The sequence below is a fragment of the Haemaphysalis longicornis genome, unplaced genomic scaffold (assembly GCF_048455015.1).
Source record: "Haemaphysalis longicornis isolate Haplotype H1 unplaced genomic scaffold, Haemaphysalis longicornis Haplotype H1 scaffold_4, whole genome shotgun sequence".
Classification (NCBI taxonomy): Eukaryota; Metazoa; Arthropoda; class Arachnida; order Ixodida; family Ixodidae; genus Haemaphysalis; species Haemaphysalis longicornis.
Genome location: NW_027526361.1, coordinates 75948310 through 76020398, shown reverse-complemented (window position 1 = coordinate 76020398; position 72089 = coordinate 75948310). Strand labels below are relative to the sequence as shown.

General features: G+C 47.2%; 1 protein-coding gene across 1 annotated transcript; it reads right to left on the bottom strand.

Annotated features, from left to right (window-relative positions):
- Positions 1 to 30764: 30764 nt before the first annotated feature.
- On the bottom strand, positions 30765 to 33945 carry LOC144180409 (uncharacterized). Its single transcript, XM_077708758.1, has 3 exons — positions 33829 to 33945; positions 31096 to 31188; positions 30765 to 30948 (listed from the first exon to the last, which is right to left on the bottom strand). The coding sequence occupies exons 1-3, from the start codon at positions 33914 to 33916 to the stop codon at positions 30824 to 30826; spliced, it is 306 nt and encodes a 101-aa protein (XP_077564884.1). The 5' UTR covers positions 33917 to 33945; the 3' UTR covers positions 30765 to 30823.
- Between the last annotated feature and the right edge of the window lie 38144 nt (positions 33946 to 72089).

Sequence of the window (72089 nt, the reverse complement as noted above, 5' to 3'; positions counted from 1 at the left end):
GCAAGTGAACACCAGACTGACACCACGCTCACACACAATGCGCGTACAAAGATGGAACTTGTCAAGGTACAATAAGAACGCAGGCTTACGACCGAAACGTTAACTGCATCTACTCTGGGCCCAGGGGAGGAATTCTCAGTTGTGTTTGTTTCGAAAATGTGCATTTCTCGACCCTTTCAGTCGTGACGTTCTTGCACTTGCGAGACCTCTGGCCAATGTATGTGCTGCGGCACATCTCGTGAGCTTCTTTCAGCCGATCAGGCCTCGCTCAAAACTAAAACACTTTGAAATGGTCATGAAATAGGCGAAATTGAGAATTCCACCCTACGATATGTGAAGCCGCTGTGCTACACGCCCGCACTTGATAACATATAGAGTAAAAACCTTCAATCAAGTGAGAAGCCTCTCAGACAACCATAACACACTTGATTTATTTCTTATATACAGACAATACTGCAGGTCAGGATTAGGCCCAAACAGGAGTGGGAATTCGATAGTATCATCCAAAAGTAATTTACAGTCTCTATGAAACATAAACAAAAAATGACAGACAGAAATTTACTACACATGAAAAAGCTGCTCAATTGATGCATGCAGATTCAGTGAAGCAAAGATAGTGGTAAGGAGACTGTTCCATTGAGATATTGTTCGCGGGAAAAATGAATATTTACAGGCGTTTGTGCGGGCAAACAAGGGGGTAAATTTAAAAGGGTGGTATTTCGTCGGAGTACGGAAGGAGAGAGGGGTAATATATAATGATGGGTCAAGCCGCAGTTTGCGGTTCCAAAAATCCGAAAAAAATCTTAGTCGGTTGCTTCTCCGAGATTCCAGCGTTGAAATTCCGTTGTTCTGCACGAGTGTGGCAGGTGAATCATGTCTTAAATAGCGGTTATAGACGCACTAGTTTATAGATGCACTAGTTTCGAGCTACACTAATTTATTTAGAATTTTAAATGTGCAGGACCACACAGTTTTGTGATCGTGGTAGATCTAAAAACCGGATTCCAAAATACTGTCCCTGGGATGCACAAAGCAATGATCTGGCATGTTTTAATACTACGACGGGTGGGGAAGAGAGTCGCCGTACATGTAACCAGTTGTATCGCGCCTCGGACAGGTGGCGACGCGAGCCCCACCCGACTGCCCGAGGTTTTCCTGCGCACGTTCGTCGGCCCAACCACCAGCTTAAACAGCATTCGCTGTCAAAAGGTAACCGAAGGTGCATTGTTTGACCATTCGTAGACTCTTGCAAATGGGATATTTCAGAAATAAAAAGTTATGAAAGGAGTTTGAATTGAAATTGATAAAATATTTATACACCCTTTTATTCAATCAATTTGTAAATCTGGTTTAAGTAAATTAGGACCTGATAATGACGCAATGCCAAAGTGAAAGGCCATGTTTAATTTAACAAAAGTGTCAATTTCAAACATTCGCGCACAGTTTCGGAAACTATATTTTTAAACCCTGCTGTTCCAACTACACGGCATTAACAAGGAGAGCTCTACATGTTCCGTAGGTTTCACTTTTAACACGAGGTTTTTAAAAATCTCATGAATGAACAAATGCGCTAATTATGGTCGCCTTAGAGCCACAATGGCTTACCTGCGCACCCGCTACGGTAATTTTTGAATCCCTGCTCTGTTCGACAGCCTCACGCCGATTTCTACAGCTCTAGAGCCCATCACGCACTTAAGCCCGTAGACGTCGTCGAAGTCTGGGCGAGGGAGAACTACAATTAGAAGCCCATTTGGCCCAACCAGCCATCTTTTTGATGTGCAGTTGCCGTTCTCCTCTGATTGTAACCACCCGACCTTCCACCCTGAAAGTAATAAATCATCGAAAATATTTTTTATGTATATCTGTGTGCAGTCATGTTATTTGAAAGCGAATGTCTATAAAGGAATAAAATACTATTTCCGCTCAGGAAAATTTCGCCGCCGTTCTCAGAATTCACAATAACGCATTTTAGCGCTTGTTTTGGCTGCATCAGTTCTCTTAGATTTAGGCACTCTGGGCATTTTATTTTTAGCTTGCCTAGTCTCATCTATGTGGTTAGTGATTTAGGACAAATTCGGTAAAGCAGGAAAGAAGTATTTTTTGCTGCAGTGGTTACATGTTCTCGAGGTATGAGCACAGGTACCAATTTCGGCATTTCCACAGGTACCAATTGCGGCAATGGTACCCAAAGAAACAAACAAGCATTTTACGAAACTTTCAGGTAGAATTCGGACCGTAGTAAAGAAAGGGGACGCTATGGCGACATTTGATAGGCAATCCAAGCAGCAGACGTGAGTGCTCACCAAAAAAACTACTTTAGAAAAAATCCAGAACGTGGGGTACACAGCAACCATATCTCACTTCACACAGCATGGTCTCTCACACTGCATGCCTGTTTTAAAGCGAAAGCTCTACTATGCCACGTCTCGCCACGTTATGCATTGCATTGCAATGACCTTTAGCCGCTGGAGCGCAAGTGTGGCAGGTGTGACCTCACGCCACGTGATCGGCTGAGGAGACGCGCCGCAGCTGCGCTCACCCTGTGCCGCGCCGTTGCTGCACCTCGTGAATGTGCCAGGGTGTGACGGCTGCTCCGCCGGCGCTGGCTCGCTCAGCTTGCTGATGGATGATAGCCAACCTAGTCCAAGTGTTACAGGGGGGACATAGGGACATAATTTATAAACAGTGCGTGAAGTCTTTGCGTATTGAAGCCAACCACACAACTCGCTAGTGACAACTGTATTTGCAACTGTTAAATCCGGCCTATTTCCCGTCTTTTTTTCTTTATGGTTGTATCTTTTCAACGGATTTAGAAAATACCTTATTCCTAACATTTTCTTTTACTTTTAACAAATCCATCAGTCTGGCACTCAGCGTATCGTGCTTTATTTGCATCTTTTATGCGCCCAGTGCAGAGCCCTGTAAGTTTTACAATTTACGTACAAACTAATGCCCGCCTCCATTTCTTAATCCTGCATGTCCAGATAGGCAGCAATGGGCACTGGGATCAAGAACGGCGGTGTCAATTCAATATACACTTTTAGCGGTTTTAGCGGGATTAGTAAGAATGTTTAACGAATGGCCTTCACGAGGACGCGGATAATTCACATGCAGGGCCCTTTTCGCCGCGCGGCGAGCACACGAGATCGTTTCCATATCAGCAAAGAAAATCGATTGGTCCCGGCGGGAAAATCTAGGGCTTGTCACTAGTAAGTCGCGGCTGCAAGCCAAAGGCATTAATAGGTGGAGTTCTACGACAGGTGTCAGAACTGAATTCGCAAGCTTTGCCGCTGTGATCAGTATCGCGCGTGTACGCTTGCTTGCACCGGAAAACAAGCGACTAAGCTGAAAGTGGGCTCCGGAAAAGGGCCGACAGGCAAAGACTCCTGCGATCGATGACAAATTAGCACTCAAACGCGAGAGGAAAGAGTGGGTCTACGCATTCAGTTGCTTGTGTCGTTCGGCCCCGAGAGGGGTTCATGCAGGTACCAAAGGCATTCAGCCTTTGTGAATATTGGAGTGGAAGCAAGGGATGCCGCGGTGACGTGCAACACCTACAATTTGGGTGCACTGCGTTGCCCCTTGTTCTTTCACATCCACGCTCGCGCCGAATCGGCGAGGATGTATGGTGTGTTGGTTGTGTGTGTATTACTGACGTATGCGCGCCTATCTGAGGGCACTGCAGCTGCGTGAAGCACTTTCACTCTTGCGTTTGCGCAACATTCTTTTTTCATGGCCATCGATTTCCTGAAAAATACAGAAGGGCGGGTGTATTCTTAACCATAAAGTGCGCTTTAAGCCATATTTCAAAAATGCGTAGTAATTACACTATAAAAAAACTCGGCCACGTCCGCAATTGAGATGCGAAGACAGAGGAGACCGCGGAGCTGGTGACCTCCACTATCTTTAACTTCGCTTTTCTTAGGTCTGCCAATCTGATCGGTAGATAGGACAAAGATGCCACCGAGTGCACGCCGGCTGTCTCAACTGGCAGAATACCTTTACGGCAGGAATTGCCTCACCGCTTGGTGCAACCAATGCCCGACGCGTGCCTTCCCACCCGAACATCTGTACCGTGAGCAAACCTCTACACCTGCTCGTCGGCTTCTCGCCTCGTCGCCAATTCCCCTCACAATTCCTGGCCTTGCACTCCCCACCTCCACTTTGCTGTGCGTGTTTTGAGCGCAGCCCTGCACGGCTGAAACTCAAGATTACGCAGCTACGCTGTTAAAGTCGAAGCTTTCTTCATGCAACATGAGTCAAGTCAAATCCACAGTCAACCTTCTCAAATTCCAAAATCCGAACTCTAAAAATTGGGAGCTAAAGTCCGCTTCATCTCAGCCAAGCTCCAAATCCAACGCCCGCGCAACGAACCGAAATGTAATGCTAAGGTGCTCAAATGCGATGATAGCGTAAAAAAATAGACGACGATTTCGGAACGCGAAGGACTTATGTTCGGTTCAAACGACAGCAAGCGTTTGTCTTGTGAGGCACGCAATCCTCACAACTACTGATCGGCTCCTTGAATCGTCGTCATTTTCCCTAACACTTGTCAGTAAACGGTTCAGTAAAACTACTGCTACTGCTACTACAGCAGCAACTACTATTACAACTACTACTATTACTAACACTACCAGTACTACTGCTGCTGCTGTTACCACTACTTCTACCACTGCTGCTACTGTTGCAACTACTTCTACTACTACTACTACTTAACAAGCGTACTTTGGAGGCACAAAAACGACACCAGGAACAAGTTCGAAGCACTCGCTCTTCGCAACAAACAAGTAATGAGGTTTTATGATTTACCGCTTCGATAGTATTTAAAAAAAAAACAAATTTATTCCAATATATCACTGGATGCCGTAGTACAAAACTCAAAACAAAAATAACAGATATTCCTCAAAGTATATTATGGTATTCTTTTTCATGCGGCCCCAAAACCTCTCCTTTCCTCCCTTCTAAGATGTATTGCTTTTTGAATTTTCGTACCAGTAAACGGTTTTGAAGTTACCATAGTGCCACGGATGGCGCCAGACATAGCCGCGAAACGCACGCTTTCCTAGATCGTTACCCCAGTGCACCCCAGTTTATCTCAGTAAAATTTTTATTTGTTCTGCGTGGCGCAAGATGCTGCGGCCAGAATCTCTAATGGCGGTGTTTGAGTAAGAGGCATTGTTGAAAGACAGGGGGCTGTTCTGCAATCGGTTGAAGTGCGCTGAAAGGCGTTTCGCCTACGAACCGTCTCGACACTCTTCAAAGTGGAGTACTTAGAGAGAATGCGGTCAACGAGAACACGTGTGTCAAAGTGCTTGGCCGTGTTGAGTAGAAACTCATTTCGAAAGTTTGAGCGGAGGTCCCACGAATCACCATGGCGCAACGGTCTAAATTCGTGTGCTGCTTGACTAGGTTACAACGAAGAAAGTGTCACAGTCGGTTTTGAAATCCTATAAAGTTGCCACACAACTTGATGGCGCGAGCACAAATGAAGAAGTCGGCGTTGCGTGGGAACGCCGCATAGTGACCGTTTTGTGGAGGTTAACATTTTAGGGGAATTTAGCCGCACTATTTTATTCACTCGGCAGTGCCAATGACCAAAGCAACGCCAGCTGCAGATGAGTGTGCTGGCGTTATCTTCATTTAAAATTAAATTTTATGTGTTTTTTTCATATATTTTTCACAGCCGTTTCTTTATCTGGACGCTGCATCGGCAACGGTACCACGCTCAACGAGAAGAATTGCTAACCAGTACAGTACAACTTTGGGGGAACATGTCACATTCAAAGCTAGGAATGCAAATATAACGGAACTTATTTTATCACACTTCTTTTATAGGTTCATGACTTCGCCCCTTGTCTCGGAGTCCATTCAAAGCTCTTTTCAAGAACTTCGCGTTTGCGTTCACCCACGCAACAAGACAGAAATGCCTTGACGTAAATCTTGCTCACTTACTATAGGACAGTCACATATGCACGAGTACCCTAGTTAGGCAAATTTGTGCTTGTTGCCCAGTGGGCGGCCGTCGTTTTGACCACAGTAGTGCGATGGGGTCACCGCTGTACTCAGAAAAAGACGTTGTATATCCATCAAACAACAGGGTTACTCCACTTGCAGATTTGCTAAACGCAGTATTGTACCGTAGATACAGCGCTCTGTTACACATTTTTTATTAGAAAGCTCGCAAACCCCATAAAAATGGCTGAATATATAGAGGGGCTTACGAGCATATAGCTATATTGTTCTTGATAAAAACCCAGTAGTTGCAAGTCCTTTACATTCACTATAACAAGAATCTTCAGGTGGTAATCGTTCGTCTATGATTCAACAAGTTCGCTCTTGCTAACGGTACCTTCTTATTCCCTTGTTGAGATAGTTACGGCAGGAACTGCAGTCTGGGTACATTTTAGTGCATTGGCTACACCTGTCATGCGATGTTTGGCATCATTGTTTCTGTCGTTTACCGTTTCCCCTTACGTTGGGCACATTTTGGCCATCAGTAGGCTGTTTGCTATGGTTCCCTGGCAAGGGTTTTTCGAGAAGCGAAGCTTTTCCTGGTAATTTTCTGCAGATGACTCTCGAGGTACGGGAACAGTAATGAAAGCGAACAGTTAAATAAGGGAAGAGTCCGCTTAAGGCGGGGAAAAGAGACAGAGGCAAATAGAGAGATGGCAAGAATTACCGCCGGTGAGGGGCATTGTAGAAGCGAGACGCGGAAGTAATGAGCGGATGAAGATATTATACAGGAAACGAAGGAGCGAGGTAGGGAAGGGCATTGTCTTTCTATTTACGGTTATGTAGCTGGCTGTTCCGCAGTACTAATTGCTGTAGGTATGCTTTCCACTCATCAAGGCTGTTATTGGTATTGCATGGGGATTGCAGTCGCAACTATGTTTGCGAATATCAGATCTGGAATGTTTACGCCAGCTTATACCATGACGCGAACATGTTTTCCTTTAAGAAAACAATGCAATAATAAATGTTCGGAACGCGCAGCCAAGGTGCCTGTTTTTATTTGACAAAAAACTGTTTTTCTTGCACAAGGCAGTGATACTGCGTGAATTTGACGCTGCATTGCACTTCAAGAAAAAAATATTCCTAACGTCTTTTTTGTCATCGTTGGTGCTCTATCACCGCTCATGCGTATGAACTTTTTTTTATAAGATACATAGGCTTTCTTAAATAGGTCTTAGACTTCCTGATAAAATTTTAGGTAGTTGTCTAGAGCATACAATGCCTGCTACTATGCTTGTATTACATGATAACGTTCTTAAGCTTAATAGATCGAAAAAAAGACTGGGTGCTATTTTAGAAAAGCACCTCGTCTAAATAAAAGGACTGGAGAAAATCTGGCTTCAAAGTAAACATACCACTTTCATTCGCTGAAATAAAAGTAGGTATTCGTACATCGACTATCATTTTCTATTCGCTCAGTGTGAAAAATACGTGTTTATATTCACAGTTCTAGGGATTAGTGGCAACACAAAAGCATTGCCTGATGATAAAGTTAAATAAGTATAGATATAGATCATACCACTCGCCCTTTCCGACTTTCTCTTGATTTGCTACCAATGCTTCCGTTTAGTTCCTTTAGTTTTCTTCTTCGAATCGGAAATAAATCGCTGATACGCCTATGCTTAATAGCGAAGATGGCCTGATGATTTTAGTTGGCTTGGAAAGGAGGATTATTGCTTTCACGGCAAAGAATTGCTTTTTCAGCATTTTTTCAAATCTTCTTGGAAACAATATTGCCTGTCCCAAACGACAAAAAGCAATTTCAGTCATGTCTAAAAACCGGACTTGTGCCTGCAATCGTGCGCTTTTCCGACTCCTGACTAGTGACTACAGCAGCGACAACTATCCTCTACACTAGCGTCCCGGTGGCAACACAACATGTTTCCAGAGGGCATATCGTTTGCAAACATCAAAAGTGAAAACTGTAACGAAATGGCTCCATTCAAATCAATGCGTCCGATATCAATAACAAGTGCTACAAAAACGGACAAAGTAGGTGGTCATAGGTACAGAGCAACGACAATCATTCGCGAGAGAAAGAGAATAAAGATGAGAAAGTGCTTGTTGGTGCAAGTGTTCATAGTTTTCTCTTCCAGTCCCCCCGAACGCGCTGTCTATTTCTTTCAAAAGGGCAAATAATTTTTTTTCTTCTTTTTGGTGTTTTTAAACGCCCTAGTAACGGCCCAATAAACTTTAAATGACGACGCCACGCGCCTTCCAGGCGTGCAGGGCAGCTGCAGCTCCATAATTACGTGATCACAGAGGCCTTCGCTTGTACAGCGACCATCATGGCTGGCTACGCAGCGCATCGAACCGACTGCATGGAATACGAATTTTGCCAACAGCAGCGTGGAGGCCAGAACACCGCCCTTCCCTACGGCACTCACCCTGCAAAGGACATTGAGATCGTTGTTCGACTGCAGAGACTAAGGGACCCAATCCAGTAACAGAACTTTCATCTCGCCAACGCGAGAGGCAGCGGTTTGACGCCACCCACTGCAATCGGAAGTACCTTTAAAATCCTTCGCGCGTGGTTTCAAGAAACAATACCAAGCTAGTACTCCTTGACTAAGCGATAAGAAACCTGTTCGTGTGCGTAAAAGGTCAGGAACAATCTGGAATGCGTAAAAGGTCAGGAACAAGCTAGGAATGCAAATATAACGGAACTTATTTTATCACACTTCTTTTATAGGTTCATGACTTCGCCCCTTGTCTCGGAGTTCATTCAAAGCTCTTTTCAAGAACTTCGCGTTTGCGTTCACCCACGCAACAAGACAGAAATGCCTTGACGTAAATCTTGCTCACTTACTATAGGACAGTCACATATGCACGAGTACCCTAGTTAGGCATTTATGTGCTTGTTGCCCAGTGGGCGGCCGTCGTTTTGACCACAGTAGTGCGATGGGGTCACCGCTGTACTCAGAAAAAGACGTTGTATATCCATCAAACAACAGGGTTACTCCACTTGCAGATTTGCTAAACGCAGTATTGCACCGTAGATACAGCGCTCTGTTACACATTTTTTATTAGAAAGCTCGCAAACCCCGTGGAGATAAACATCAGCCACACTAAGTGGCTGCTATACAAGAGAATATCGAAAACGACCTGCCAAGGCTGTTGGAATCACACCGCTAGTCAATTAAGACAAGTCATTAGAGAGACCTTCCGAAGCTGCTCCTAAATTAGAATTTGGTGGAACATCGCGGAGCCCTCACCAGCTGCTGTTGTAAAGCATTCCAAAAAGCTACCTCTTGCCGAAAACACCGCATCTGGAACATTTCCACATAAGCAACGGCATTGCCTCAGAGTACTGTTTACAGCTGCGAATTAAAGAGCAGCATGAGTTCTCAGGAGATCTTTCTGAGCGATTACCTTCACAATGCGGCGCTAAATTTCCGTGTTATTTCAAATAGTGGCGCCGTAAACACCCACTAGAACCAAGGCGACAAACTCCGGCGCAAACCCCGTAAACCAAATTACTGCTACTGCTAAGCTAAGGGCGACAACCGTAACTGCTGCAAATTTCACTAAGCTAAGGACTTATTATTGCTGGCAAAAAGTAACTAGGTGTCCAACATTTGGAACACGATCTCAGCCACGAGAGGCTCAGCCGAAGCACGTACAATGCCGAAAACCTAGTTAGAAGTCATAGACTATTCATACAGAAAACAGGCTTCAGTAGTTTCCCCTAAAACGCAGCAGGGTTGCGTTATACCGTGATTGCCGATCTTACTTCAAAGCACCGGCGCACATGAAGCTGTTAACGGAGGTAACTGAGCGACTTAACTAATCCGAACTAAAGTACGAAGTGACTTATTCCATTTTTATGCTGTGTTTTATCTGCACGCCTTTCAAGTATCCGCACAAGCAATATAAAAGCGGGGGAAGGACAAAGCTCAAAGAAGATTACCAAATCGAAGGAGAAATCGCATTATTTAACGAGGGGTAGATTAAATGGACGGGCATGTGAAGGCGTTCTCAGCATCGTGTTCCAGAATGACAAGCATCATATATAATTAGTTGTCGCGGGAGTTCAAAAGTGAGCCAAACGTGTCTACGAATAGAAGCGTCTACACCTACAACTTAGAAGGGTACCATTGAAAAGTGCCTGCCGCGAAGTGATTGCCGTGATCACCAAGAAAAATCTTCTATCGCTTCCTTTGGATGCCTTTAAAATATCTTTATTCTGCTATGTGCCGATTTTTCCAGATGTAGCATAATTTTTTAACCAACTATTACATGTGGAAAAAAGCCCAGTGCGCTTAATTATTTCCGTTCATGGCTACCGCGAGCCTCTTGTTTACTCCTTTCTATGCATTCATCTCAATTCCAGCGAAACGTCTCTGGAATTTATCCTGCGCTGAAATTTCTCCTCTTTCCCCTGCGTTTTTTCGCTCTTTTAGTAGCTATGAAACTTCGCCGTTGGAAGTTCTTCGCAACTTTGAAAGATCACGCAGAGCAATAGATTGTAATCGTATTCTTTCACGCAAGCCGCATTCACGTAAACACCATTAACAAGCGTGCTGCAGACTGCGGCCTTGAGGTCTTGTGTGCAACTGATGGGTCGCCCTGCATAAAATCTTCGTTTTTCCCAATGTTTTTCCCGAAAGTCGACCCCACTAGGGAATGACACAGCTTGAACTCAATTTCTCTTTATTCCATTAAACCTTGGTCTTCTGTCAAGAGAATAATTTTAAAGCATTTTAGAATGCACTGTGCTTATACACAAAAAAGGGTATAATATGTGGTGATCCATCTCTCGGGAGAAATTCCGCCAGAAGTGCCCGTAAGCACTACTGCTTTCTAAACCTATTGAGCCTCAAACAGAAAAGCTATACGCTGAAGCTCTTACCCTACGCGTGAACACGCACTCACACAAAAAACAATCCTTTGATAATTTCCAAGTGTTGTTCAGCGATCATTGTTATTATTTATGACATGAATTGCTCGTAGAACGTGGGCATTAATTGGGCCGCATACATTCGCAGGACACGAAATACCGAATCCAAGATGGCTGCTCAACGCACATCAGGTAACTTAAAAACTTGTTCCAAGGACGTTTCTATTTTTTCATCGGGTGGTGAGGAACATTTAGGCGGAAAACCAAGTATGTAGGGCCTAAAAAATGGAAACGCATCCTCCAATAAACAGGAGTGAAAAACCAACTATTTATTCTTAGATGCGCGGGAAAGCAATAATAGTGGAAGTAGCAAGTTTACCCCCATGCAAATTCGTTATTTATGCACCAAAATGTCACGTTTGCGCGTGATTTTTTACTTAAAGCTTTCCTAATAAAATGAGAAAATATGACTGTTGCTTATTTGTGTCCATATATTCCGAAAAGTGCTGCGACAAAGTTTCTTTTCGCCCAAATATAAGCGAAATCAAAATTTTCTTCAAAACGTTTCAGTTTTTCTTTTCCGAAAGTTAATTTATTAAAAAGGATTCTGTGACAAGAAACGGGAAAATACTTGAATCATTCGCTGACTTTTCTGCGATTTGGATTTTTTCCTTTCCTTAGCTTATGTAGTGAAAGTACCTTTATAAAACGTATGTTATGTGTAAATTTTTGGCGGAGCTGCCCGTGCTTCAGAATACCCTAAAAGGCAGCTTTCTAAAAAGCAAACCGCAAAGAAATGTTTAGGAATGAATTTCAAAACATAGTTATTCCGTTCTAGAAATTCGGTTCATTTTTGTATCAGTAATGATGGCTACAAACGATGGCTACACCCTTAAAAAAATCTTTCTTCAAAATTGCCCTCTTCACTTGCCACCCAGTACCGAAAGGAGACTGTCGCATCCCACAGGCCTCAACTAACTGCCGCTTGCAGAAGTTGAAGATTAAGCGAGCTATTGCACTCAAACAAATTAACGGCGACCAACAACAAAACACGGCAAAGAAAGTACGCACAGACGCAACGCTTCCCTACAGTAATTCACGTGTTCTCTGAGTGCCAACCAATTACCCTACCACTGCTTTTTCGTTTCAGCCCCAGCAGAACTTCCTTGGAGGGTTTGCTGCCACGGTGTCATGGCCTAGACATCAAGTCAAACCGACAACTCCGAGCAAAGAGCGCCTCCGAGTTTGTGACGACCCCAGGAAGAACTGCCTACTGGCCGTTTACTAATTTAGGGCTGGGCAGGATGTTGCAACTTAGGATGTTTCAAAACGAGTCTCTTTCTATTCCTCTTTTTTTTTTGTCCCTCCCTCTCTCTCTCTAAACCTCCCTCCCTCCATCTCGCTCTCTTACCCTCCGTCCCTCCCTCCCTCCCTCCCTTTACCTTCATTCTCTCTTTCAAGTGTTGAGCGACACTTACCGCCCTTCCCCTCGGACAGATTTAGTGCCCCGTGACTGACCCCGGATGCCTGAACAAAGCACGGCTAGTTGAAACAAAACTACCAAAAACAAATGTATCATAACTTCAGTAAGTTTGAAATTTATCTCAGAGTAACAAAGGGAAATTAAATTTACCCAGTTACTTCGAGCATCAACCACATAACAAACAAGTTTACTTTTTCGGGGAAATCCCTTGAAAGTTGACGTCTGACCGGCTGATGATATCCGTATTCCTCGTAATTTCAGGAGATCTACGTTAGTGAAATTTTGAAAGCACTCAACCTAGATTATCCTATCCAAGCAAACTTTTTTTGCTGAAAGGACGCACAAAGATCCTCGTATACTTCACAGCAAAAAAAAACTACAAATATAAACAGTGCTTTCCTAGTGTAATGAGAAAATAAATTCTGTTTTTACGCTCTACATTGGGCCCTGGTTTAAAAGAATAAAAGAAGTCAGATATCATGATGTTTTCGACCAAAAAATGTTTAAAAGACATGTAAATGAAATATCACCCTCAGGCTGAATCCTACGTGCCGGTTGTGACAAAAAAGTTCTCGTGCGCGCTACAAAGTAGCTTAGAGTCAAACGGAACAATGAGGGTGCAAAATAAAACAGAGAAAGGAGAAACTAAAAAGGAGTTCCTTTTGGAAAAAGGCATAGCCTGACAAATAGTATCAGAACATACCAACTTTAATGTAAAGGATAATAGCCCTACGGTGGGCGTTCATTTCATGATTTCCATTTTCGAGCCATGCAAATTACTGGTTATCTGAAAACCGCTGGCAAACGTAGAGCAAAAGCAAGAGTTTCCAATGGCAAGAATGCTGCAAAGGGAAGTCCAGTGTTTAGCGCACGCTGTTCTTATCGCCCAAAAGCCAGCTTTACCAGCTTCCAAAGACAATTTTTATTCGCGTGCTTTCTTTCCCACTTGTTTTTCGGATTTCGTGTTTCTCAAAGGAGAGCGTAGATTACGACAGTCTTCTCAAGCAATCCCGCGCTTGCTGAAAGGGACCTTAATGTCTCTTGCTTGATTGTGGGGTTTAACGCGCCGACGCAACGCAGGCGATGAGGCGCGCCGTAGTGGAGGGCTCCGGAATTATTTAGACCACCTGGGGATCTTTAACGTGCGCCGAAATATCGTACACACGGGCGTTTTTGCTTTTCGCCTCCATCAGAAAAGCGGCCGCCGCGGCCGGGAATCGAACCCGCGACCTCGTGCTCACCTTAATGTCTCTCTTTCGGAAGAGTGGTGCCAAGATGTCATGGAATTACTTGTTGTTCCTATTCGTTAACATTCTGGTGCACGAGGGAGCTCGGGAAGTCGACACGTAATCCTGTAAAAGCGCGTGCTGTTTTTGTAAGGGCTTGAGCGCTGCCCTGCAAAAGCTTTAGAATTTTTCTAATCTGTCCTTCACTTTTTAATTTTAGTATTAGCATCTCTCTTTAGCCTCTTTTGTTCTATTCCTTGTTTTTCTTAGCCCGTGTGAAGCTGACCCTGTTTCAGACTAATTAAAAGCTTCTGTCCAGTGGAAGTGCCTCTTGCGCTTGTTTTTCAGTCCTAATTACGTGATTGTACAATGCGGGCACGAACAACGAAGCTGGTAAGATAACCGACACAGATGTCGGTAATATTGCCCCGAACCATGTATGGGTTTGTTTATTTATTTTTTGTTTTTACTGCCGGGCCACGTACGGCTGTGCTATCTGCGTTCCAAGCAAAGCACGTCTACCCTTCTTTATTTTTATGCCACACGGGCTAATACACTTAGATAAGCGAACTGTTTCGCCCTGACTTCACTGCTCAGAATAATCTTCTGTGATATACAATGTTGTGGATGTGAATCGACGGTTCTGGAAACACTCGCGCCGAAAGATAAAAGCCTGCAGAGCAGACGACGCGGCATTCGAGTCGACGACACTCGCCTGCGGAAGTCACTTTGTTGACCGCTGCTTCGCCGCCTCTGTATTCTTTTGAGTTGTTAGGGGAGCACAAGTTCGCTCCAATAAACTTGTTTCTCCTTCAAGGCAACTGCGTCGTCCTTGGCTTCGTGACAATATTTAAAAATGTCCATTAGCCACTGCACACTTTTCCTGCCTTCCGCTGTTCCTCTAATCGGGCAGCAACTAGAAAAGTGCATGCTTGGGGTATGGGCCCGGCTCGTGCACTTCGTCTTCACCGTCTTCATTTTCGGCCATGGACGCTGACTTACTGTGGTCTCCGATAAGCTCAATAAAGCCGCCTGTTGCCCTTGAAGGGCGCCGTCTTCTTGTCAACTTGTTATAGGAAGGTTGCGGAAATTTGTGTTCCCAATTGTTACTTCTCAAAATTTCTTTATATTTTTGTTGAAAACCAAAATAAGACCGGCTGTTTTGCACCGAGCGCCTTCAAATATAATTATTATTGTCTCTATATTTGCCCCTACACTACAAGTGCTGGGTATGCGGTGCATTGCACACACCCAGGTGACACTCGTATTTTTCTGATTGCAAGTGGACTTGATCATTTGAAATTTATCAGCTTTCCAGCCCATGTAACGCCGTTACATGGGCTGCGGCAGTTAAATGAACGCAGCCGGTCATTTAACTGCCGCCTTCGGCCTCTGTAACTTCGTTTGCATATTAATGCACTAATCGGTAACTCCTAAACTAATTACGGCTCTCACTCGGACCTTGTTCGCGAGCGACCTAATTCCGTCCATCCTCAGTCGCTTCCGCATGCGCCGGTCGGCGACGAGGCCACCACCCTTTAACTCTGAACGTTTCATTAGGCCATGCGCATGAACGCCAGTTTCTATTAGCTGCCAATTTGGAAGCTAAATCCTTGTTGTCAGTGCCTTGCGTAGGCGTCATTGCCGTGCGTGGACCTTCAGCCCCGCAGCGTGTTCTTTCAAATGCGGGTAGCCGCGTTTTAGGTACATTATTTTTGCCGGAAGGGGGGGAACGTTCATTTTGCGCAATTGTAATCTTAAATTAGCTTTGCAGTTTTGGCTTCTCTTTGGGTGCACATTTTACGTTTTTTTACGAGTTGAATGCCTTCCCCCGAACAAAATATCCCTCTATTTGCCTTAACACTTGAAGAGACATGAAGTTATTATGAATTCAAGAGAACCTCAAAATCATCAATCACACCTCAAAACTCAATTACACCTCAGTCGGAGCTTAAAAAAAAAGAAAGGAACTCATGAAACAAAATGAGTAAACAATAAGGAGGCCGAAAAGTATCTTTATTGTAGAGGGGTTGCTTAATTAAGGAGCCATGAAACAAAATAAAAGTTTGTTTTATTCGATAGATTAGGTGTTTCGTAGTACCCTAAGCGCTTTCTCAGAAGCAAACGATGCTTTATTCACTGAGAAATAAGGCAATTTAAGCCAATTTTTAAATATCCCGCTAAATTGTACATTTCGTGACGGGAACAAGGGCGTAATATGAGCTGGTCCATGAAACAGATACTTAGTATGTCGACTCCATATAGCACCCACACGCGGGAGTCGATCGAGACGGCGGCCATTTTAAAAATACTAGTAAAACCTAGTGCACCCGCAGCCCTAGTCATGGAATCGCCTGATCCGGAGAACAAAACTCTCGCCGAGGAGCTCGGGCTTGCATTTAACAACCTCACACCACAAAAACGCTCAATGCTTCTAAGTGCACGAGCGGCAAGAGTTGTGGGATACGCGGTGGACGGGAAAGCGACCATTCCGCGATAGCCACAACAGACGAACGCCCAGCCGTCGGCACCGCTGCCTCGTCAGCCCCGTCGCGACGGACGAATACAGACTGGTAATTATGTGCCTTATTTTTATTACGGTTAATAACAGTTCGAATTCGGCAGCAGTATCGCTTATGCCAGTTGGCCGGTGTCGTATGGAAAGCCGTTCGCGCGAGTTCACTTCTAAGACCAGAAAGATACGAGCGTGAATGCGCGGTGTGTACGGTATTTTTTTCCAAGCACAGAGCGCTTTGACGCCGATTTGACGAAGTCGCCGACGAGCGGCAGCATGTCCTAGGAATGAGCTAACGTAAGGGTCCCTGCCGTAATCACATCTTCCGAAATGAAGCGACCCCACTCGTACTTCCTTTAGCACTCTTTCTCCTCCTTTGCAAAGTTCACAAAACGTAGCCACTTGCTTCGTCGAGGTTCATCGTTGGGCAGCACATGAATGGAGATATCTTCACTGGCGGGTATGTCGCACTCCCTCAACGATTTGCCCGTACTACGTGGGCATTTCAGGACGCAGCAACAAAATTTCATTGTAAACTACTAGAAAAACTGACGACGTTTTCAGTGGTTGTAAACTAAAAACGAGCTCGCTCCAGCAGTAGCAAGCCAACCCGACCACCATTCCGGAACTTTTGCAACGAGTTGCACTCTCTCGTGGCTGCTTGCTCTTCCTTTCTCCCCTCGTTTCTATTTTCACCTTTGCTGGTTGGCGATGTGACGACAACTTCCTGTCAAGGCATTAAGATACCAAGCAAGGTCGCGGCTGTGCGTGCTAGAAAGTTTCGTTTGCTCCAAGGAGCCTCGAACCTGAAATTTCATCTGCGCGACGGCGAAATGTCCACCTCGGCCGGCGGTAGTTTCGTACATTTTTGCGTGTTCATTCGGTACTTCAACCGTTTACTCCACCGTGCTTAGTGTCATAAAACGAATGTGTACTGTGTTTCACGGGCATATAGCTCACTATTCAAACTGGTAAGCCTAGCCTACCTTGTGTTTGCTTTTGCCGGCCTCCGCTTATCGCAGAGAATAGTATGGCATCATAGGTTCTGTTTCGGGAAATGAGCTGGTTGATCGGGTGGTCATTCCTTTTTTACCTAATTATATAGCCTTTTTGAGCGAAGTTGGCGTTAAAAGTGGTGTTAGTATGGTTCTAACGAGGCAATCTTTCGAATGAACCAAACTTGTGTTTTCTTTCATGGCTTCTTTAGTGACAGCTGCTATGGCCTATGCAGTCGTACTGCCGCTAAAAACTTTCATACTTGACATTAGTATCCCCAAAAATACTTCGCATTAACTCTGTTTAGCTAGATTATTCTGACAAAGATCAGAAAAAAAACAATGTGACGACTTATGTAAACAATTTAACGCAAACTGGGTAGCTTCAGGTAAGTGACACCTCTTTAGATGTGCCGTGGTCGCAGTATTGTTTTGGGCATTTCACTGCGGCACACAGTGCAAGACTCGGCAGTAGTGCCAGAGAAACTCCTGTTTTTGCTTGTCTTTTTAATGTGAAATTTTTTACCTCTACTCTATAAACGTTTTCTCGCGACCGTTGGTGTCAACAGGAATCTACCGCAACGAAATAAAAAAAGTTACTGCCACCGCCAGGAATCCAATCTTAAACGAATAGAGAAACGGAGCGACGGCCCGTTGCCATGCCGATTGAGCGATGAGCACACGCGGAGACGGGGCAGACAGATGGTGCCATCACTGAGCACATCTGCGGGTTTACCCCTGCGTTTTCGTTGAATGCCACCTGCTAGCGCCACGCGAACTTCCGCGCCGCTTTGCGATCCACCCATGGCACGTGTAGCGGCAGTTTGTGCGTCTTCCGCATGAGCTAGGAGTCAGTAAAAATTAAAGCAACCTCACACCAACGCATGACATCTCACGTTTCCTCCGTCGCTGCCGCCGATCTCGTCCCCTCAGTCGGCGGAGGCAGAGACGAAGAAGTGGCATCGTCTAACACCAAGTTTGTGCTTGCTTTAAATTTATGAAAAAAGAGTTTCTAACCATGTTCTTTATAAATACAAATCAGCCAATCACTGTTCATGAATCATGCATTGATTTACCCTTAGCAAAGCATATCTTTTTGGAGTAATAGAGGGTGTGGTTACGTGCTTTGTGTCTAGTTTCACTCTTTGACAAGCACGTGTGTGAAATCAAGTGACGTCGGATGGGTAATCATTGTGGGTTTCGGTTACAGCTTGGCTTCCCAACCACCTTCACAGTGTGTCATGGCACGCATCTTTTCTTTTGTCGACCGGAGTTTGAGGGGGCGCTGCTTGGAACACAGGAGTGTAATTACCTAACGTATACGCTTGATATTGTGCAGTTATCTGGCCTATTCAGAAGTTTTTTATCCTTATTGACTCCATTTTATTTTTGTTTTCGGTATCACATTTCTATTTCTAATTAAAACTGGTGTTAGTATCGGTTCGTCCTTGGTTTTCCTCAACTGCGAACAAACTTTTCTTGACGGTATACATAACGCTGAGGTGTACGGACCTTGACAGTAAAGCTATTATTTGAAACTTTATAAAGTCTTTGCCAAACACATTTGCGACTTCTTACCTCTGCAGTGATTCTAAGAGGCAAAACTTCTGAGGTGGCGAGGAGAAATAAATGTTTATTTTAAAGCGCTGGCGCTGCTGTTCGGGAACCCGCCCGGTGAGGGGCGTCCCTAGTCCGGTGTTCCGTGGGCTTGGCTTATATTCCAGGCCATGCATATTCACCAGTGTGAGCTGAGTCCCAGGGTCCGGAATTTTCAGGCAGGCCACCCACTGCTCGTAAGAGAGGGAAGAGTTGGGGGGTAGGCCTGGGGTTTGCCCACACTCACATACTTGATGGTATAGGGTGCCGGGCAAGGGACGTAAATTACAGGTGGACGGGTATAGGGTAAGGTAGATGGCTTAAAGAAGGGTGCGATGAGAATAGGAGCTTGCTTGTATTCTTCGGGGTCTGGTGGCTTCTTGTCTGTATTACTCGGAATGTGAAGCAGGGAATATTTTGTGCTTTGGCTAGAGTGGGCCAGAATATCTCTATATTTTACGACAGGTTCCCTCGTGGCAGCACCATGACATTTCTGTCCCTCCTAGATAATGGCCGGAAATACAAGCGCGCGGGCCGCGATGATGCGCCGTATAATTACCAGCGAGGGATATATGTCCAGGTACCCAGATGATTTCTATTTCGGATAGCTTGCCCTTGGTTTCGAGGGTGCGGCGGGCTGTTTTGAAGATACGCCCCCGTAGATAACTGCGGATGCGGCGGGCTGTTTTGAAGATACGTTCCCTTAGATAACTGCGGCATGCCGCTTGAGAATCTGTGACATATCTGTGACATCTGTTACATCTGTGACTTGCGACGTCGCGACATATTTCTCCGGCTGCTTATGATAACTTGTTGTCAATATTGAGAACAAAAAGGCTGTTTTCCATTTCTTGTTCGGAATTAGCAAAATAAATGTGCACATGTAGTCCATGGTAGTAGGGCGGGTGTGCGCCTGCGCTGTTTGACTTGAACGGACTAGAGCTGCCGTCTTCAAATGTGCATCTGCAGATTACGTGTTGTATCTAATCAGCGCAAGTTACATTTTCTGTGCGTGCTTCTTGGACAGCGATTGCTGTCGGCGTATGTAGTGATGAAAAATGAGATACGGAATTCCGTTTGTTTATATACTATCGGCAAATCAACTGCCAAATCACTGTTGGTTTTACAGTGGAGCGTTTAGAGCTGCCCGCTTTTGCATGGTTTCAAATCATTCTCGGACGCTATTGTGCTAGGCGGGTTGCTGGGCCCGGGGACCATTTGTTTCTTATGAATATTTTTTCTCACATCGTCATTAGCTTGCTGTTGCTCTGTAATGGTTATGCGACTTTGCACTTTTTGTCCAAGGTGTCGGATAAGTTTTTCTAGTCTACGCCAGAAACCGTAGGGCGGAGAAAATATGGTAAGCAGTGCAGTGAGATTTCTCTGTTGACCGTTTTCGCGTGTTCCGCTTCGATAAGGTGCCGCGGCAGGTGTGAATGGTACATTGTATTCGCGTGCCTGCTTTCTAGTGGTTTCGACCACGCCGAAGTTTTTCACGCTTTTGAGCTTCCCCTCAACGCAATTGCGCCCCTTTAAAGAGCGCCTAATTAGGACATGTGGTATTCCCAATTCAGGCAAAATTGCAGCACGAAAAATTCTCCGGAGTCTTTAAAGGCCAAATGCACTCAAATCTCACCTCGACCAGATTTGTTTTTAATCTGTAGTAAGTACCACCAAATTAGCTAGGACACTAGTGATAGCCTTGTAAAACGCCTCGTTAATCAGTCAGAAGCGCTTAAAAAAGCTCCACCGTAGACTGATGATGATGATGGTTTGAGTTTATTGGCGCTAGGCCGACATGGGCAAAGAGCGCCAAACAAAAAGTTATTTGATGAGGAGGGAACACGAAATAAAATCAGTTAAAAACTATGAGCACGCCTGGTGTAAAGGGCCAGGGTGAAGAACATGAGTGGTTAAAGGATAAATGAGGTGGTTGGTGTATAGGACCAGGGGTAAAACTATGGGTGGTATGAGATGAGTTGTAAGAAGTAAACTTCTGATAGGAACTTAAAGGTGCGCTGAACAGAAAACATGGCATCGCCTCCTAAGAAGTATGACTGGTGTGGTGGAATATGTCGTGTGTGTAGTTGTGGGAAGTGTTTGCGTCGTGTAATGTCGAATGCCTTACATTGTATGAGGATGTGGATCACGGATAGGGCCTCTCCGCACCTGCTGCACAGAGGTCTTGGAGATGCAGTGAGAAGGTGCGAGTGCGTTGCATGTGTGTGCCCTATCCGTAATCTGGCCAAGGCGACTTCAGAGTATCTAATGAGTGTCGGTGGGGTATGGTGCCAAGTGAGGTTTTATTCGTGTAACATGTTGTGTGTTAGTTCACTCCAGTATGTTTGCCATGTTTTGCGAAGTTGTTGTCTGATGTGTGGTTTCACGTCGGTGTAGGGTAATGTGATTATGTCTACTGTATTCAAGAGTGTAGCAGCAGCAGCCATTCGGTCCGGTGCTTCGTTCCCGACTATACCACAGTGGCCAAAGACCCAGAAAAGAACCAGTTCAAATTTGCGTACATACACAGACATAATACCCTTGACGATCAGATTGACAACGTGTTTTTTCGAAGGCATTGTTGACGACAGTGCCCGCACAACACTGAGGGAATCTGTATAGATAATGGATTGTGGGATGTGGCTTTGAAGTATATGACTGACAACAAGAAGTACACCGTAAGCCTCTGCCTTAAAGATACTAGTATGACTATTCAGAGTTCTAGTGACATTAAGGCCGGGCCCATGCGCCGCGCAGGACCCAGAGGTGGCAGTTCTAGAGGCGTCCGTATAAAATTCAGAACACTCATACTTCTGCTGCAAATTCAAGAAATGCTGCAGAATTGCACACGTGGGAGCTCGGTTTTTATGTACATGTGTGAAAGATGTGTCGCATGATACAGGGCGGAGATGCCATGGTGCTATGAAATCCGTTAGAGAACTTTGGATTGTATCTAAAAAGGAGACAGCAAGCTCTGACGCTTCCTCTCTAACTCTGTAAGAGAAGGGCGCAGAGAACGATGGTCAATTTAAAAGGAGTTCAGTCATGGACGTATCATGAAAAACTGATTTAAAAGGATGGTGTGGCATGGATGAAATTTTAAAGGCATAAAGGAGATCTGTGTATGCTCGCTGACGCTGTAGGTTCCATTTGTTGCACTCCACATAGAAGCTTCCGACCGGGCTAGTGCGGAAGGCGCCACACGCCAGGCGGAGCCCGAGATGGAGCACTGGGTCCAGCATATTGAGGAACGTTTTACTTGCTGACCCATAAACAACGCTACCATAGTCCAATCGTGAACCTATCAAGCTGGTAAAAACACGTAAAAGAAGTTGTTTGTCAGCGTCAAAAGAAATGTGCGAGAGAACCTTCAGGATAGTCGTTGTCTTTAAGCATTGATGTTTTAGTTGTTTTATGTGTGGGATAAATGTGAGCTTTTCGTCGAAGTTTATACCTAAAACATGTGTTCCTTTTTGACAGGAATTGAGACACCATTGAGTTGAATGTCTGGATCCGACCGGATGCCACGCCTCTTGGAAAACAAAATACAAGTGCACTTCCCGGGATTAAATTTAAAACCATTGCTATCTGCCAGGCCAGCTAGCTTGTTAACACCAAGCTGGACCTGGCGCTCACAGACAGACAAGCTACAGGATTTAAAGGAGAGTTGAATGTCGCCTACATAGATTAAACAGGAAATCGACGGTGGCAGCGCCTTCCTAAGGGAATTCATTTTCACAATAAAAAGGTTGCAACTTAAAACTCCACCTTGCGGTACTCCATTTTCCTGCACATGAACCCTAGAGAGTGCAGTTCCAACTCGCACACGAAAGGTTCTTTGAGACAAGTAGCTGGCAAGTGTGTTCATCCTGTTACCTGACATGCCGAAGGACTTGAGGTCGCTTAGGATGCCATACCACCACGCGGTATCGTACGCTTTTTCCAGATCAAATAATACCGTCATACAATATTGTTTGTCGAGGAAAGCATCCTTTATATAGGACTCGAGCGCGACGAGTTGGTCGTTGGTGGACCGCCCCACCCTGAAGCCTGCCTGGCAGCTCTAGAGAAGACCATTGTACTCATGAAAGTACACGAGTCTCCTGTTTATCATCTTCTCGAGGAGCTTGCACAGGCAGCTTGTGAGGGCGATGGGCCGATAGCTACCGCGAGAGGAAGGGTCCTTTCCTTCCTTCAGGAAAGCCACTACTATGGCCTCCCTCCAAGAGCGAGGAATATGCCCCGAAAGCCATATTTTGTTGTATAGATGTAGGAGTGTTTCAAGAGTGTCTGGGTGTAGGGGTTGTATCATGGTGTATGTGATTTTGTCTGCAGCTGGAGCTGAAGGCTTACATGTGCTCAGAGCAACCTTCAGCTCATGAATCGAAAAAGGAGAATTGTACGAACTGTGCGACTTGTTATCACGCAGGGACTTCTTTTCTACAGATGTTTTGTGTTTCATGAAAGTGTTTGTGTAGTGTGCTGAACTGGACACGTGTTCAAAGTGTTGTGCAAGTGTGTTAGCCTGGTCTTCCAGTGTGTCCCCTGTTTTACTAACGAGGGGGAGGCTTTGTGTGTGTTGTCTTTTTAGTTTTCGTATTCGTGTCCAGACTTTGTTTTTGTCAGTGTATGAGTTGATGGAAGTGAGGAAGGTGCGCAAACTCTCTCTTTTCGCCTCACGACGCACTCGCTTCCCAAAAGCCTGTGCCCGTTTAAAAGAAATGAGGTTATCTGACGTGGGGTACCGGCGAAGGACACCCCACGCCTTGTTCTGGGCCTCTCGCGCCCGCCTACAGTCCTCGTTCCACCAGGGTCTCCTTGGGGTGCGGGACCCACTGGAGGCCTGGGGAATGGACTTTTCGGCGGCGTCGAGGATGTGCGCCGTGATGAGTTGGGCGGCTTCCTCCACCTGTAGGTGTTTTATGGATGTGTGGTGTAGTTGAGATGTTTGTGTGAATGTGCTCCAGTTTGCTTTTGATTCATTAAACCTTTTATGGGAAGATGGACTGCTCGGGCCTATACCTATATACGTTAATGAAGTGGGGAAATGGTCACTACCTAATGGGTCTGTGCCCACACCCCACTCAAAACGTGGAAAGATAACTGCGGAACCAATAGCCAAGTCAAGATGCGAGTATGTATTGTGTCCTAAGTTATGGTATGTAGGCTGTTTTTTGTTAAAAAGGCATGCTCCGGAGGATGTAAGAAACTTCTCTATCAGGCGACCTCGGGCATCCGTTCTGGAGGAGCCCCAAAGAGAGTTGTGCGCATTAAGGTCGCCTGTTAGTATGTATGGTTCGGGCAGCTGGTCAACCAGTGCCTCGAAATCAGAGCTCAGAAGTGCAAAATCATGAGAGATGTAAATTGAGCATACCGTTATCCACCTATTAAATATTATTGTACGGATCGCTACAGCCTCGAGGACAGTGCTTAAAGAGAGAGTGTGGCATGCTAATGATTTCCGGGCGATAATGGCCACACCTCCTGAAGAGTGGGTGCAGCCAACCCTGTCCTTTCTGTATACCATGTACCTATTTAAGAAATTTGTTTGTTTCGAATTGAGGTGGGTTTCGTGGAGACACATGATACTTGGCTGACTGGCATGCAGAATCTCATACAGATCATCAAGATTTTTAAGGAGGCCTCTGCACTTCCATTGGATGATGTTTGCTGTTCCCATTATTTAAATTTAAGAATGACTAGAGTGTGCGTGTTCGTGTGTGTTTATGTGTCGTCTTTCGGGGCTGTTACTTTTGGATTAGGCTTTTTAGGCCTTTCTACTGGCTTGGCCTTCGGAGGCCGCTCCTTGCGCTGCGTTGCAGACAGGAACGGCGCGACGTCCATTTCGTCATCAGATGTCCGGGGGGTGCCCGTCGAACCGGGGCCCCCGGACTTGGTCTCCCTTCGGGAGCCCTTCGTTTGAGCCGCCACCGCCGCGGGCGTCGAGGACGCCAGAAGTGTCACGGGCGGTGCGGTACGGTGGGAGCCGATGCGGGGCCCCCGATGTCCATCCCCTCTACACCCTCCAACGCACTTGAGGACGGGAAGGCAGCGGCGGGAGCGGCAGCGGTCCCAACGGAAGAGGTTGGCACCACAACCGCTGCTGCATCAGCAAGCGACGTGGTGGCGGGTTGGGCTGCCTGAGGCAACCCAGGGGGGGGGGGGGGGGTTTGGGAGGGCGGGATGGATCAGGTCAGACTCGCTGAACTGGGTCCCTGTGGAAACGAGACGCCGCTCCGCCCCCCGGCGAGCTGCGTCGGCGTACCTCCCCAGGGGGAAAGAGGTGAACCTCTTCCGCGCCTCTGGGAAGGTGATGTTCTCAGTTACCTTGATGTTGATTATCTTTTTTCAATTTGAAATTTTTTGCACTTGCGGGAATAGGCTGCATGCGCCCCCCCGCAGTTCACACAAGAGAGGGTGTCGGATGGACAGTTGTCGCTCGGATGGTCATGCGGCGCGCATTTTGCACACGTCGTTCGGCCACGGCAAGAGTTTGTACCGTGCCCGAACCGCTAGCACTTAAAACAGCGCCGCGGGTTCGGGATGTAGGGACGGATGGAGCAACGGATAAAACGTGCATTTATGTGTTGTGGAAGAACTGCGCGGTCAAAAGTCAAGATAATGTGCTTGGTGGGAATCTCCTAGTCGTCTCTGCGGATATTGATGCGTCTCACGGCAGTGACGCCCTGATCCTTCAAGCCGGCAAGAAGATCCGCATCCGTTTCGTTCAGGAGATCCGTCTCGGATATCACACCCGGCGAGAATTCGCCGCACCTGCGGGCGTATTGCGTAAATAGCCATGACGCACCTATGATGCTCCAGCCGACGGGGGCTTCTTCCTCTGGCCAGCCAAGCAGCTCGAGAAGCGGTCGAGCTTTTCCAGCTGCTTGGCTGGCCAGAGGAAGAAGCCCCCGTTGGCTGGAGCATCACAGGTGCGTCATGTGCGCGCGTAGAGCTTGCGCGCAGGCTTTCTCACGAGGTTCTGACCGCCCGGCCGCTCGCTAGCCAGCTACAACGCCATTTTAATGTCCTTGCTCTTCTCGATTTCGGCTTTAAAATCGTCAATTTTTGCTGACCCATTCCAGCGGCCACGCGCGTATTTCAGCTGTTCTATTTTTCATCTTGCTGTACTTTTCACCAGACTATATGAAAATAGTGTTTTAAAGAGATCAAACTTTTTAGTGCAGTCGGCCTTTAAGTAGGCGAGCGCCTTTTCAAGGCGAATGCCTGACGACACCTATAAATAATGGTTTACTGCTGCAAGGTTAAACTGCTCCATGTTTATTCAGTATATTGTCACTAGTGCTATCGCGTTCCAAACAGCGTAGTTATTGTTATGGGGCTCCGTTTTTTCTCCTAGCTTCTTCGTTTTTTTTCGCTCAAGGTGAGGCCATTTGCTTACGATAAATTCTTCCATTGCTTCCAGTATAATAAGAAAGCGGGGAACGCCAGTGCAACTTTCGAAGGGCAGCTTTATTACAGCTCCACATGGGCCGCAAAAGTGTGAATTATGAGAAACAACAAAAAAAATCACCTTGAGGCAGTGACCGCCGAGGACACTTCGCAGATCCCATTTTCGCTTCCTCGATCCTGAGAAATATTTATCAATACTGTATTTGCCGATGCGGCCTACAATACGGAAGCCCGCCGTAGATGTTTCGTGCATAACGCCCCTCTTAGTTGTCCCAATCGACTACCGCGGTCCACATCCTCGCGAAAACTTGTTCTTCCTTTGCTTTTACCTAAAATGCCTCCCCCCCCTTCCAATTAGGATTGATACGCCCCCTTATACCCCCATAAACTGGATGCGGACACATTTCATAATGTAGCCCAATCTTTACCTAAATGCGCCATAAGAGAGTACTGTGGATGCTGGTTCTATACAGCACTAATTCTCAAACTAAACCAATCTCAAGAAAAAAACTATTCACAGTTCCAAGGAACGATTATGGGCGCATCAGATGCTATCTTACCTACATTTATCCTCAAACCCCTTCTCTAAAAGTCCATTCTCCCTACTCGGACCACGGGTCGTCCAATTGCGCATTGGAAGTAGTTCTACTGCTTCGAAAATAACCTGTAACTTCCTAGCCCGGGTTATTGTGTTTTCGCAATTAATCCTTTTAGGAAGAGAACGAGAAGGTTTCGGGTGCAGCTGGATTTAGGGACTAATTAGCTTGGTACGCGAGTAGGCTGGTTCCCGGTGGCGGGATTGGGAACTATAAGCCTCCTCACTGGTGCAACACTTCGGGAAGATTAGACATAATGCAGCTGCCATTGCAGTGACTACTCGTCGCTGAAGATTCCTCTCCGACGCGTAGAGCAAAAAAAAATTACCTATTGTGTGCGGAAGGGGGACGCCAGCAACAAAGACAGAGAGCCGCTTGCGAAATACTCTGGACCGGAGGTCTGCGTTGAGTTCTCAAATTAGCAATAATTTGCATGGCACGAAAAAAGGCGAGTGAGCGCTCAACGCCATGCGCCACTGTTGTTTGCGCCCTCTTCTTTTTGCTCCTTTTTGAGGCGCCTAAGCATTCTTTTCTCTCCTTTTTTTCCCTTTAGTTCCATCCTTAATCTCGTAAGGCCAAAGTTTCTTTTTTACTTGGGCTCTACCATTTTTTTCTGCGTGTTTCTTGGTGCTTCCCGGCGTGTGGATCGCTAGGGGATTCGTCTGAACTAATGCTTTTAATTCTCGAGGATTTCGTTACCCCGGAGCGAAACATCTTTTTAAGCGTGCGTCTTTTCATTTTTCTTGGTATGTTCAACGCGAACGCCTCATTTTCTATTGGGCTTTTGTTTTTCCACATCATCAGCTTTAATCTTTTTCTTCGCGTTGTATGCTTCTTTAGTAGCCGCGCTTGGTGCAACGACTTGTGAATACCCTGTACGCTCGAATACACTTTCCCCTCGTCAGTATACGGCAAGGAAAACGCCCGAAATTTCACATTAAGAACTACAAAAACTCATAAACCTCATTGTCGATGAAGTGCTAGACAACGTAAGACCAATGACTCGAGTTGAATATTTTTATCTTATGTTTGTTTTATTCTGTCATTTGCCCCCAGGAAGAGCGTGGAAATCATATTTTGTCAAGGTTCCTTGCCAGCTATAATTCATACTTCCCGAGGCCTGCATCACGGGCAGGGTTCTTTCTCTGTTTTTGACTGAATCGACTTCGCCGTGGACCTTGGAGCAGTTGTGCTAGAAATTGAATGTCTCGCGCTCCGACGCGGGTTACGTGATCAATGTCCGTACAAAAACTGGTAGAGAGAAGTAAATTATTTTTTAACATTCTAAGTGCTTGAGAAAACACCATTGCTTGAAAGTAGGAAAACAAAGTTCCGTCAATTAGCCTTTATCAGCGCCCAGGTAAGCGTCGAAGAGTTTCCCCGTTTTTTTGTTCTCTCTTTTTTATTTTTTTGTGTTTTAGAGCACGATAGCAATTAGGGCAGAAGAAGGCGAAAAAGACGCCTAGGCACGGGTGCGGCCATCTGTCGAAGTCTACGTTATGGTAAAAAGTCAGTCAGGTGGTCAGATAATAAAAGTTGAATTATTTTCAAAACAGAAAACGTTATTTGTCCGCTTAGTTATTTATTAGTTTTGTTGGTATGCGTAATAAATACAGAGCTTCCCAGATAATTAGATAATTTTAACGTCAGGGTCACGCTTAGCCAATGAATATACCTTCTCACATCAAGCAAAGCATTCTTCTAAATGCATTACATAGGCCATAAAAATCATTTTTTGCTAAACAAATATTGAAGGATAGTACAAATAATGTCAGTGCACCGTAAAGTCCTTAATGTGAAAAATACAAAACAGTTAGAATTTTGTGGCGGGTCCACAAGCTACCGCAGATATAATCTGCCTTCATATAATGATTATTGGGACCTAGTCAAACGGAAAGGGCTTATTTTCAACGTATACGCGCGTATCCGAGGGAAAACGACAAGTCTAAGGTGGCGCCTTGGCCTATATTAAAGAATGCTGCTGCGCGCATTTGGTAACGTTGAAGTCGCGACAAAAAATATATATAGCGGGAGGTTTAATAGTTGAAGGGGATATCACAAGATTTGGGGCAATTTCAGGGCACCTGTGGTTCCATTCAACTTGCATTGAAATCTCGCTCCGAAGGTACATGTCTAGAGCAGCACAAAGATTGCGTCTTGCGCCGCCACCGCAAATGCCGCGCATGAAGAAGGCGGAGATATCACAATGGTTTTTGTTTACCTGCGTCGTCATTGTTTCGGTTGAAATACATAATGGCGCCTCTGTAACATTGTCTGTCAGGTCAACCGCTTTATCGTGAAAGCAGTAGTGACGCCCCCTCGTGACTAAACATCGTAGGCCCCTCTTCTACGATGTTGCATACTCGGAGTATGCTCTGGCGGTTCGTAACTACCTTTGCGAAGGCTAAGAAAAAAATCTGTGCTGTCTTCTAGCTCTGGCTCTGTCTAGCGAGAAAACACCGGGTCGGCAAAGAACGGGACCACGCGGAAGGGCTAGCGAGCGGGGAAGAGCAGGGTAGGGTGACAAGAACGTAGGTATTTCGTTATTTTCTGGTGCCTCTGCCGGCAATCTTAACCAGGCAGCGTTGACTGAGATAATGGCAGAAATGGCGGCGATTGCATCGGTCCCCGACTGTCTGAAAGTTGATAAAAATAGTCGCAGCTTGTACTAGTGGGGCAAGGCTGGAAAAACAGCAGAACCGGCTGCCCACCTCCATTCATCGAAGACCCGAATGGTGCACTTCAGATGCATATCCTAACTTGCCGCTGAAAGGGCCCCACGACTGGCAGGCCCGGATCGTTATGTCCGCAGCCTTTCCCATCTCTCCCAAAGCGTACCGCTTTAGTACTCGGTAGAAACAAGCAGCAAGCGGATTCACGAACTCGGCGTCTTCAGCGCAAACTCACTATCGGTGTTCTGCACTTAAGGCTCAAATGCACGTAAACTGGCGAGAACAGCGCTTGAGATATCACTCCACGAATACTGGGCGGAGGTTTCTCGGAGGTCGAGGTTGCCGACGCCGAGCGCTCATGAGGCGTACGCTCACGTGCGCTGAGTAGTTTTGGTATTCCTTACAAGACCCTTACGTGGCGCAAGCCCACGTGCAAGCCTACACGACGCCGGGGGCTCGTCACGAGGCGTACGCTCACGTGCGTTTGATATTTTTTTGTTGGTATGTTTTCCGGGTAACCATAGTCTACGGAGCTGAAAGCTTGAACAGCTTAAGTTTCAAAATACAAATGTAACAACTATGACGGTTCCCATATAGTATCGTCATCCAGCCACCTGCGTCGACAAAGACAACGACGGCAGTGTCAATGATGTTTTTCGCTACTGACTCCCTGTGTTTCGACGCAATTCTAATGTCAAAAGGTTCGCTTCCTGACCAGTCTCTCATGTCAAATAAGGAGATGGTAATGTCGGTGAAGATGATTTTGCACCAGCTTACCGAGCTTAAGTTTACTAGCTTAAGCGTATAAGCGTACCAAGGGCGCTTAAAGCTACATTTGAGAACGCCTGCATTGTCTCGGGCCTTACCTCTCCTACCTTGAGGAGTTCTCCTGATGAGACTGATTTAGGCATGGGCTATAACTCATCCATATCTAAACGCCAACGGAGTTGAGAACATTAGCGCACTTTTTGCTGGCATTTCATCGGTCTCGCGCGATGTGCGCCCACACGCGTTGTTATGCATCGCGGAGAAATTCGTGTGTTTCCCGTCACTCCGCGCACATGTACTCATTTCCGGTGCATCCCGATGAACGTGGGACGTCTCAATCACTTAGTCTAGGACTCTTCCTTCTTTTTTCTTCACGAGCTGCACTCTCGACGCGGTTACGTAAACTTGGCGCCCTTTCCTCGTCTTTTATCAACCTCGAGCTCTCCGTACCTGGGCAATTTTTGTACCTTTTTGCCGTCACTACTCCTCGGTTGGTCACGCTCTAGCACTCTACTTAAAGGGCAGCGGAACAAGAGCAACCGTTCAGTGACTCTCGTGTGTGCGTGTATGCACAGCGAACGCCTTGGCAAGACTGGCTGGTTCGCTGTTCACACAGTGAACTCGGTACATCGGCGAGTGAGTGGGGAGGCTTTTATGGGCGTCTCTGATGAGCGGAGACGTGTCCAGCCATGGAAGAATTTCCTCTTTCACTTCTTTATGGGAGCCGCGTCTTGTTTGAGGACGTTGTAGGGAATCCGGGAAGTTGAGATGAGGAGGCGGTGGGGGAGATTACCCGCCGACTTGCTTGACAGAAAAGCCCCGGAAGCGGTGTCTGAGGAAGCAAGAAAAACATTTAGGGGCTGAGTGGCTCACTTCTTTCGACCTAACAAAAAAAAAATATGCAAGGAAGTGGTGTTTCCGGAAAGCCGCGTTTAGCTCGACATAATAAAAGGAGAAGAGAAAAAGGAGGTGACAATACCTCTGAGCCGAAGGTATCTTCTGAAAAGGCACGTCCAGACGCAAGTGCCGGTAGCCGGGGCGGCATCATGTTCACTGTACACCCGGATCAGATCTGATGTGGGAGTTATTATTAAAAAGGAACCTTGAATTAAACCGTCCACGTTCACTGCACTTGAAACTTCGCCTAATCTAAATAGCATTCTTGCCAAATGTAGCAGAAACTTCACTCAAACAAGGGGTGTAATAAGGAATAGAAGAGGAAGGAGCTGAGACCCACAGTCCATACTTTCCAGTACTTGGCTGTATAGACACTCCATAATACTAATATGCGCTGTTGACGGACTCTTGCACACGTAACAGGCAATTAGAACAGAACTGTGAACTTGCAGTTACGATCTGTTAATATAGAAGTTAAAAATCACATTCTTATAGGCGCAAATACCTGCGGCAAACGACTAGCGGTTAAAACCTACGGTAACCAACTTCAGCTGGAGGTTAGCGCAGTGAGCGCGCAGGACGCTGCGCCATTACGGCGTTCCTCTTGTTACAGTGTCGCAGCATTTAAATGGAACGAAAAATGAACTATGCCCCTTTTTAAAAGACAACCACTGTAAGTGTTCAACCTTAAGGGAGGCTGAGAGTGGCAATGATAGTTAGCTTCACCGTCCGAAGACAGGAAGATATTTGTGGCTAAGTCGCAACCCACCCCTTCAAGGGCGACCATTCGTCATTTCTCTAAAAACGTCCCGTGGAACAAATCTGGTGCGAGGAAATAACTTCCCGGTCTTTCGAATACGGAACAGTATTCGAAAGTTTGTCCCCTTCGTAGTCCTAGTCTCTTCACAACATGAACATTTACTTCAGTATATATGCTGAAAATAAAGCGACTTGGAGCCCTTAGTATCGGAGTAGTAGCAGGGCGACTTATCTCGCTGACATGCGCTCAAAAAAAGTCCTGCCCTCCAAGACAAAACGTTTTGCGGAAAACAGTTCTCCGTTGCAAAAACCAGAAATTTCGGAACTTTTGAGGCAATTAACAATCATACAGGCTACACAGAATTTCCTTAAAAAGACGAAAGTCACTGCCGAACGGGCTGCGACGGCACTACTGCAGGACTGTCAAGCGATGCTTTTGGGATTACCACAAAAAAGTAATCGCATGTCATCAATGACACGTTAAATCTTCTTTAATTTATAAAAAGGGAGCATAAAAAGTCACACGTAGCAAAAAATGAAAACAAGGCAAGGTCGTGCGCAAATGCAGTGGTAAACATCTGTGCTTACAGGAGCAGTAAATCATTCGCGCAGTGGAACGCCGATTTTTCTGCATGATTTAATTGGGAATATGCATATCCTATTTGTCTTCTGTCATGCCAATTTACCTTCTGACGTAGTGGTAAGAGTTGCCACACTAAGATTGCACCACAACGTTCAATTCGAACACCCTTGGTCGAACGCCAAACGAGCATCTCCGGCGACAAAAGCTCTATTGTCTTTCCTGCGAAGCACAGGACTTGATCAGACTCTTTAAACAGGACTCTCTTAATGAGTGCGTCATCTTCATCACAGTCATTACCATCATCTGTTCATTGATTTCATTTTTTCATACATCTGGTGTAGCAAGCTAGGCGCCTTGGCCAGGCTAACCTCACCAGTATCATTAAAGACTATTCTCTCTCTGTCTCTTAAAACCGCTTTACTGCAGAAGCGAGTTAGTACCCTCTTACCTCGGGCATTTCAACATACGCCCAAGTGATTGCGGTAAATTTAGAGCCCTATCAATGCAACGGCGGCAGGGATAGGCTCTTATAGTAGAATTTCCGAAGACACATGCTTGATTGGCGAGCTTAAATAAAAATTCCGGGCCATCTCCACTAACGTAAAACCTGGGGAGGAGAGAAGCACGCAGAGTATGAGTGTATTCTTGGCGCCTTGGCACTTTTGCCCACGGAGAAAAAACCATTCGGGGGGGGGGGGGGGGGTAGAGGTATACAGCTTTGCTGTAAAAGTCTGTCTTTGAAGCACGAAGCTCTCTAGCGCGAGGCGTAAACGAGTGTCCCGGTGTTTCTTAGTAAGCGTTACGTTCTAGCGCGAGGCATCAACTAGTTTCCCGGTGTTTTAGTACCGTGACTACCTGAGACGACGCTTACGACGACGACAAAAGACGCTTACTGCCCCAGCTCCTAAGCGGCTTCACCCCAAGAAAGCTAGATTGAACGTAGCCCTTTTGTGCTTTTTCTCTTTCTCTATGGAGGTGTCGCGGGGAAGCAGAAGGCTTTGACTTTCCTGTCCGAGGCGTTCGAAGAGGATGATGAAAGTTCGATAAAAGTGACTTATTGGCGAACTTAGCTGTAATAAAAAATGACAACGCTTGTTTTCTTTTCCTTCCAGGCATGTCGACGCGAGCCAACAAACTACCCTTGCTTTTAACGATAAGGAAAGTGCGCTGACACGGAACGTATTCATCGTGATAGCGGAAAAAAAGCCGAAACCAAGAAAATATAAAACACTGCCCTCTCCCATGCTTGTGTCATGCGCTAATGTGATGAACCAGTGGCGTCGCGCAGCTGGCTTGGTCCATATACTACTGGCAAATAAAAAACCCGATTTTGTTATTTTCGTAAGGCGGTAGTTAGAAACCGGAAACTCTACAAATTTAGGCAGGGAGTGCCAGAAACAGACGTTAAACTGAAAGAGGGAAGACGTTGAAAAGGGTTAAAGATGGTACGGCTGCGAGACGGAGCATACAGACCTTTCGTTATCGGCGGGAGCTTCGTCGCGAGCTCAGGCGGCGCGTCAAAGCAGTTCGGACCATTGCTCAAACGAGATGGAGAAGGCATCACACCTCAAAAATACAAATGAAAGAAAGAAAAGGGGCGTAAACACGGGTCAATACACTTTCAACAATAAAGCAAGTGATCCGGAGGATGTTTGTTGTCTCCCCGGGTGGCCTCCAGAAAGACAGCGTGTATAAACACGAGCGACAGGCTGCTTTCACGGCCCATTTAGCCAGCGCTGCCGCTACGGTTTTTGCTTGAGCGTTTTGCGCTCACCGGGACAAGCTGTGGCCGTTTTCGATTATACTGTTTCGCACTTGCACATGCATAACTTTGATGTGTGCGGACGGGTTCTTTTGTTTTGGGTGTGTAGACCATGCGCGCACAGTACGCACAGATCTCGGCACCCACTGCGTTTCTTGTGAGCTAGCGTTAACGGCCAGCCTGATTACGGTTCGCAATTTCTAGGTTTACGCCATCATGACAGTGCAAACACAGAGAGACTCAAGCATAAGAAGATAATACAAGAGTGTCAGCGCTGACTTGATTGATTAGTTATGTGGCTTAACGCGCCGACTATACACCGGCTATGAGGCGCGTCGTAGCGGAGGGCTCCTGATTAATTTTGACCACCAGGGGATCTTTAACATGCGCTGAAATCTCGAAACCTCGGGCGTCTTTGCTTTTCTCCTCGACCAGAAAAGCGGCCGCCGCGGCAGGGAATCAAACCCGCTACCTTGGGATCAGCAGCACAACGCCTTCGCCACTGCGCAACCGCGACGTGTTCAGAGCTTCCAGATCTTTCAGTTTCTGTGCTTTGAACACACAGGAAAGTTGACTCAATGGATTTAAGTGGATGCAATAATGTCCGATAAGCGCCGTTAAGGCTACTTCTGCACATTTTGCGTCGATTATATAACCTCCGGCTTGAAGACAAAGGGGCAAATGGGCTATCGCAATGACACCACCATTTATATTAGACAAAAAGCAGGTTTGTGTGGACCGAAGTTTTGTAAGTTACTATATTCAATACTCTGTGTGCGTGTACACCAGGGACTTCGTTTTGCATTGCGCAATATCTGCAGTGCCATCGGACAGCCTTCCAGCCCAGCGCAACAGCCATGGCTAGAGTGTCGTCTGACGGTACTGGTATTTTTTACGCTGGACTGCCAATATTTTCATGAATGGTTTTGTTTTTTCAGGTTCGGCTCGGAATGGTCAGCTCCTATTTGATTCGGTTCAGTTCGGTTCGGTTCGGTTGGGTCTGGTCCGGTCCGGTCCGGTCAAGTCAGGTCAGGTCAGGTCAGGTCAGGTCAGGTCAGGTCAGGTCAGGTCAGGTCAGGTTCGATTTGGTTCGGCTCGGTTCAGTTCGGTTCGGCGAAGTAAGATTAGGTAACGGTTAGACAGAAATAGACTCACCGCTTGGCAAGAAAACGCCGCGGGACATCCCCTTGTTTTATGGCTTATATAGTGCCTTGCCTTCGGCCCACACTTACATAAGCGTGTAAAAATAAAAAAAAGATCCTGTAGCAGTTGGCAGAAGGGTTGATGACTTAGAAGTAATGGTGACATACATCATCTCCAATTACAGGACCTGCAAAAAGTAGAAAATGGTAGAGAATGTACATGCAAGGTCGCCTGAGAAAAAGAATGTATCTGCAGGGACGTCATAATACCAAATTCATTCACCCAGGTGGATTCACACAGACAAAACAAGAACGCACGCCCTGCTTTATCAGTGACTTGCAGGAAAGTAAGACAGAAAACGTATGTCAACCAAAATACTTGGGTTCGGTTCCGGTCCGCGGTGGCCGCTTTTCTGGTGGAGGCGAAAAGCAAAAACACCGGTGTGTACGAGATTTCGGCGCACGTTAAAGATCCCCAAGTGGTCAAAATTAATCTGGAGCCCTTCACTTCGGCATGCCCATCCCCTGTGTAGCGTCGGAGCGCCAAACCCCACAATCAATCAAAAGATATTTCAAGGCACCTTGCCCACGAGGCGCCAAGGGAGGTTTTTCTTTGAGGCTGTCATCATAACATTAACGTTGTCTTTGCCATTAAGCTGATGTCTACGGTGGAAGGAATGCCCCTTCTTGCGCTACACGTTTAGGTATAGCCGAGTCGTTGTGGTCGCTATAACTTGCAATTTCAGGTATCGTTTTGGCGATGCGCTGTATAAAGCTATGGCATAGAGTTTTTCTATATGAGCATGGTCGCGTCAAGAATCGACGGAAGCCCGCATGTCTCTACGTGACGAGCATCCATTCATTTTGGTTAGGGTATGGAACGGTTTGATCGTCCGCTTTCATTCGCAAACTTCGGAGCTGACACAGAGTGCTTCGATTTTGGGGCTGCAATTGAGCTTGACTGAGTTGAGGTTGGCACCCAACACGGCTACGGCGCATTTTGTTCCTTTTTTCTGAGTAAGAGTTGAGAGAAACTTCATACACCCACATTGTGCATCCAACTTGAAGCCGGCGTTTTGTTCTGGACTTCTGCCAGCGTCATTGATTTTTAAGCATTTATGCTGCCGCGGTGAATAGATTGCTCGTCAGCGCTCGTGTCTATTTGCCCTCCCTCTGTCCACTTTTTTCGCGCTGTTTTCTAAAGTAAGGACTAGATTGAGGTTTATGATGAGTTGACGATGAGATGATGAAGAGAAAAGGTGATCAGATGAGCGTGAAAATGCTTGCTTGTAAGGAGCGAAGATGGGGTCCTTTTTAAAAACAAATATAAGAGGACGCGTCGTCTACCCTAAATCAGTAATTGCCTTTTTTTTTCTTTTCTCAGTTTCCTAAATTATATTTAGTGTCAAATATATACATTGCGGGAAAGCCTCATCCACTGAATTGCTGGGGCGTACTACGGGCGGCATGAAAAAGCATGTCTACTGTAGACCGAACTTTTGCAGAGATCCAAACTTTCTATAGACATAGATGAAAATGACTAGACCACCAGTTAAGCACAACTGACGAAACAGGTGGAACAGCACACAAAACCGTTACACTTCTTATGAGCACGAGAACGACCATAAGGAAACCGAACCACCCCCGTGGCCCCTTGTTTTGTGTTAGTGACGCTCGTTTGAAGAGGCTTTATAATTAATAGCCTTGCTTCTGTTCGACCTGTGTATTTCTGTTAAAATGTCAACCTATCAGATTATTCTAGATGTGTGTTGTCTATAGGTCTCTTTTCAACAATTACGTCGAGTGGTTAACCAGGTAGTTATACATGCTACAAAGTGAAGTTTTGACGTAGAGACCATTATCCAGCAAGGAACTGTTATGAAAGTGTAATCCAGCAAGGAAGTCTCGAACGATACGCATTATAAAATTATCAGAAATGATGGTATAGTCGTAATAAAGACCAAACTAAAATGTCATGTATATTAAAGATTAATAAAACGCTTGGCAGAGCAATGCCCTCGTGCTTCTTAAATGTGCTATGATTGCTCAATTTTGATATAACGCTCGATATTTATATCCTAACCAGTTATAGCTGTGAGGTTATTTATAAAACCAAAATGTCCAGGGCCCAAAAGATTTTGCGAGCTCTCTCCTCTCGATTCACTTTTCCGTCTAGTGTGGCTGGTCCTTTTTCTGCGACTTTACGAGCGTCGGCATAAGCCCGTTTTTCCTGCACTAATCACTATATTAATCGTACTTCTGCTACTTCCGGATTTCCTAAATAGCATTGATATGATCGTGCCCCGAATGAAACATCATTCATAAAATCCATTAGGGAAAACGCAATTTAGAGAAGTCATTAGCGAACTAAGCCATTTTATTTCCTAGGCCGCGCAGGCAACGGGCCTTTTAATTGCGTTTGGGCGCATTCTTCGAAAAAAATGACCCTTTTTGAGAACCCTTTAATGCGCAATGGCGTTCACGGATACTAAACTATAAGAATGCTCAACAGCCAAAGGAGAAATGCTCCTTTGAAATCCGCCGGATAAACTCGTCTTCCTCCAGTCCGCACACGAGAGTGGCTGCCAGGCTACAAAAGCAGACAGCTGACGGGCTAATACTCCGGGAACATCAACCACGGCCGATCACGACACCTATGTACTCTGGGCTTTTCCGCACTGAAGAGGCTCTTTAGTGTAGAAGAGCCCCAGGAGCCGAGGTAGTCCGGCCCTCGCCTTTGACCTTAATCTCCGAAGCCGTATACTTTGAAGAATCCAATACGCGCACTCTTTCCCCACGAATCTTCCTTGCGAAATGCTCTCCTTCGTCTCCAACTCTTTCTGCCTTGTGGTACTTTCATTTCTATTTTACTTCGCACAAAACTTTGGCACATTCGAAAAAAATGGAGCGACAGTAAGCAGAAGAAAAGTAACAGGCCCACTTGGCTTTATCAACCCTACTGTTCGTCGCGCTCCTTTCAACCAACTTCTATCAGCCACAAGTGGACTCCTCAAATAGCTCCCTCTAGCAGTTTTGACGAGAAAGAAAAGGAATAAGCGACAATCACAGAGCAAAAAAAAATCTCTGCGGAGAAAAGAAATGGCTAAAAAAATCAACCCGCGGGCTTCACAGCTCTTAAGGTCAAGCGGTCGCGGCTATATACGCTTGGGACCGTCTACGCAATTTCGTTTCCTCCTGTTTTGTTCATTTTCTCCCCAATATAATTGACGGAGCTGCATTCGACGCAGTTTATTTTCTCCTCACTTCGTTCTCTTCGTTCTAAAAAATCCAGTCGCCTCTTCGTCGTACAGAGCAAATGTAAAGAAATTGTTACTTGTCGGGCAGTGCCCGAGCGAATCAGTGATTCAAAGGATCCAATTTTCCCGGGTGCATAGACCTTTGGCTATGCGGCTGTTATCTCGTTGCCCTCGCCATTGTCGGCGCCCTAAATATATTGCCCTGGTGTTCCTGGTGTTGATTATAGGCCTGAACTCCAGAATACCCGTGGTTCTGGTTTCTAAATGAAAAGGGCGTTCAACAATAGTGACGATGACAACGGTGACAACAACAACAGCGACGACAACAGCGTCGACGAGGACATCAACAACCACATGACCAAACACTACAACACTAACAGCTACAACGACAACAAAACAGTGGCAACATTCACTACAACACCCAAGAAAAACAGCAAGATTGACCATGACGAATACGACAACAACGACAAGAACCGCGAACAACAGCTACCAAAAAAAAATTCCCGCGCCTTCCCGCGAGGGGAACACGAGTAAATGCAGAGCATTGGGGCCTCAGTACTGATTGAAGGCAGTGTTGCTTCCATCGCTTCTTCCGTGATGCTGGAGTAGCAGACACGAGTAAACGTGGGCACGAGCGTCAACCAAGGAAGGAAGGAGCAACGCAGTGACTGAAACATGAGCGACCGCTAGCCGCTATATTTGCAGCGCGCGCAGTAGAGGGAGAGCACTACGGGGGGGAGAGCGCGCATGCGCAAGCAGCGCGCGCCCTTCCACGACCCACCGCGCTGCTATCACGCACCTGTTAGGCCGAGACCGCGACGGAGCGAACGGGCTGACTACGACGCATGCGCGTGCCAGCTGCTGTTGAGAGAGAGGAGGGAAGGAGAGGCGCACCTGCTGCGGACGCGAAACTGTTGACGCCGTCCGACGCAGGAACGGGCGAGGCTAAGAAATGCTCTGCATTTAAAACCGCAAAATCTAAAGGAACAAGCACAAGAACGACGCTGCCGCTGCCGCTGCCGCCGCCGCACCGACGAAAAACACAAATAACCGGCTCTGTGTTCCCTTTCCTCTCCCTTATGAAAGTACTTTGAGAGTACGTCCGCTCCTGGGTGGCCCTTTTCAGTAAGGTAATAAAATTCGTTTAAGGGATCTTCAAGAATACGCCGTATGTCCTCCGTCATTACCGTAGCCTCAAACTTCTCTGCCAGCTCGTATTGTTCAATAAACGAGTTCGAATCGCTATAGAAATTTTCGTTTGATTTGTGCCGCTGCTTTCAAATCACGCACCCACCCCCCTTCGCTCGAATCCCCGCCATTCAGATCTGTGCGCTCAAGCGAGGGCACGTACTCGTCGATTTCTGCTCATAATTTTTATAATCCCTGTATCCAAATAATGAGAAACTCCAGCTAGGCTAACCCTGTCAGTTTCTTATTTTCTGTCTCACTTTCGGTCGCCGCTCATCTAAACATAAAACTTAAGGTTTTACTGCGTCAGAAAAAAGGTGGTTACCTGTTATGATTATATGGCTGAAAAGTTGAGCATAGAAAACAAAGACAAGCAGCAAGACCCTCGGGCAATCCACAACGGGGAATGCGCTACTGCAGAACCACATGAGAAAGAAGACAGGTGCTTGGAGCTGACGGCCGGAAGATCGGTTTGGCACAAACGGAAGGCAGTTTTCAAAATTTCTACAAACCTGAGGTGTGCCCCAAGGATCGGTTTTATCGCCTTTACTCTTCAACATTCTTATGAGTGAGAGTTTTTTACTCCCAGATGTAACAACTGTCGTTTGTGCGGATGATGTAGCGTTTTTGTTTTGCAGCCGCGGTCGACATTCATTGGTTATATGAAAGTTTGCAAACCGAATTATCTCTGTTGGAGACCTGGCTTGACAGCATTCATTTACGCTAGATGTGTCGATGAGTGCTCCACTGGTCTACCGGGTCGCAAGGCCACTTAACCGTTCTCTCGCTTAAAAACTGAAGTCGATTCGCAGGTGGATTTGCTGAAGTATCGTGGTATTACATACAATTATGCTCTTGATTGGCATACATATATTAATGCATCAGTCACAAAACCGGAGAGAGCATTTGTTCGCATGAGGGGGCTACGTGGGAAACGAGCAGGAATGCGCCGGGACACCTTTTTCTCTTGTACCGATTCTACGTCCGGCCAGTCATGGAGTTTGCTGCGTCTTGTTTTACAATTGCACTATCTACAAACTGCGAGCGTTATACCTGTTGAAGGGGTGCATTCTTCCATTTTGCCTTCGCCTCCCCCGTTGCGTCCCGAACATAGTTTAGCACTTAGAGGCACGAATTCCTAAACTGAGGTTCCGATTTCGTTTGCTGACCATTCAAACGTACCTCCGCATGTACGAAGCCCATCTGGAGTGGCCAAGCATGTATTTATTTGTGCTCCGAGTTAATTTTTAACATTTCCGTGGCCGAAGCGTATTTTTCCCTAAGTGTAATTAGGTTTAACATGCGTTGATTCTATTTCTGTTAAGCTATACGAAAATATGCCATCATCCACTACTGAGCGATAAACTGAGTTTTTCTTTTAAATTCGCCTCCCATTCAACTGCAAAACTTCTCCAGCGCTCCCTAAGAACCGCTACTTTGAATGAGCATTTATCCAAATACCCAGCTTCTTTTCTGATTTATACTGATGCATCTCAAAGTCGCGGAAAACCTGGGATTTGTATTTTTTTCACAATCTCTAGATTGGAATTATTCGATACTAATCCCGGACTGCGCACCAATTTTTATGGCAGAATTTTTAGCAATAGCTCTCGCTCTATTTGAAGCACCGCAGCATGTATCAGAAATCACCTTATTATCCGATTTTATATCAATTATTTTGGCATTGACTTCCTGTTACGGCTCTTCATTGCACCGAAAATTGCTGTTTTTTTTTCTAACCAAGGCATTTGAAGGAGTTACGTTAGGCATGAATACCTGGCCATACGGACATCAAGCGCAACACGCTAACGGACCATTTCGCTAACCTCCCTGTCAAAGCTCCCGTTCAATTCGGCATATCTATTCTCGCTCTTTTCGCATCGTCAAGATTAAGACGACATTGGCATTTATACGCTATTCGTTCAGGTGCACTCTTATCCTTGGAAATGTACCAACATTTACAGTTCGGGTGGAGTATTCATTTTTGTGCTTCCAGGCAATGCGAAGTAACCTTCACAGCACTGCGGTGCAGGATTCCACGGCTAAATTTCTATCGGTTTAGAATAGGGCTACGTGTGCGTTGCGAGTTCCCGGGAGCAATTTCCCATTTTTTTCTCGCCTGTCACCACTCGGCAGCTATGCTACTGTTTATGAAGGACCCTATCGAACGTTTGGCGTTGACTCTATTTGTTCCACTTATATTATGTACGGTGGCATCAAATTTGGGGTCTGCAAAAGGGATGTATAAATTCGTATTCAATCTTTTCTTTCTGCCTAAGATCGTTTGAACTCCTGAAGGGTACTAATTAATGGGTAATTGGGAATGTAATCGTACCGGATTTGTTTTTACGGCGTCTGTCTTTCCGGAAATGAATGAGTATGTTGAGGTCCTCATGAATTTCAACAAGTATACTGGCCCTGGGTCCGTGCACGTACCCCTTGTGGGTACGTACCAAAATCTTTTATTAATCATCGTCATCATCAAGACCGGTGATGGAATGGCTGGGGCCGTAAACAGTCCCGTCAGTCACGACGCCAGTGCTAGGCGAAACGATGAGGGCGAGACACGACACGACAGGCCCAACATCGCACTCGGCGTTCCCGGGTGGGCGTGAGCCGCTGTTGAAGTTTTCCGGCGCCCTGTTTTCCTCGCAGCGGCAATGACATTGCGCCACGGGCAGCGAGGTGACACTTCGCAGACAGTCCCCGGCCGCACTATAAGTCCCATGTAGGACGTTTGATTTTTTTTGGCAGTGTATTGAGGCCTAGTGTTGCGTGAACTATCCGTGTCGTACTATCTTTCCTTTTGTAGATTACTTGCTACGTTCATGCCTTTCCAAGTTCGTGTTACAATATAATCGCATGTGTTGACTGATCCCCGGCTCCCTGTCTCCAATACTTTAAAGGAAACTTAACACGGCCCATTGCTTCACAGCTTCGTCCGCAGGCGAACCACTAAGCGATCTACGGCAAGGCGGCGAAGCCAAAGAAAAAGCAGATACTTGGTAGTCTTGTGCATGAATAACATGCTAACTAATGCGTCGTTTTGTTCCGTGAGAGTGCTAGTTTAAATGTTGTAAGGGATTGTGTTGCTGCATATCACAAAGCACAAGACGTCCAACCACCGTTTCTCTCAACAGGTGTCTGCAGTCGCGGAATATGACTTGGGCCGCTCTATGAGGAAGCAAGGTGTACCGCAGCAGGCAGAGGAATTTTTTAAGTAGCAACAACCGGCGGTAGACCAGCCGTATCGCGTATACAGCCAGGGTTGTCTACCCCAAGAATGACCAGTTGGTTTCCGTTCAATAAGCGTGGGAAAAGCCCAAGTCGGTATAACGTTTTTCGAAAAACCGACATGGTGGATCCACAGACTAAAACCACTCTCCCAAGGCGGTCGTACGATTTTTGTACCGTTGATATTGGGAACAAGTGGTGGCATAGCGTATAGTAGTTTTACGCATTTTCATTCAATAACACAGCTGTTGGCCGCATTAAAGAGTCCGTGCGAGACCCATCTGGCCGGTTGCTACGTCTTCGTCAATAAAACTGGGGACCTTGTTTCGGAGACCATGCGGGACAAAGACAGGGCGGCGAGAGTGTACAACACATTAGTTCTTCTGGCGAAATAAGTCAATGTAGAGGCTGAATTCCCAAACGGGTTCTCTGATGTCGAATCTTACTTCCCTAGTCTAATTAGGAATTTATATACGCCTCTGGCAATAGATTTTAATAGGTGGCAGATCTTATCTTCCCCTGACGTTGGTGGGTCGACGACTGATGATGAAGCAGTCTTCTCTAATACAATAACAAAATCCGGAAGTTTGGTAGCGGCATCCCACCGATCATACCGGCTCAGCCATTGATAACAAAGATGGCAATACCTCGATGCCCCCAGCAGCGTTCCAGTAAATGTCCGCGGTTCTCTCATTCGAACGCCAGCCTGCAATGGGAGCTTGTTTTTTCTGATTACCTTCTGACATCCAATGGGGGAAACTGGGCAAACCGGTAAGACGTCGTCTCGGGCAGAAATTCTGGGAGTCCGTCATGACTTCACCCCTTACACTTACGAATTGTTCGTCAGGGATTTATTTACGTCAATGTGTTCTGGTATATGACCACCGATACATAGATGTTACAGCGGTACATTGGCGAGGGTGGTCTAGCGGGTGCGCAACCTAGCTCTCCTTTCCGCTTCAGCCTCGTTGACAGGTCAGCAAGCTGATGGAACCACATCGGCGCGTGTGGTGCGTAATTTTACAATACAGTAAGGCAGGTGGCCCGTATCCAAGACAGCATATTTATTCTAGAACGCATTGTTTAGCCGCCAGTGCGGGCGTTTCGTGGCGTCGTCCCCGTTCGACAAGTAGCCCTAATCGACCGAAGAGCGCATCAGTTCGGGGGGGGGGGGGGGGGGGGGAGAGTCAGATAGATCAAATTAGGAATACGACGGAGAATGAATTAAGGTTATAGCGAAGTGAGCAACGTGGAGGAGAGCGAATGAACGTACTCTGGAATTTCAGGCAAACAGAAAATTTGGATAATAAATGGATGATTGAATGAATGGTTTGGGGATGGGTGTCATGAGAAAAAAACTATGTATAAGCTGCCAAGGTCGCTGTTCAAAGCTAAAGTCATTGTTGAAGCCCTTCTTTCAAATCTGTGTCCGGGTACACGTTGTAGCAGCTCACTTCACCCTGCCTTGAATAGGCCAGTCGAAATCACGTGAAGTCCGCCACACTCTCAAGGGCGGAGGTCTCCTATGTGCATGTCGAGGTGCTTTTGCTCTTACGATGGTGGTGTAAACTTCATAATTGGGAAGTCACGTCGTTCGGAGAAGGCAGGGCCCCTCTAGACAAAGTCACACAAGATCAAAATGTTGTATTTGTCACAAAACGGGCAGTAAGCCGGCCAAGTGTCAGTAGGAAAGTGCCATTTTCAAAGAACGCCGGGGCGTAAGACACTTTCGAGTGGGCTTTGTTTTCGAAATTTCAGTCGATCATAAGACCCAGAGAGTAGTGAACGAGCAACCACAGACATGCATGTGTGAGGGCAAATCTGAGGTCGGTAATTGTTCGTGCTCGTTTTATCATGGAGCCGACCGTTTATTCGGGGCAGTAAAGGGCCTACGAAAAACCTTGTGGCGCCGAAAGAGGTGCGAGGGGCTCACTTTTATGGTTGTGCAGATGTCGGTGGTACCTCGGCCCTTGCGAGCCGTAAAATATTTGCCATCCCCCTATTCAGCCCCCCAGGGGTTGTCTGAGGGTTTTGGGCGTTTTAGTAGGGTTTACTCCACAGCGAGCTCCTACTCATGTTGCGCGTAGTTTGCTTTTGAGTTGATTTTCAGCAATATATCTTCACAACAAAATTACTCAACAACAGCCCCTCATATCGCATTCCCAAGAAATGCAATTGCCGTCCAATTTTATACACCATAATGTCCTTTTTAGTAGCCGCGAAGCGTTCGGTCAACTGTTCCCAGCTCTACTGCTAACGTGACCCATTTATGAAAGCTTTCACCTTCATGTTCCGAGCTTCGAAAATGATAAATGACTTCGTAATTCCGCCCAGCACAATTCCTGGACCAGACAAAGAAAAATAGGACATCCCACTTACTTCAAGGAGCGGTTCTTCCCCTTCTCATCCTTCCTGAATAGCCCGCTAGAAACAACGACCATGAACACACCCGAACTAGGCAAGAACGAAGCTTAGGATCGGTGAGGCTGTAGCCTATTCCCATACTCACACTGGCCTACATTATCTGGTGGGAGGGCTGAAACGAGTGCTGGGGTCTTTTCTAGAGGTTTCTTATTTTTTTCTTCCATAAGGGGCGAAGCATTTCACCGGTTACTTGTAGAGGAGGTTCATATGTGTGGACAACTTTATCTATCCAGTCAAGGGAGCCCCTTTCATGTTGACCCCAGAGCCTTCGATGCAAGTTTCGCTGGTCTGTTATGAGTTCCCATCGAAAGAGGCTTTTATGGCTTGCGCTGACCGTTTGAGGTCCGCGGATGGTTCCACGCTTTCCGCATCTGTAAGCATATGGGAAAGAAGAAGAACCCGCGATGCAGCAAACGCTGAAAAAATGAAGAGAGGATCATAGCGTGTACATGGTATCTGATGGCTTAGCTTTTGCAGGGAAGTGGTCGTTCATGTAGACACGACACTGCCGGAAAATCTGCGGCATCATTCGTCATGCCGGTGTAAGCCTTGAAACCAGATAATTTCGGGTTTTTTCTTGTTGGAACAAAAAGACACGGGGCATTTTCATAGTGGCAATAAAGAAAGTATCTTGATCTTGGGATTTGGAATAGCCTATACTATCTGTTTGAGACTGTTTGATGGAGGAGGTTGATAAAGTGGTGAAATAAGGTCTACAAGTCAGAACATCACAACTATTAGAGCATATGACTTTTTGATGGCTATGAGATGTTCAAGCGCGAATAATTTAACCAGGAGAAGAAAAGGACAGAGACATGCGCATGTCTCTGTCCATTTCGTCCCCTCTGTAAATATTTTGCGCTTGAAATCTTTTAATGCATTACCAACTAGCTACAACCCACACGTTAAGTGTTATTTCGCGTAAACTGCCTACTAGTCAGCGTTCCAAATGCGATGCTTGCTAAGGAAAGCGCAGATTTTAAATCTGAAGGGTTATTAAGCGGTAACAGAGCCATTTCTGTACGCAGAAAACCATTGTGAACAGTCACAGAACAGCTTTGATGCGTGGGATTTCTGCACAAAGCGGTCGGCTGGCATCAACAACCAAACACACACAGAAAAAATTTCCAATTGTGTTTGAACACCACGAAACCACATCTGGTCCATGTGACGGACACCGTAGTAGGAGGTCTGCAATTAACCATGTATATCGTCGAAATTTTGTGGTCAGAACTACCGCGAAAATGTTTTGCCTTTCTGTTTTTCGCCTCCACAAATAAAAGCCTCTACTGCATTCTCGGTTTCAAGTACTGCGACCAACACTTTTCAGGGAGGCATCAGAGAGTGGTCACAAAGTTCCCAAAGTGGATGCTAGGAAGCGCACAAAAAAAATATCAGAACGATGCTCTTTCCATCTCTATTTTGTTTAAACGCGCACGCACAGGCGTGCGTTTCTTGTTTTTCGTGTTTCCAGCATTTCTATCACCTTCTGTGGCTTTCACTCGAGTACATCCGCATCACCGAGTTGTCAGCACAATTAATTATACAGTGGGGAACAGATATTTACGGAAACGTGAATTATTACAACCCTCAATCTCCTGTAGGCGGGCGGTCACTATATACTTGTGAACATTAGGCGTTCGCGGCATTGTAACCTGTGACTCAACTGAAACTTCGCAGTTTTAACGAAATTGTCTTCGTTCCCATGCGTCCTGTAGGTTTACAGGCATCTGAATGCTTGTTTACGTTCGAGGATACAGATACTGCGGGGAGGCAATCCAGAAGGAACGCCGAAATTTATATTTTAGAATCCGCAATTCCCCGTGTGTACGGGGATAATATTGCTGTTCATTCAGTACAAACTCAGTATAAAGCTTGCTTTGCGCCTGTGATTGAGACGTCGGGGCGAGGTTGATGTATCTTTCTATAACCACCAAACACTACTCGTCTGTTATTTTTTATAGGAAGCAGTACTAACCACTTATTTACTGAGCCTGAACATCGTCATTCATTGCACAGCGGCTGATGAAATCGTTAACTTGGGTATCAATCCACTATGCGATATGATACTAATCAGCATGAAACATAAAATTTTGGAAATTTTATTGCTGTTGACAATATTTATAAGCGAGCTGCTTCGCCACGCCACGTGTTCTCAAGCACGGCGAGGCAACAGCTACATGAAATGTTTGAAGTGCTGAAGTTGGGGAAGACATTTCAGTAGTGGACGCTCTCGCTTGCATGATATCTAGCGAACAAACTTCAGTTCCCAATTTCTCCCCCATATTTCGTGCAAGACACGCTACCCTGTTCGGGCAAACAGAATCCACCCATGTTGCGCATTTGGCTGAAAGTCACGCACGCAAACAAGCCCTTACGTATGTATGCATGAACACGTACTGCGGAATCTCCGCCTCGGGAGGTCTGGCTAAGTTAAGGTTGGTTATTCTGTGCGTGTACGTATAGTAAGCATCTGGCCCTTCGCAAAAACGTGCCCACGTCAGCGGGCCACGCTGTGGAAGCAAGCCTTCAATACAGCTCTTTTTGATTTACTGTCCTCAGTTACTGGCTCACCACAGTTGCCTATAAACCAGGGTGATTTACAGCGCTGCACAATTGTCAACAATATAACCAACCATGAGCCTAGCGCAAGCTTTGCCTTGCTTCAGACCTGAGTATAAACACCAGACGTGAACAGGCAAAATGTGAAAGGAAAGCCGACAAAGTGGCACTGGAATGAGTGCGTACTTCTTGTTTTTGATAAACGTTCTAACTCGGTTATGAGCATAGTTATATAAAACTTCTGGCTGAAGTCACTGTATCCCAGATGTGGTTACCGAACGGCTTTTCGAAAGTCTTGTCAATAAATTTAAAAATAATAAAGTTGACGAGGACGAGCAAGTCCAGCCAGCAGACGTTCACAACTTTCATGTTTCGTGAAATAGGCATCACTGCGTAGCACTCAGCCACAATTCACATAAAGGCAACGTTTGGGCAAAATGCGTTGTCACAGAGGTACGCCACCAAGGTCGTTCTGGTGAGTTTAGCCAGAGATATTACGGAAGCATAAAAGCAAGTGCAACCGTTTGCGACCATTAGATGTTTGCAAATAAAAGTGAAGAAACCTTTCTTGTTAGGATGTTCCTAGGGATGGTCCCACTGGGACTGGAAAACATTTGCCTGGAAAACATTAGCCCAGCCCCACTGGAAAACATTTGCCCAAGCATCGTACTTCTGTCGCTCCGGTTTCATTCCATTTCCAGTCTTTCGTTTCCCTTAAAGTTCGTTCGTGTTTGCCGAACGCGTAGAGCCCGCATTATTGACAAAAAAAGAGATTGATTCGGGACAGAAACCACATTCAAGAACTCCATTCACTTTGTAGGCCACATGGATTTCGCCCCTATCATCTTACTAAAGGTATTTCCGGTGGTATGCAACCTTAGACCCAGAGACGTTCGTTGAAGTGTGAGCACCACACCCCTGCTTTGCGACTTCGGACGCAAACTTGTTGAGCTTGTAAACAACAAAGCGGAAGTACCAAAACGCACGTAGCTCCGTGTCGAAATTCGGGGACCAAATTCTAAGCAATAGCGAAATCGAAAATCTAGTTCGCAGTAGAAAATAGTGGAAATCAGAGCCAGTAAATGGAAACAGTGATGCTTGCTGGCAGCAAATAATTGACTATCAAGGAGCAATATGTAAAATATAGTGGCAGGCTAGTTGGCGGTACTTTTCTCTCCCAGAACATGGAGTGTTGAGATCACGGTAAAGAGAGGGTAACCTAAATTAAGTACAGACGTTCGGGGCTGCAGTTTTAAGTTTTATCCCTCATGTTAACTATGTAAAGGAAAAAGTAAACCAAATAATAAACAGCCTAGGAAAGTTTACAGCATACAACTGGGGGCTTACCAGCAAACACCTACAACAAATTTATATCAGAGCTATAGAAAGAATCATAATTTATGCCGCTCCAATTTGGTATAAAAAACAGGTACTAATAAGAAAAAAACTAAGTATTCAAAGAACAAGCCTCCTTAAAGTTACAAAAGCACTTAAAACAGTATCCAATCCGGCCTTAAACATCATAGCGAATGTCCCACCAATCACGTCGCTTTTGCCGATCCAGTCGCAAGTGTGAACAGGCCTTAAGACATATGTGGGATTCGGTCTCTCCCAAGTGCCTGCACTGTGCGAACTCGTCACCATGGCGGAGAAACAACGTGAATTGGCCTGGTGAACGTGGCCGCCCGTGAGTAGAACGGAGGAGAGCGGTGACTGTGGAGAAGACGCCCCTTGAACTCCGGCCACACTGCCTGCCGGAGTAATTCGTGTCAAAGTACGAATAAATGAAAGTGAATGAAGAAACGCAAAGTGGGCGTTCCGGTAATGGCGTTTTTGGTGATCGCTAGGGGGTCGCCTTCAGGGCTCGTAAGCATATTTAGGTTCCCGAGGGATTTTGCTTAAGATTAAGATCACACGTAGAAAGCGATATGACGCAATTGAGAAAACAAATGGGTGCCAGGAGCTAAAAATAAACTATCAAGTAAACGAGAAGAAAGAGAACAAAAGGCTTGAAAAAAGGAGTGGTGGCTTTAACCGCTTTAGAAAACTAACACATTACTTCGCACTTTACTGTATATCGGTCACCGTTGAACGAGCTGCCGCATTTTTTTTTTCGTATGGTGAGCCGGCACTAGCGGCAGTTCAAAAAGTACTTATCATGATTAGGAAGGGTTCCCGAGGAAAATTCCCAAGTATGGAGTGAGAAGGCACGGCGATTAGGCTGAAAGCATTGACAATAATCCTCCTTGTTTGATCGCTGTGCATACTTCCCTTATAATTCTAAAGTGCGTGGTAATTACGGTAATCGCCAACAAAATCAAATCGCGTGCACTTACATCCGTCTCATCAAGAGAAGAATGCAAATGCAGGAGAAGAATACATCAACAGGCAACTCTGGAAACAACACGCCGAATGCCGGTGTGGAGGAGATGCTCTCTCTTGAACCCGCTAGTCATCCCGCGTGTCTTCACCCCTTACCAAGGCCAGTTCTGCTTCCAGCCGGGTAGTTCACGTGACGCTGCGGTCAATCCCCATGGCGCCATGGCCCACCATCAATGACGCTGACGAGGAGGAGGACGATGGGGGGTGGGGGGGGGGGGGGGCGCAGCCTAGGCGAGCTCTGTAATGACCGCTATGTAAATAATGTAAATAGATCGCTTCACCCCATCTCATTGTTCGCCTCATTTCTGTCGTGCAGCCACGTAACATTTATGTGGCGTGTGCGGGTCGATCATATTCATCCTGGCTACTGCTTTGCGCCGTCTTAGCCAGGACGCGATCGTCACTGGTGCGTGGGCCATGTCGGGAAGCCCCAGCCTCGCCGCGACCACACATAGACTACGTCCACCGCGTCGTGCCCCAGCCCGTGAGACGCCGACGCAGACCTACCGAGACCTGCCGTGACGAGACCAACCGACGATGCGCCCCCGGCCCTCTAGTCCGACTTGGCTCTGAAAACCTACAACGTTTCGTGGCCGCTAAAGACAACCGTGGTACGGGGCCAGGCATCACCAAACCACGGCATCGCCATCCGTGGCGGCAAGCGATTCCTGAATTGATATGGCCATTGCTTTGTCCCTTCGCATCCTAATTTTCTCATCGGCTTCGACCGGGACGATCGCCCTCGACCGGGGGGGGGGGGATGATGTCAAATTTCAAATTCAAATTCATCTTTATTTTCCAGAAAAAGATTGTCTGGATGGTCGCCAGGGCTAAAAGCTGAAAACGAACAGCTTGTCTGGGCCCAGGAGACCGTTTCGAGGCCGCGGTACAACAGAAACGAAACATGATAATACACAAAGTGAGTGCTGCATCAAAACTAGCAAAATTACAAAAAATATCTGTATAACACCATTATACAGTAATACAATACAGAAAGCTACTTACGCACGCTTTACAATGCAACTTACAACAATTGCAGGGATCAAAACAACAGATACGAGAGATTACCCTACAACAACTTACAACAGATCTAAAGAGTTTCGTTTTTAGATTTAAACAAAGAGGGCTGCGTAACAAAAGCAAACAAATACAATTGACCATACGTATTAACACCAGTTTCCGTCATACACACCTGCAAAGGCAAATCAACACAAATGCTAGTATAAAGTAATACCAGGTAACCGCACAATAAGATTCCCTTTACAGCGTGCAGATAAAAAACAGTGACCATATCATAAAATACGTTGGAGTCTAGATGATGCGTTCCTTCTCCAAAAAAAAAAAACAACAACAAAGAAACAACACATTAATAAGATAATCTCAAAGGCGAACGAGTCGCAACACAATTTTACCTTTCATTTACATAGAACTACCCGTCGCCCAAGTCGCCTGTTTCATTTATCGCGTAGCGATATCGGCAGAAACCAGACATACAAACAGAGGTAGACTAATTTTAAAGCTGTATGAAATACGACTCCAATTCCTTGCGGTTTAGGCCTAAAAGCTGAGGGAATTTGTTGAGGTAGTAAGGAATGTTATACGCTAGCGCTTGATATTTGTAAAACGTGCGAAACTGTGGGATGGCCCAAGTGTCATCACTTCTGGTATTGACAAGAATATTTCTATGTTGTAGTGAAGCCAAGCCTGTTATCCGGTTGATCACCAAATCAGAGGAAAAAAATAGCAGCTTCAATAGGCGATATTGATACATATTTTTAACATTAATAATGCGATATAGTTGAAATAAACCTGAAGTAGTGGCCTGAGGTTCCATATTTCCTATATGTCGAATAATCCTTTTTTGCAAAACTAAAAGCTTATTGAGGTTTGTATGTGTAGTTGTCGACCAGACCAATGAACAGTGGTTTAAATGTGAGCTAAATAGGGCGTTCTATATGTTAATTTTTAATTTCTGCGAAAAACAGAAACGACAGCGGGATAAAACACCCGTAATTGAGGATAGTTTCTTAGACAGGTAATTTATATGAGCGTCCCAACTTAAGTGTGAGGAAAAATATACACCAAGAATTTGGAATTCGGAAACAACCTCAACTTCGTTGGAATCTACGCGGAGGGTTCTAGTTAACATGATATTTTTATTTCTAGCTGTAAAGATAACCGCTTTAGTTTTTGAAGGATTAATTTGAAGCCTATTCATTTTCGCCCACGTGGATAGCTTTGATAAAACGTCATTACATCTCTCTATTGTATCACTAATGTCATGGCCCGAAATAAGCAGCGTGCTATCGTCAGCATAGATAATATATTTAACATCTGAATCGATATCAACAATATCATTAATGTACGAGTTAAATAAAAGAGGCCCCAATATACTCCCTTGTGGTACAACATGTCTAATAGGCAGAAAGGCCGATTTAAAGTTCTGGATGTGAACATATTGCGTCCTGTTTTTTAAATATGACCTAATGAGGTCTAAACCTTTTCCGCGAATCCCGTAGCAGTTTAGCTTATCAATTAAAATACTGTGATTAATGGAGTCAAAAGCTTTGCTAAGTCACGGAACGCTGCGGCAAATCCCCATGGCCATGGCCCACCATCAATGACGCTGATGTGGAAGAGCAAGATGTGGAGGGAGGGGCAGCCTGCGTGCAATTTACAACGACCGCTATGTAAATAACGTAAATAGATCACTTCACCGCATCTCATCCCTCGTCTCATCTCTGTCCTGCCGCCACGTAACAATAATACAGCGTGAATACAATCCCAAACTTCCTCCTTCCTCTCCGATCCCCTCTTCACGCCCCTGAGTTGTGGGGGGAACTGGTATTGAGCGGTCATCTGGACGTCCAGCAACTCCTGGCATCAGCAGCGAAGGCTTTCTGCTCAGTTCACGGGTTCCCGTACAAGGAAACCACTCCCACTTTAGCAGCTCAAATAAACGTTTCTCTCTTTCTCTCTCATGCGCATCATAACTACCCATTTTTCTGCATCTGTGCACAGAGCTGTACACACAAGCACACAAACACACACACAATATATATATATATATATATATATATATATATATATATATAGCTAACCACTGGCAAGCCGTGTGTAAATGCTCTCGCTCGGAGTTAAGTCAAACCTGCGTGGGTTTATATAATGGGTGAATCACCACAGTGGATCTACTGGAGGAGGCTCCGAATACCTGAAGTCGCTTTTGAGTGATTGATTGGTTCAATAAAGTATAATTAAAAGAGGAAATGAGAATATAAAAGCGCCTTCGTCCTCGTGCGTTACAGCCTTGCTGCCGTGTGACTAAATGACCAAGTAAACATCAGAGTGATGAAAAGGGCAAAGGCATGGCCGCCTTCTCTTAAATGCAGCTCAATAATGCCGACCTAGGGGCTCAGCCGTTGGCGCCGGAAAAATCACCGGTGCGGCAACGGCGGTGATTGGCGAATGCAATTAAAGAGGGCGGCGAGGTAGTGACGCTGCCGGCCCTTAGGTCGTTATTCGAGAAACACGGCTTTGGGAATACAGCAACTAGTGACGCTGAATATTACAGCATTAAGAACGATCGTCCTCCGACTTTTTATAGCGAAGGTTTCTACCTCTATCCTCCAAGGCTTCTTTCGCTACCTGACGTACCAAGAGAAAACTTCCGCGAACAAATAAAATAAGTTACTCGCACCGCCAGGAATCAAACCTTGAGCGAACAGGGAAACGCAGCGATAGCTCGTTGTCTTACCAATTGAGCTACGAGCTTTTTTTTTATTATTTCGAGACAAACACCGCTGTTACAAATAATACACAACAAAACAAAACCATTGCACTAAGACATAAAATCACTATTCCACTCTGGGATACAGTGCTGACTGCTAAAATATTTTCGTTTTTGTTAACTTCTCCACTTGTGACAACCAGCTTGGAACACATTGGCGTACCTTTTGAACTTCAAGAAAAGAGAATATGGCCTCTCGGGAGTACTCCTTTAATGTGCGCGCATAAATGTCCGATTGGCGGACTGCCATATAGCATCTCCATATATACGCGGAGACGGGGAGGGGAGACAGATGGTTCACTCACCGAGCACATATACGGGCTTACCCCCTGCGCTCTCTCTGAATGCCACGTTATAGCGTCACGCGACCTTTCGCGCCGCGGTGCCCTCCACCCACAACAAGCGTAGCGACCGTGTGCGCGCCTTGCGCATGCGCTAGGAGTTAGTAAAAATTAAAAGAAGCGCACCCCAACGCATGGTATCTCACGTCTCTTCCGTCTCTGCTGCCAATATCGTCGCATCCATCTGCGGCGGCAAAGACGAAGAAGTGAAATCGTCTAACACCAAATTAGAGCCTCCTTTCAGTTGATAACAAACTTTTCCACTCATGTGCTTGACCAATACAACTCAACCAACCACCACTCAGAGATCATGCAGCGATTTAACCTAACCAAAGAATATCTCTTTCAAGTAATAAAGTGTGCGATTAAATACATTTTAGCTATCTGGGGTTTGTTTCACTATTTGTAAATCCTCGTGTGTCAGTTTAAGTGACATCGCATGGGTATCGTTGTGGGGGCCGTTTACAGCTTCGCTTTCCAAGCACCTTCACTGGTTGGATTGGCCGGCATTTTTTTTTTCTCAGTTCGCTTTGGATTAAACCAGGAGGCTTTTTTAACCCATAATTTTCTGATTGAAAAGTTGAAACGCTTTAATACATACCACGTCGTATGCGCTGTTTTCGCGCTGAACAAAAATCAATGTGGGAAATCAAAACGTACCGCGAGAGAACTGCACGAGTACAGATAAAAATATCGCCTCCACTTTACAGTGAACTGCAACGAGGTGGCAAACGCCGCGGCCCGTGATCTCGCAAAGTGCCGGGAAGTGGCGAACTATGCCGCCGGTGTTGCAAGGGAGACGACTACGAGCCTGGAAGACGAAAACCAGCAACTCACCAGCTACAGGGAAATCCTCGAATGGTATCGCGAACGCCGCCGGGTATTCCCCCCACCACACCGAGATCTCACTCGGCGGGAGGGGGTACTACTCAGGCAGCTACAAACTGAAAACGTTCTCACCCCCGCGTTGGCAAAACACATGTGTCCGGAACTCTATGAAAACGACACGTGTAGCCTGTGCAACCTGGACAGGGCCACGCTGGCCCATGTGCTGTGGGGGTGTGGCAAAAGGGGGGCGACGGACAGCGTGCTGCCGCCGCCTGTGAAACACTGTGTGGGGTCGGGGCATCCCGAAGAACAATTACGGGCCGTCCGGCAGCTCGAGGCTGCGCTGGCCCTCCAAAAGCGAAAGGGGGACACTCCGAGTAGCAATAGGAGGCCGGCAACCTAGCCCCGAGGTCTAGGCCCGGGTGCCACCGAGGTAAAGGTGGTTGCTAGATAGGGTGAACCCCGCGCCCTGCGCGGCCGGTGGGAATCCCGCATGCTGGAACGAAATAAAGGTTATTCTCTCTCTCTCTCTCCACTTTCTTGCGAACCTTCAGTGGCCTGGCTGGTGAAAGAACACTCTCCAAAGCAACCTTTGAATTACACGTGGAGTGAAGCCAGGAAAAATGTTCTATTACTTCATTTCCTACATTTTTCTGCCTGTTTAACTGTGTGTTTTATAACCCAGATTGTTTGCTAAGTGTTAAACTCAGGATATGTGAGCGGTCCCTTGGGATTTGGTGTTTTCCCAGAATTGAAGCGCTGTGGCTTCGCGCAGTGCCGAACGTGGCTCCCCTTGCTCTGTTTTCTTTTATTTACTCTGTTTCGCGAAGCTAAGTATTGCGCAACTCTAAGCCGTACCACCGACGGACTCTGGTCATACATTCTTCTTTTTCTTGCACGAGAAAGAAGGAGCTCTAAATTGGGTCCTCCGCTCAGTACGCCGTGCCGTTCAAATGAACCCCATCCGTGAAGGAAAGCCTCGTATTTACCGATCCCCGTCTCCCTTTGAGGATTTGCTCATTGGCTTCTGCCTTTGTCTTGCTAGTCAAGTAATCCAAGCGGCTTATACGCCGCCTTTGTGAAGCCAGGCGAGCCGATTCGCCGAAAACGGGAACCTTGCTTACAGCAGTCCCTGCAAGGTTCCGTTCGATATCTGATCGCAAGGCTTGGAGCGAGCGTATATATTCCCAAGCTCTCTGGCTCTACAATGCTTCCAACGTTCAGCGCGGAGTCTGGTTCTGCAAATAAAAAAAAACTAGGGAAAGATAAACAGCCCAAAACGTGTCATCGAGGACGTCTTGGTTGGGTAAAGATGGAAGTGTTTCCGTGTAAGCCTCCTGCAAAACCCAGCCTGTCACATGTCCTCGGTTCTTGTGTAGACCCTGCTTGTAGATCTATCAGGTACGGCATTATCTTTTTCAGCTTCTTTAACCAAATGAAAATTAATGTACAAGTTATGAACAGCAATAGCACAGGCAGAGTATCACTCTGCCGAAGCTACGAATTCGCTACGTCAACAACCGTGGCCGCTTTGAAAGTGGATTGCGGCTAATGCTAGACATGGTATCATTTTCTCATGTGGTTTGTTGCCGCTGCAAGATTGTATAGGTATATTAAGCCCGAAAAATCACGTGAACTACTCGAGTCACGTGGAGAAAAATTCAAAGCACCTTTATTATGAGAAAGATGGCTAAAACGCGGAGCTTTTGCGTATGCAACCTGAATCAAAAATGACGTTCAAAATCTCAGTTAGTTCGTCCATTTCGGAATGGCGCAATCGGATAGGCGACGGCTTGATAACACTAGGGACTCAGAATCTACTCAGACTACGCGCACTTTTTTAAGTGCGAATGCACTTTATAAGCGACCCCAAACCATCCACCGCCGGCGGCGGCGGCGGCGTCGGCGGCGGCGGCGTCCGCAGTGCTCCTCTATATTTAAAAAAGAAACAGCATCCGGCGCCAGGTTTCGATCCGAGGACTTTGCGGCCGCAGCGCGACGCTCTACCGACTAAGCCACGGACGCCACGCTGATATCAGTGTGAGTAACGCGTCTTATATCTTTAACGCATTCAAACTACGTCGTCAGCGGCGTGCGTTGGCGACTCAGCGGCGTTATAGCGGCTTGATAACTGCGTGGTGTACACGTGATACTACAAACCCGATGGAAGAGATGGAAGAGAAGGCGGCGAGGCGGTGGGCTGCGGGGGCCGAGCGCAAGCGCCGCAAGCGGGCCGACAACCGTGCATTCGCACTTTCACATTCTCCCCCTCGGGGAAATGCGGGGGAATTTTTTCTTCAGTTGCTTAATGTGACTTCGCTCATCATCATTCTCTTGTGAAACTCATTCTGTTACGTTCGCTTTCGAGCGGTGTCTTTTACCCGGACATCAACGCCATCAATGGGACATAGTTTCGCTCTAAAGGCACATTCCCACTGGCGATTCGCCTCGTCGCGCAACGAAAAGCGACGTCGCAAAGCGACGTCGCAAAGCGACGAGCCGGCCGTCGCTTTTCGTCGCTTTGCGACGGCGGAGCAGATCGCTCTCGGTACGAATTCCCTCGTCGCGCGACGGCCCCGCAAAACCGGTAAGCCAATCATGGCCGCGGAGTAGGCTGACGTAGCCGGAAACGAAACGTTTCTTTACATCCGGCTATGGAAACGGTGGCGGGAGGGCGAGCCGCCGCCGCTGGGCTCGCTCGGCCAGCGCTTCGCCCGCTATCGCCGGTTGTACCCGCCGGGTCGGGCCGGCAAGCAACTTCCCGTGCGCTTCGGTTCTTTCGTCAGTGGCTTCAGCGTACACGTGAAATAATCAACGAATAGCGTGGAACTCATCAGTGTGGAGAAACGTGTATGGATTGTAAAAGCAAGTAATCATCGTTTACAGGTGAATAGCGAGACTCTAGGTTGACTTGCAGCCTCTTCGTACTTCTATCGGCGTATGGTAAACACGCGTAGAGTTCGGAGGCGTCAGAACTTTGCGCCCGTGAAAAGAATTGAAATTTGTGGGCCCTGATGCGGGTGTTGTGGCGTGAAAGCAAGCGTGTGCATTTCGTCGTGCAATAATATGTTGAAAAGAGCCTTCTTGAGTTTGTTATTTCCTGCTCCTCCCGCAACCCGCAATGCTTTCGGCATTGTTCCAGGTTAGTAGCATGTGTTTTAGTTTGCTTTCTAACTGCTTTTGTCGCGTTCGTGTAACATAATTTTCTTTGACTGCGAATGGCTGACGCACCAACGAGGTCGTACAAGTCGGGAAGCAGCTGTGCTGAACGTAGTCGCATCATCGCTGATCGCAAGTGCGAACACCGCCTCATGGCCTCATCGCGCGACGCGCGTCGTCACGCGACGAGGCGAATCGCCAGTGGGAATGTGCCTTAATACGCCTAGTAACACAGATTTTGCACCGCGGCGACGAAGAGCCATCTGTCGTGATGAGGCGCCGGTTAAACCATTGTTGTCGTAATTAAAATATACCCCAATCTAGACGCTCAGGCAAGGATCATTAAAAGAATGATGGTGATTGTTAAATATTTATGGCGCAAGGGAAGCGGGTGCAAACAGCGCAAAAATCGCTGCATATAAGAGATAAAAACGTAAACTTTAAAAAACGTAATCTTTAAAATTGGTGAGCAAGAATAAACAAAAATTGGGTCAAAGACAATGAAGATTGCTGGTACAGAAGGCCAGGTTGTGATTACTCGTGGTATGAAATTAGGTCTAATAATGTAACTCCTGCTAAATAGTTAAAAAATGTTGTTCCCTTTTTCATAGGAAACCGTAAAACACGAAAGTGAAATGCTCCTTCACCGGATCAGTTGAATGTTTATTGTGCATCAATGTGAACTTGCACGTCGCTATTTATATTTCGTCGGTATGGCACGGTTATACGCATCAACGTTAGACACTGGACTGCACACGCCGGAGCGTTGCGTTATTCCCACTGAAACCACAGGCGCTCGGAAACCGTCCGTGCGAACGAAGCGAAACGGGATGTCAGCGAATCGTTTGGTAAAAACACGGTCGGCTGCAGCGAAAGGGGCAGCAGACCATGTCACGAGCGCGACATCCGCAAGTCGGCTTCTCCGCAGCTTCGCTGCGCGTCCACCGTACACGTAGGCGCTGGCATCGAGGCGCCAACTGTCGGCACTCATTATCGTCATGATGCACTACTTGGCTTCCCCTCTTCTAGATGGCAGCACCATCTGAAAGTAAAGATACATGGAGGAAAGAAAGTATTCTTTCCTCCACATAAGAATATGAGGCCGTTTATAGCTTTATTCACGCGTCTGTTCATAGCGCAGTCGGCAGCGCGTTTCGTACCTCCTGTTGCGGCAAAAGAGTTTCTGGCTCGAATCCCGGCGCAGCCACTTCAATCGAAGTTTTTCTGGCGTCATTTCCGTGACGGATATGACGTCGTGAGATCTGGGCGGACCCCGGCATAACACACTTTCGTGTTAAAACACGCTTTACGGGAACCGCGGAAAAATCTGACAGGAAAAATACTGGGTGTGGTGGGATGTGTTGTCCATAGAGTTCGGCGAAGTGCTTGTGTCATTGTCTGTAAACTGCTTTGCATTGAAGAAGCACGTGGATCCCAGTTATTCTGTATCCACACGTCCTGCACAGGCGTCTTGGAGATCCCGTGAGCAGGTGGGAGTGGGTTACATGTGTGTGGCCTATCCCTAATCGAGCCAGGATACGTTAATCCTGTCTCTTACGTGTGTCGGTGGAATATGATCCAAGAGTGTCTGTTTTACGTGTAGTTTGTTGTCCGTCTGTTCATTCCAGTGTGGTTTCCATGTTTTTCGAAGGTGTCTGATGTGTGACTTGAGGTCGGTGTAGGGTATTGTTATGTCAACTGTAGTTGTGAGGGCCTTAGCGGCAGCGATTTGGTCTGTGGTAGCCTTTCGTGCAATCCCAGAGTGACCAGCGCTTAGCTAACGGTCAATTCGATGTTTAACGCGTATACAGACATAACGGTATTACTTGGAAGATTGACCACATTGTTTTAGAGCAATTTTGAAATTACAATATCCGCACAACATTTAAGGAATAAGTATTGATTATGTATTCGCTAATTAGAGTAACAAGAGCATTATTAGCTACAAGAAGTATGTCGTAGGCCTCTTCCGTAAAAATACTTCTATTTCTACTCAGTTTTACAGACACAAAGGTGCCACCATGCGAAGCACAAGAAACATTTATGACAGTTTTTGAAGCATCAGTGTAAAATTGAGCACACATATTTGTGCTGCAGACACAAGAAAAGTGGCAGATCCCGTTTCTGGGAGTGAAGATCGTTTCCCCGAAGTCCGGTGTCGATCAGGAACCCAATCGCCCGGGCTCCGGTTGATTTGGCAGGAGGCTGGCTGGGTGATGGTGTTGAAGTTCCGGTCGAATTGACGAACTCGAGGCGTTGAAGTCGATTAAGTAAAACGGAAGTTTATGTACAGCTATTTACAGTATGAAAACTGGGTACATGAGAAATGAAAAGAAAAAATTCAAACTTCAGCTAGAAGCTAGCTCCGAGTGCGCACAAATCACTCGAGCTCCTCAACTTCGTCTAACTCTTCCTATTCTCGGAGCGTACACAAACCGCTCGAGAAACGACGGCCGAGACTCTGTCTCGCCGCAAGATCCGTCTAGTTGCCCGGTGCGGCGCTGCACCCTGAACCTCCGACGCGATCTTAACCTCGACTAGGGGGCTCACAAATCCCAACCTAGCGTTAACGGTCGAGACTCCTTGTCTCGCCGGGAACTGCCAGCTCAGCGCTCAGACAAGAACCATCTCCAACGGCCAAGTTCGGCCTTTTAAAACCTCGAGATTACCCTCTCTCGGGAACGCCCCTGTAGCGTTCGTACACGCGTATGGGCGTGCCCAAATACACGTAGACAGCTGTCACTCAGCACGCCACGGGATATTCATTGAGGCGCCGCCACCTTCGGGTCAACGGCACGCTCGTAGACAGCAAGTTCGAGCGACCCCGCGGGGCGAAAACGAAAGGCGGCGACAGTGCGTCATGCTGACCAGGGCGCGACAACAATGGAGACGCCGGTAATCCCCCCACCTCTGCGCGTCAAGTAGACATTCCTGGAATCCGGCGCCGCCGTCTGCTTTCTCAATGGGGGATTATCCTTGAGGAATGCGGTGGGCCAGACAATCCGTCTCCCGTGCACGCCGCGACGAATTAGCGGTGGTTGCAGCGCAGTGTCGGCAGTGCTACGTCGCCAGACAGAGCGGCGCGTTCTCACGCGCAGCCCGGGCACCTGACCGCTAATCTCATAAGTGGACCTTACAACTCCCCCCTTTAAGAGGGTTACTGGACCTCTTGGTTCAGTCAATCCGAAAAGAATTTAAAAGGGCCACTCGTTTCATCTCTCCTTCCGCAATAACAGCGGCATAAAAAAAAACACGTGGAAGGAGCTGGGTATAACCACCAATGAGCCCCCTGCTATTTCTGCAGTTCAGCTGATCCGAACTCTGTCTCCCCTAATCTACAAACACAACCTATTCACTAGCCGTTCAACAGGACGGAATACTCTAGCAAACCGGAAACACACCAAAAATGCTAAAAACACTAAGTGCGGGTAAAAGAAATTGAGTGAAGATCGTTTCCCCCGAAGTCCGGTGTCGATCAGGAACCCAATCGCCCGGGCTCCGGTTGATTTGGTAGGAGGCTGGCTGGGTGATGGGGTTGAAGTTCTTGGAGATGGCGGTCGAATTGACGAACTCGAGGCGTTGAAGTTGATTAAGTGAAACGGAAGTTTATGTACAGCTATTTACAGTATGAAAACTGGGTACATGAGTAATAAAAAGAAAAACTGCAAACTTCAGCTAGTCGCTAGCTCCGAGTGCGCACAAATCACTCGAGCTCCTCAACTTCGTCTAACTCTTCCTATTCTCGGAGCGTACACAAACCGCTCGAGAAACGACGGCCGAGACTCTGTCTCGCCGCAAGATCCGTCTAGTTGCCCGGTGCGGCGCTGCACCCTGAACCTCCGACGCGATCTTAACCTCGACTAGGGGGCTCCTAAATCCCAACCTAGCGTTAACGGTCGAGACTCCTTGTCTCGCCGGGAACTGCCAGCTCAGCGCTCAGACGAGAACCATTTACAACGGCCAAGTTGGGTCTTATATAACCTCGAGATCACACTCTCTCGGGAACGCCCCTGTAGCGTTCGTACACGCGTATGGGCGTGCCCAAATACACGTAGACAGCTGTCACTCAGCACGCCACGGAAAATTCATTGAGGCGCCGCCACCTTCGGGTCACCGGCACGCTCGTAGACGAGCAAGTTCGAGCGACCCCGCGGGGCGAAAACGAAAGACGGCGACAGTGCGTCATGCTGACCAGGGCGCGACAACAATGGAGACGCCGGTAATCCCCCCACCTCTGCGCGTCAAGTAGACATTCCTGGAATCCGGCGCCGCAGTCTGCCTTCTCAATGGGGGATTATCCTTGAGGAATGCGGTGGGCCAGACAATCCGTCTCCCGCGCACGCCGCGACGAATTAGCGGTGGTTGCAGCGCAGTGTCGGCAGTGCTACGTCGCTAGACAGAGCGGCGCGTTCTCACGCGCAGGCCGGGCGCCTGGCCGCTAATCTAATAAGTGGACCTTACAACTCCCCCCTTTAAGAGGGTTACTGGACCTCTTGGTTCAGTCAATCCGAAGAGAATTTAAAAGGGCCACTCGTTTCATCTCTCCTTCCGCAATAACAGCGGCATAAACAAACAACCAAAAACACGTGGAAGGAGCTAGGTATAACCACAAATGAGCCCCCTCCCATTTCTGCAGCTGAACCGAACTCTCTCTCGCCTAACTTACAAACACAACCTATTCCCTAGCCGTTCAACAGGGACGGAATACTCTAGCAAACCGGAAACACACCAAAAATGCTAAAAACACTAAGTGCGGGTAAAAGAAATTGGGTCGTGTCTCCGGAGCGCGTAAACGCCACGAACAACGAGACAACTCAACCTAGAATACTGATGCGCGCTATAACTGCAAACACGCACAATTACTCCGGCACTCGACAACAAGAACAAAAGGAATAAGGGCTGGCAAAGAACCTGGGCAACTTTGCAGTCAACAAAAATAAAACGTTAAGAAAGTTTGCATTGCCACTATGCGCACGCGCGCCAATGTTCTCCGTGACGGCGTAGCATGATAACGTTCCTTCAAGAATGTCCAGCTGTGCTTTCGCTCACTTGCGGTGCACAGAAAGTTCAGTTCGGTGCGCGGATCGATCAATTCGGTGCACGGATCGAGCACCCGAGGCATTTCGTCGCGCACAACCACGGCACACACACACACACCACCAACGAAAAAGGACGGGTGAACGGGAACGTTCCCGTCCGTCGTGGCGGTGTTAAGGCTCGGAGGCAATTCAATACTAGCCTCCCCAAACAACAATCTGAAAGCAGGGGAGTGCATTCGCGTACTTCCCGCCCCCTCTGCAGATGATCCAGACCGCGTAGCGTTGCAATGTCAACGCAAGTCTCGACAATTTAGCCCCATGAGGCGAACACAACTTCGGGGAAGACGGAGTGGTATCGCAAAATGCGACTTCGCTTCCTGTGCCATAGGCCAAGTGGCCATGTCTCTCCAATGCCCCAACGTAAGGCAATACTGCGCGCTGGCCGCGTGAGCGCAGGGTTGATGCTGGAGCGTAATGGCGGCCCGCGAACGCGACGACCTTCTCGGGATCATTCTTTCCCTTACGCACAGACTGGCCCACAACAACAACCTCACAAGCACCTGTCACTACCAAAAACCGCTCGTGCACGCTAGGTGCATTCTGTGCAGCGGCCTGACAAAGACAGTTTTTCGGCTGTCCCAGCACGCACTCATCCTGGCACAACTCAGAACTAGGGCCTGTGACACACTGCCAGGCCGCAGAACTTAGTGCATCGACCCATCCAGCGCGGCTCCCGACTAAATATCGGTAATGGCCGCAACCAACACTAAAGCTACGAAGCTCTATCTCAGCCACCGGTTTCGCGAGATCGCCGATTACGTCTCGTTCCTCGCTCTGAACTGTAGCTGCCTCCTCACATGGTTTTTCCCTCTCCTTCACAACCTCCTCGGGAGCTCTCATTCTTGGTTTCGCAGTCTCCACGCCTGCGTTTTCATGTTCTCCATCGGCCTCCTCGGTTACACTCTCACCCTCTAGACTACCAAACCCACGCGACATCTCCGTATCGTTCCTACTCTCGTCAAACGCTCTGAGCTCCTCATCCTCCGTCTTCTCGCGTTCTCTCTCACTTCCTCTTCCATTTGCTACATGTGCAACCCAGCCTACCTTCTCAGGTCCCTTATCCGCCTTCTTTTCCTCAGCCCGATCGTCAGCTCCGTCTCTTTTTCGCTCCGTCTCATCACATGCTTTCTCGTCTTCTCTCTCCCTTCTCCTCTGGGCGAGCGCCTGAACGCCCGACACGGCGTTCACTTTCTCGTGCAACTTTCGAGCGGAATTTAGAGCGCGGCGGGCCCCGAGACTTTCCTGCGCGACTCCAGTCTCCTCCGGTCCACTGATTAGAGTTTGGGTACTGCCCGTGCCAGCAAGTTCCGCATGCATTAGCGCAGTGTCCGGCGCAAAAGCAGCTGGCGGCTCTACACTCGCAACAACGGGGCTACCCCTTGACTCTGCTCCTATACCGGACGCGCTCGCTTGAACACTCCGCGTGCTCGTCTTCTTTTCCATGCAGCTGTTCACGGCGAAGCCGCTCGCTTCCCGTGCGCAGCCACGGCCGCTTATCTCGTCCTCGCGCGGCTTCAAATTGAAAAACGGGCTGCACCCATTCAACTTTGCTGTCAGCGCGTAACTGGGCCTGTTCGAAGGGTTCTGTCTCATGCGCTGCAGCTCCATTCCCAAACTTTGCCTGCGAGGCTGCTCGTCATGTTCGAGCATCACTTCATTACACCGCTCTACGGTATCACTGGCCGCGCCTACCTCGTCGCTCCTCATCCCAATGTCCATCTCCGCGCGTTCGACATCGGCGGAAATGCTAGCCTCGTGTAGGGAGTCACGGCTGCTTGTTTTGTCATCGCAATGTACAACCTCCAAACACTGGCCTGAACCATTCAACTTCGCTGTTGCTATACAACTAGCTGGGTCTGTGCTCCATTGTTTCTGCTCGCGGGTGTCCGAGCGCAAGGGCGTCTGCCTTCTCCGCTCCAGCTCCAACTCATACCTTCGCAACCGCTCTTCAGATTCGAGCTTCAGCTTTTCCATGCGCTCTTTAAATTCTTGCGCGGCTTTTCTCTTTCGTTCTTCGAATTCACGCGCTCTTTTCTCTTCTCGCTCTGCCGCTTCGCGCTCTGCTTTCTCCTTTCGCTCTTGAAACTCCAATTCCATTCGCCTAATAATCATTATTTCGGACTCCACTTGGACCACCCCTCCTGCCGCCATGTTCGCCAGCATGCTCCGCGTGACTACCATGCAACTCAAGACTCAGCCTACACCGCCACAACGAAGCGCAAGAAATCACACTCACCCGCACCTTCGGTGGTCGGCTGCCGCGTCGCTGGCTCCGTGCGCTGGCTTGGCTCTGTAGCTCCACTCCGCGCGGAGCTCGGCTGGTGCCGATGAAGACGGGCTTGCGTCCGCTTGCTGCCCTTGGCTGTGGCCTGGTGTTCTCTTCTGCCAAATCCTGTCGACTGCGCCAGTGAAAATCGTTTCCCCGAAGTCCGGTGTCGATCAGGAACCCAATCGCCCGGGCTCCGGTTGATTTGGCAGGAGGCTGGCTGGGTGATGGTGTTGAAGTTCCGGTCGAATTGACGAACTCGAGGCGTTGAAGTCGATTAAGTAAAACGGAAGTTTATGTACAGCTATTTACAGTATGAAAACTGGGTACATGAGAAATGAAAAGAAAAAATTCAAACTTCAGCTAGAAGCTAGCTCCGAGTGCGCACAAATCACTCGAGCTCCTCAACTTCGTCTAACTCTTCCTATTCTCGGAGCGTACACAAACCGCTCGAGAAACGACGGCCGAGACTCTGTCTCGCCGCAAGATCCGTCTAGTTGCCCGGTGCGGCGCTGCACCCTGAACCTCCGACGCGATCTTAACCTCGACTAGGGGGCTCACAAATCCCAACCTAGCGTTAACGGTCGAGACTCCTTGTCTCGCCGGGAACTGCCAGCTCAGCGCTCAGACAAGAACCATCTCCAACGGCCAAGTTCGGCCTTTTAAAACCTCGAGATTACCCTCTCTCGGGAACGCCCCTGTAGCGTTCGTACACGCGTATGGGCGTGCCCAAATACACGTAGACAGCTGTCACTCAGCACGCCACGGGATATTCATTGAGGCGCCGCCACCTTCGGGTCAACGGCACGCTCGTAGACAGCAAGTTCGAGCGACCCCGCGGGGCGAAAACGAAAGGCGGCGACAGTGCGTCATGCTGACCAGGGCGCGACAACAATGGAGACGCCGGTAATCCCCCCACCTCTGCGCGTCAAGTAGACATTCCTGGAATCCGGCGCCGCCGTCTGCCTTCTCAATGGGGGATTATCCTTGAGGAATGCGGTGGGCCAGACAATCCGTCTCCCGTGCACGCCGCGACGAATTAGCGGTGGTTGCAGCGCAGTGTCGGCAGTGCTACGTCGCCAGACAGAGCGGCGCGTTCTCACGCGCAGCCCGGGCACCTGACCGCTAATCTCATAAGTGGACCTTACACTGGGCAACCGAATTTTCTCGACCCCTGTGAAAGATACACGACATGATATCGGGTGAAGCTGTTACGGCGTTGAAAATTTGGTAACGGATGTTTTTATGGTGTCTGAAAATGTGACATCGAGTTCCGACGCTTCTTCTGTTAGTCTGAAAGGGAAGGAAGCAGAAATGAATGAACGATTAGAAAGGAGTTGGGATATTGATGTATCGTAAAAAACTGACTTAAAAGGATGGTCAGGCATTGATGAGATTTTAAAAGCCCAAAGGAGGACTGTGTATGCTCTCTGACGTTGAAGGCTCCGTTTGTTACACTCTATATAGTTTTTCAACTGTGCCATTGCGGAAGGCACCACACGCCAGGCGGAGCGCGAGATGGTACACATGGTCCAGCATTTTGAGTGATGTTTTAGTGGCTGACCCACAGACGACACTTCCGTAATTCAATCGTGAACCTATTAAGCTAGTAAAAACACGGAGGAGACGGTGTTTTTTAGCACCAAAATCAACATGCGAGAGAACCTTCACGATAGTCATTTTTAAGCATTTATGTTGTAGTTGTTTTATGTGTGGGATGAATGTGAGCTTTTTTCAAGTATTGTACCCAGAAACTTGTGTTCTGTTTTGACAGGAATAGAGACACCATTGAAGTCGGCGTCAGTTTTCGAGCGCCATCTCCACTCCAGGAGTTTTATACAACCTTCTTGGTTGCAGGTCCGGTGTCTTTTGGCATTTCCACACCTGATGGTATAGGGTACCGGGCGCTGGACAGTAGTTGCAGGAGGGTTGATAGACTGTCAGATAAATGACATGAAAACCGTGTGGATACGTGTTAGTTTGAAGTCGTCCGAACGTTGTTGCTTCATCCCTTGTGAGTTGGTGGTGTGGAATGGGGGAATTTTGCCTTTCGCGTCAACAATAAATTTCCAGTGGAAGGAGTTGGCCGAAAAATAGCCTTTAATTTCATATCCTTTATTGCGAGTCCATAGGCGCGTAATGTCCTTAGAAGCACTTATCCGAGTCTTCCCATTGTCAGAATATACGACCCTGCAGATACCTCACAGAGCAACAAACCGCCGGAAGGCAAGGAGGAATTGCTGCGCTGAGAAGTTAGTTAAAAGTTCAAGATGAACACCTCGAACGACTGCGCAGGTTAGGTGAAGTAATCCGCTGCTGAGAGCCGCCGCAGCTGGGCTCGCTCGGAGCCTCGCCGCTGCGGTATTACGTCACTAGGCGAAGGCACACTGCCTCCTTCGCCGGCGCTTGTTCGCTCAGTCTTTCCACCGACGAAGCGTAAGTACGGCACGTGGGACGCATCAAACATCGTGCGCGTTTACTTTGCAAACCCACGGCAACGATAGCTTTAGCTCGCCATAACTTGGTTCAAAAGTGCTGATCCCATCCCATTTTTATGCCACTCCCGCTCGCCTCAGCGGTGCTCTATGACAGCAACAACTCGATAATACCATCACTGCTATGTCGTCCCATCTTGCATGGCCGCCCGCGCCAACAGGACAGTACAATGATATTTTTTCAGCGATTTCTCCAACTATATTCAACCTTTTTTCTAGCTCAGCCCTTTTCTGTGGCCACGCAATGTCTATGGCAACACGCAGCATGTATCCGTGAAGTGGCGGCCTGCAAGCGCGTGAACAGGCCTCAATCGGTTCGAACAGCGTGTATAGGCAATGCGGCAACGACGGCGCAGCGAAAAACAAAACAAAAAAAAAACTTCCTGCCTCTTCCGACACGAGTGAGGCAGGTAGGAGGGGAAGATAGATAATGGGTTGAAGTAAAAGTGGTTCTGGAAGACGTCCCAAATAATGGGTGGTACGACGATTGTGGCATAGACCGCGACCTCTTCTATATAACATCGCACCGACATTTTCTCTATACTTCATGCTCTGTTATCACGGCCTCTTGCTCATCCATGTGGCTCAGCAGGCCATCCGTAGAAAGTGCGTCCTGGGAAAAAAGAGAGAAAAAAGGGGCGGGAAGGAAGAGACGAAGAGAAGGAATGTCTGTGGTGTCCATCGCCTAACCGCAGCTGAATAGCATTTATCCGCCGCAGTCGCGCGGGTCTGTTACATCCACTGCTGCTCTCGCAGGGACTGGCGCATCGCCACAACCGACTACTATTTCTTCCCAAGAGTCTTGGTTGTTCCGATTCTCGTCGGGCACGTTTGGTTATGATGCCGTGTCACGGGCGTGGAGAAGACCCTTACGGCGGCTTATGCTGGTCCTTCGCTTCCCTTGCCATAACGCCCGGCGTTCTTCGACGGCAAGCCACCCGCCGCGGTGGCTCACTGGCTAAGGCGTTGCGCTTCTGAGCACGAGGTCGCGGGTTTGAATCCCGGCCGCGGCGGCTGCTTTTCTGATGGAGGCGAAAAGCAAAAACGCCCGTGTGTACGAGATTTCGGCGCACGTTAAAGATCCCCAGGTGGTCAAAATTAATCCGGAGCCCTCCACTACGGCGCGCCTCATCGCCTGCGTTGCGTCGGCGCGTTAAACCCCACAATCAATCTTCGACGGCAAGCCGAACTGTTTCAAGGCAACAGCCACCATGGGCTTAGCTTTAGTTCTCATGGTTGCCATTAATTCAATCCGCCCTCGGCACTGAACATGCTGCAAAGGTCAGTTGTGGGAATAAGAGGAAATGCTTAACTGACGAGGGGAACACGACGATGCTCGCTTGATGCAATAAACTTGCACACGATCTCTCACTCGCCCCCGATGTGCTTGAAAAATACCCAAATCGCTTCTTGCTCATTTACACAGAAATTCTTCGCAGGCTCGCTTGTGCACCTTCAACAATTATTACGCGCCTTTGCGGCGCGGTGCGATGAAAAAAAATCACAATGTTGTGTGTATTATTCGGGTTCGTTTTCTTTTCAGGTTAATATTGCCACGGTACACAGTGCTACTTGTAGAAATGATCGTTTACACTGGCGAACTTGTGCGCACAAGCGAGCTGCGACACCTAGTCTTGGCCGAATTCTCGACATGATCGAACTTCTATTCTTCTTCGGCTCACTTTCTTCGTCTTCACAAGTTGTTACCTGTTATACCTCTAGTTGGACCTGTGGAAAAACAAGAGCAGCTGGCTGGTGCCTGCCCATGGGCATGGAGTTAACTTCAACCACATAACGAGTTATGGCAAAATGATGCATAAATTTCGTTGTCCGAAAGCATCCCCAACCCCTTGCATTCAAAGAAAGATGGAATAGTTGGGTTGAACAGAGCTGAAGAGGCGGGCCGAGGCCAATAGTGTTGATAATGGTAAAGAATTTATTGTTTTTGGAATAAAGAATATTCACGCTGAATAAAATCACTTGTGCCTTTAACCAACCATAAGTATTATTCGAGGTTGGGGAAGGGTTAACATTACAACGTTTTACGTGCACACGCCCACTGCCCAGCAATTCGTTGTAGAGCTTTTTTGTTTCTTTTTCAATATAAGCAAAGCTGTGCATACTTTATGGAGCATATTTTAAGCGAGACGTCTATGTCATGCCAAAAACCAACATTTTTCTATGTAATGTTTTTTGATTGGCTGGAAATAGGCTAAGTAGTTCCTGCACAGCTGGGCATTCGGAACAGTAGGAGCCGGTTCAGTGTAGTAATTTCATTTTTTTCATTCCTCCTCTTCATAAGTGATTTTCTTTGCCCTAGCACCTCGCTGTAACCAAGTTTTATTTTATTTTCGCAACCATCGATAGTAGCCCACGATTCCACCTCATTAAATTTGCATACCGCGGGGTTGAATGTGAGTAAAGATCAATCCACAAGAAAGGAGTTGGCACCTTAATAAAGTGCACGGGAGCGGAATATGCAAGGCCAAGATGTCGAATAAGTAGTGGGCAGTAGCTCTCCCCACGCTGTACTCGGAATTCTTTCCCTGGTTTTTTTTGGTAACGTCACGAAATCTGCCATCTAACCGCAAATTTCCAGCTTTGAATGTGGAATGAAGTGTGAGTTTGTGCACTATAGTAAGAAACCAAATGGCCTACATTTACGTGGTGTGTGGTGAAAACAGTATCGTAGGAATTGGTGTATCTCGTTCTCTCAAGAAAAAAAAAAAATGAATACTTGCGAAATACTCACCACGTACATCGCTGTTCTAGCCTTCTACCTGTGCCTCACACTCTGTTAACGCGTTGAATATTTTCTCCGACCGCGCGCTTACTTGTCACTTAATTGAAAGATTTCGGGAAGGCGCACGAATGGGCTGCCTCTACCCTCTGCGCCCCGGGCGCTTGCATATTGTGCGTATGTACTCTTTTCTTCCTTCTTCCGCGTTATCAGTGCCCCTGGAGGCTTGCGCCGCTTTTTCCTTCTAGCATAACGCCAGCGCGGCATCGAACCGCGGCTCATTTCTTGGTCTTTCCACCCACCGACTTTCCAGCCTTCGGTCTTTTTGCATCGATTAGCTGCAATGAGAGTGTCCGCACCATGCATTATTCTGTATCCCGCTCTCTCTTTGTGGTGCAGCTAATACTACGCCCCCTTCGTTCTCGACGGTGATCGTTCCGCTCAATAGCGTCCACCATCTTTCGCTATTTTACTTCTTCCTCCTTTTTTGTCTCCGATGCTCTCGCCAGTGGAATTCATTATTTCTCCAAACTTCTTACTAACTTTTTCGATCGCTGCCGGCTGCAACGCACTAAAGCATCGTCGGCGAGCGCGCATTGAGTTGCTAACGTATTTCCCTCGGCCACGCTCAGTCACACAAGCTTTGGATGAACAACGCCCCGGCGCGGGGGGAAGAGGTGTGTTTCCCGCACGTCCAGGAATAAGGTTACGGTGGCGCTAACGGGAGTGGGGAGGGTGGAACAGAAGCCGTCGTGCGCACGCACACAAGTGCCACCTCCACGACAAAGCGCACTGTGGCTTTGTTTCATCATAGAGGCCTTCACGGAGTCACCTTAAACGGCACTCCTTAACAGCACTCGAGTGCACGCTCGTGTGCGTGGCACTCCTCAAGGCCTCGTTCTCTCTCCAGTGTTCTTTTGCTTCGATAGGTACAGGGTTACGCACGAATCGCCGCGGGCTTGTTCCTTTGCCTGCCCCTGGTCAGCCGACCGCTCGGGATGTCGCCGCGCTATTCTGTGCCAACGCGCCGACGTGCACCGGCGTCAACACTCCGCGGAAGGGGCAAGC

Excerpts from the sequence above, each read along its gene's own strand:
- LOC144180409 (XM_077708758.1), bottom strand. The coding sequence starts at position 33,916 with ATGCCTTCTCCATCTCGTTTGAGCAATGGTCCGAACTGCTTTGACGCG. Across the intron at positions 31,189-33,828 it reads GCTCCCGCCGATAACGAAAG|ATCTGATCCGGGTGTACAGT; the intron begins GTCTGTATGCTC and ends CTCCCACATCAG. Across the intron at positions 30,949-31,095 it reads AAGATACCTTCGGCTCAGAG|ACACCGCTTCCGGGGCTTTT; the intron begins GTATTGTCACCT and ends TTGCTTCCTCAG.